General features: G+C 45.3%; 1 protein-coding gene across 5 annotated transcripts; it reads left to right on the top strand.

Moving 5' to 3' along the window:
• Positions 1 to 33,534: 33,534 nt before the first annotated feature.
• On the top strand, positions 33,535 to 60,800 carry LOC140729934 (interferon-inducible GTPase 5-like). Of its 5 annotated transcripts, none has more exons than XM_073050097.1 (3): positions 33,535 to 33,604; positions 42,236 to 42,340; positions 58,684 to 60,800. In XM_073050097.1, exon 3 carries the CDS (start codon positions 58,690 to 58,692, stop codon positions 59,899 to 59,901), a length of 1,212 nt encoding a protein of 403 aa, XP_072906198.1. In that variant the 5' UTR covers positions 33,535 to 33,604; positions 42,236 to 42,340; positions 58,684 to 58,689; the 3' UTR covers positions 59,902 to 60,800. The 5 variants fall into 5 exon arrangements, with proteins under 5 accessions (XP_072906198.1, XP_072906202.1, XP_072906199.1 ...); XM_073050098.1 differs by lacking the exon at positions 33,535 to 33,604 and adding an exon at positions 34,239 to 34,346; XM_073050099.1 differs by lacking the exon at positions 33,535 to 33,604 and adding an exon at positions 35,489 to 35,577.
• Positions 60,801 to 72,089: the final 11,289 nt, after the last annotated feature.

The following is a 72,089-nucleotide window of genomic DNA, read 5'->3' as shown; positions in this document are numbered from 1 at the left end:
AATTGCCTTCATTGACAGAGATGGAAACATTTTGGTTTAATGTGTATTGTCTATTTGAGGTGAAGTAATTGTGTTCGTCACTGTTTTGCATATCTAGCACCAAATTTGTAATAAAGATATTTTGTAAAAAAAAAAATACCGTGTCAGCCATATGCTACCATGGCATACCTTCATTGCTGTCCCCCTCCCCCGATGTTACTCTACTAGTCCTCCACCGCAGTGTCACCTCTATGATACCATGCTACTTCCTTGTTACCGTGCCAGTCCTATGTTACTGTTGCAAACCCTACCATATCCTTCCACACCTCTGAGAGTTAATTGTAGGATTCTTAGCAGTGTGGAGGAACAGGGGATATTTGATTCCATGTCCCCAGATTTCACAAAGTTGCCGCACAAATTGATAGGGTTGCTAAGCAGGAGTGTGGTACACTGGTGATCATTTGTCAGGAGACTGAGCTCAAGAGCCATGAAGTAATTTTGCAGCTCTATAAAACTCTGTTATAGAATCATAAGGCAATACAAGATATTGCCTTCAGCCCATCTAGTCCATGCTGAACTATTATTATTCCTAGTCCCATCAAACTGCACCTGGACCATAGACCTCCATACTCCTCTCATTCATATACTGATCCAAACCTCTCTTAATCATAGAAATTCAATAGCACTTGTTACACACTCACACTGCCCTCTGTTTTAAGAAGTATCCCTCAGATTCACCTTAAATATTTCACTTTTCATCCTTATCCCACACTTCTAGTTCTAACCTCACCCAGCCATATAACCATATAACCATATAACAATCACAGCACGGAAACAGGCCATTCCGGCCCTCCTAGTCCGTGCCGAACTCTTAATCTCACCTGGTCCCACCTACCCGCACTCAGCCCATAACCCTCCACTCCTTTCCTGTCCATATACCTATCCAATTTTACCTTAAATGACACAACCGAACTGGCCTCTACTACTTCTACAGGAAGCTCATTCCACACAGCTATCACTCTCTGAGTAAAGAAATACCCCCTCGTGTATCCCTTAAACTTTTGCCCCCTAACTCTCAAATCATGTCCTCTCGTTTGAATCACCCCTACTCTCAATGGAAACAGCCTATTCACGTCAACTCTATCTATCCCTCTCAAAATTTTAAATACCTCGATCAAATCCCCCCTCAACCTTCTACGCTCCAATGAATAGAGACCTAACTTGTTCAACCTTTCTCTGTAACTTAAGTGCTGAAACCCAGGTAACATCCTAGTCAATTGTCTCTGCACTCTCTCTAATTTATTGATATCTTTCCTATAATTCGGTGACCAGAACTGTACACAATATTGCAAATTTGGCCTTACCAATGCCTTGTACAATTTTAACATTACATCCCAACTTCTGTACTCAATGCTCTGATTTATAAAGGCCAGCGTTCCAAAAGCCTTCTTCACCACCCTATCTACATGAGACACCACCTTCAGGGAACTATGCACTGTTATTCCTAGATCTCTCTGTTCTACTGCATTCCTCAATGCCCTACCATTTACCCTGTATGTTCTATTTGGATTATTCCTGCCAAAATGTAGAACCTCACACTTCTCAGCATTAAACTCCATCTGCCAACGTTCAGCCCATTCTTCTAACCGGCATAAATCTCCCTGCAAGCTTTGAAAACCCACCTCATTATCCACAACACCTCCTACCTTCGTATCATCGGCATACTTACTAATCCAATTTACCACCCCATCATCCAGATCATTTATGTATATTACAAACAACATTGGGCCCAAAACAGATCCCTGAGGCACCCTGCTAGTCACCGGCCTCCATCCCGATAAACAATTATCCACCACTACTCTCTGGCATCTCCCATCTAGCCACTGTTGAATCCATTTTATTACTCCAGCATTAATGCCAAACGACTGAACCTTCTTAACTAACCTTCTATGTGGAACTTTGTCAAAGGTCTTGCTGAAGTCCATATAGACTACATCCACTGCCTTACCCTCGTCAACATATCCACTGCCTTTCCCTTGTCAACCTCGGTGGGAAACGCCTGTTAGCATTTACATTACCTCGATCAAATTTCTCTTAATTTTCCCACGCTCCAGGCAATAAAATCTTAAACTATTCAACGTTTCCCTATAAGTGAAGTCCTCAAATCCCAGCAACATCATAAATAATAATATGATAAACAAAATGTCACCACTGATCCCTGCGGCATACCACTAGACACGGGCATTCAGTCAGCGAGACAGCCATCTGTTTCCTTTCTCTGGATTCTACTGAGAAGCCAACGTCAAAATTAATGTTATACATCTTCCTGAATGCTAAGCAACAGAACCTTTTTGACCAATGTTCCATGCGGGACCTCATCAAAGGCCTTGCTGAAGTGCACGTAGAAAATGTCCACTGCCATTCATTCACCATTTCCTTAGTCTACAGATAAGAATATAGCATTCAGTTACGGTCATCTCAACAGAGGAAGGAAGTGGATGCCTTAGAGAACGAATAGAGAGCACAGCTTATGAAGAAAGCTTGAGCGAACGAGGATGAACGTTAAATTGATGGAGGTGTATACAATGATGAGAGGCATGGATCGAGCGGACAGCCAGCACCTTTCTACCCCCAGAGCGACAATAACCAATATAGAACATAGAATAGTACAGCACAGTACAGGCCCTTCGGCCCACAATGTTGTGCCGACAATTAACCCTGGCACCCATATAACCCTCCACCTTAAATTCCTCCATATACCTGTCTAGTAGTCTCTTAAATTTCACTCGTATATCTGCCTCCACCACTGTCTCAGGCAGTGCATTCCCACACCAACCACTCTCTGAGTGAAAAACCTTCCTCTAATATCCCCCTTGAACTTCCCACCCGTTATCGTAAAGCCATGTCCTCCTGTATTGAGCAGTGTTGCCTTGGGGAAGAGGTGCTGGCTTTCCACTCTATCTATTCCTCTTAATATCTTGTATACCTCTATCATGTCTCCTTCATCTTTCTTCTCTCGAAAGAGTAAAGCCCTTGGCTCCCTTATTCTCTGATCATAATGCATACTCTCGAAACCAGGCAGCATCCTGCTAAATCTCCTTTGAACCCTTTCCAATGCTTCCACATCCTTCCTATACTGAGGCAACCAGAACTGGGCACAGTACTCCAAGTGTAGCCTAACCAGAGTTTTATAGAGCTGCATCATTACCTCGACTTATGAAAGCAAACACCCTTTCTTAACTACCCTATCTACCTGTGAGGCAACTTTCAGTTATCTGTAGACAAGTACCACCAGATCCCTCTGCTCCTCCACACTACCAAGTACCCTGCCATTTACTTTGTACTCTGCCTTGGAGTTTGTCCTTTCAAAGTGTACCATCTCACACTTCTTCGTGTTGAACTCCATCTGCCACTTCTCAACCCACTTCTGCATCCTATCAATGTCTCTCTGCAATCTTCGACAATGCTCTACACTAGCCACAGCACCACCAACCTTTGTGTCATCCGCAAACTTGCCAACCCACCCTTCTACCCCCACATCCAGATCATTAATAAAAGTCAGGAAAAGTAGAGGTCCCAGAACCGATCCTAGTGGGACACCATTGGTCACAACTTCCAATCCGAATGTACTCCCTCCATCATGACCCTCTGCTTTCTGCAGGCAAGCCAATTCTGAATCCACCTGGCCAAACCTCTCTGAATCCCATGCCTTCTGACCTTCTAAATAAACCTACCATGTGGAACCTTTTCAAATGCCTTACTAAAATCCATGTAGATCACATCCACTGCACTACTCTCATCTATGTGCCTAGTCGCCTCCTCAAAGAACCCTATCAGGCTTGTTAGGCACAATCTGCCCTTAACAAAGCCATGCTGACTGTCCCTGATCAGACCATGATTCTCTAAATGCCCATAGATCCTCTCTCTCAGAAACTTTTCCAACAGCTTTCCCACCACAAACGTAAGGCTCACTGGTCTATAATTACCCAGACTATCCTACTACCTTTTTTGAACAAGGGGACAACATTCGCCTCCCTCTAGTCCTCTGGTACCATTCCCGTGGACAATGAGGACATAAAGATCCTAGTCTGAGTCTCAGCAATTTCTTCCCTCGCCTCGTGGAGCAGCCTGGGGAATATTCCATCACGCCCTGGGGACTTAACCATCCTAATGTATTTTAACAACTCCAACACCTCATCTCCCTTAATATTAACATATTACAGGACATCGTTGTAAGGTAATTCGATTAAAGTTTTGGAGAGATGTCAGAAGTATTTTTATACAGGAGTGGAGTGCGTAGAACTCACTGCCGGGGCTTGTGGTAGAGGCAGATATATTAGAGACATTTAAGGGAACTTTTGATAGGCACATGGGTGAAAGAAAAATGGAGGACTATGTAGGAGAGAACACTGAGCTTGATCTCAGATTATGTTAAAATGTTGGTACAACATTGAGGACCACAATGCTTGTAGTATGTGGTACTGTTCAATATTCTGTGAGCATAGGTAGGGCAGACAGACATAATCATCTCCCGAGGTGGCAATGTTAAACAACCAAGGACTTGCTTTGAAGATTAGAGATGGTGGCAATGTTTAAACAGAGAAATTTGTTGAGACAGGGAGAGTGTACACAGGGAGTTCACAGTTTAATATGTGACTAGGGAGTTGGTGCAGGACAGAGGGCATAACACATTTGTATCCTTGGGCTCTCTTACAGGGAAGGTGGGACCTGTACAGAAGCGACAGTTTGTACCTGAACTGGAGGGGGACAAATATCCTAGCAGGAAGGTTTGTTAATGCTGCACAGTGAAGGTTAAATTAGAGTTGCAGAGGGATGGGAACTTAGAGTGCCAAAGCAGTTAGTGGAGAGGCTGTGGAGGCAGATATTTGTAAGACCTCGGATAAAAAGAGGAATAAAAAGGCTGAGAATGATACGACTAGTGTCCTGAGCTGCCTATATTTCAATGCAAGATGCAACATAGGAAAGGAGGAGAATTGTGCTGAAGATGGGGTAGCAGGTTTACAAACAAAGGCAATGTGTAGTGAGGAGAGGCTGCTGATAGGGCAAAATTGCAGTCAATGGGATGAGTTACAATGTAAAAGGCAGACAAAATCTAAAAGAACAAATATAGGACTGAAGGTGTTGTATCTGAAGGTGCGCAGTATACAGAATAAGGTAGCTGAAATGTAGCACAGTTGCAGATTGGCAGGTATGATTTTGTAGGCATCACTGAATCATGGCTGAAAGACTATAACTGGGAGATTAATGTCGCAGGATAAACATTGTATCAAAAGGACAGACAGGAAGGTAGAGGGGTTGGCGTTGCTCTGTTAGTAAAAAATGAAATAGAATCATTGGAAAGAGGTGACATAGGGTTGGCAGGTGTTGACTGATTGTGGATAGAGCTAAGGAACTGCAAGGGTAAAAAGACCCTGATGGCAATTGTATACAGATCCCCAAACAATAGTAAGGACATGGTCTGCAAATTACAGCAGGTGAAAGTAAATGTTTACCAAAATGGTAATGTTACAATAGTCATGCGGAATTCAATATACAGGTAGATTGAGAATATCAGGTTGCTGCTCGATTTCAGGTTGGTGCTCAATTACAGGATGGGGATTTTCTAGAGTGCCTAAAAGATGGCTTTTCAGAGCAGCTCATGGGTGAGCCCAGAAGAAGATCAGCAAGTCTGGATTGGGTGTTTGGCAATTAACCAGAATTGAGTACAGAGCTGAAGGTAAAATAAGCTTTTGGGGAAAGCAATGATCTGAAAGAGAGGAACAAATATAGTGCATCTAAGTTTGCTGATGATACTAAATTGAGTGGGAAAGCAAATTATGCAGAAGATGCAGAGAGTCTGCAGAGAGTTATATATAGGTTAAGTGAGTGGGCAAGGGTATGGCAGATGGAGTACAATGCTGGTAAATGGGAGGTCATCCACTTTGGAAGGAAAAATGGAAGAGCGAATTATTTAAATAGTAAAAATTGCAGCATCCTGCTGTACAGAGGGACTTGGCAGTGCTTGTACATGAATCACAAAATATTGGTTTGCAGGTGCAACAGGATATCAAGAAGGCAAATGGAATGTTGCCCTTCATTGCTAGAGGGATTGAGTTTAAGAGCAGGGAGGTTATGCTGCAACTGTACAGGGTAGTGGTGAGGCCACACCTGGAGTACTGCATGTAGTTCAGGTCTCCTTATTTGAAGAAGGATATATTGGCTTTTGAGGCAGTTCAGAGGAGGTTCAGCAGGTTGATTACAGAGATGAAGTGTTTAGACGATGAGGAGAAATTGAGTCATCAGGGATGGTACTGTCTGGAATGCAGAAGAATGCGAGGAGATCTGATAGAAACATATAAAATCATGAAAGGAATAGATAATATAGAGGCAGTAGGTTGTTTTCACTGGTAAGTGAGATTTGAACTAGGAGACATAGTTTTGAGATTCATGGGAGTAGATCTGGGATAGAGATGAGGAGAAACTATTTTTCCCAGAGAGTGGTGAATCTGCGGAATTCTCTGCCCATTGAATCAGTGGAAGCTACCTTAGTAAATATATTTAAGACAAGGTTGGATAGACTTTTGCATACTAGGGGAATTAAGGGTTATGGGAAAAGGGGCAGATGGAGATCATCCATGGTCTTATTGAATGACAGAGCAGGATTGATGGGCAAGACGGCCTGCTCCTGCTCCTATTTCTTATGTTCTTAAAGTGATCATAATATGATCGAATTTACCCTGAAATTTGAGAAAGAGAAGCTAAAGTCAGATCTATTAGTATTACAATGGAGTAAATGGAATTACAGAGGTGTGAGAGAAGATTTGGCCAAAATAGAATACAAAAGAACACTGGCAGGGATGATTGCAGAACAGCAATATTTGGAACTTCTGGAAGCAATTCAGAAAGCAGATGATATATACATCCCAAAGAAATATTCTAAAGGAAAGATGACACAACCATGGTCAATGAGTGAAGTCAAAGCCAACATAAAAGCCAAATAGAATGTATATAATAGAGCAAAAAATCTAGTGGGAGTTAGAGAATTGGGTAGCTTTCAATTACCACCAGAAGGTAACTATTAAAGAAGATTCCAAATGTTTCTTCAGATACATAAAATACAAAATACAAATGAGGGAAAATGAACTGATGGAGAAAATAAGTAAGTATTTTAAGTATAAGTAAGTAAGTAAGTATTTTACACCAGTTTTCACTCTGGAAGACACGAGTAGTATGGTGGTATTTCCTGGTGTCAGGGGTCATTAAGTGTCTGAAGTTACCTTTACTAGAGAGAAGGTACTTGGGAAACTGAAAGGTTTGAAGAAGGATAAATCACCTGGACCTGATGGTTTATGCACCAATGTTCTGAAAGAGGTGACTGAAGAGATCGTGGAGGCATTTGTTATGATCTTACAAAAATCACTAGATTCTGGAATGTTTCTGCAAGTGATACTCCACTCTTCCAGAAGGGAAAGAGGCAGAAGAAAGGAAACTAGACCAGTTGGTCTGACCTTAGCAGTTGGGAAGATTTTGGAGTCGATTATTAAGGGTGAGGTCTCACTGTACCTCAAGGCACATGGAAAATAGGCAGTAATTTTCATGGTTTCCTCAAGGGAATATCTTGCCTGATAAATCTGTTGGAATTCTTTGAAGAAATATCAAGCAAGATAGACCAAGGATGTGATTGGTGTCCTCAAGCAAATCCAGGTGGATAAGTCCCCAGGACATGGCAAGGTGGTCCCTCAGACCCTATGGGAGGCAAGTGCACTAAGAAAGACTCAAAATATAAACTAGGAAATTAAAGGCCAAAGAGTCTGACATCAATTGTGAGGAAGTTATTGGAAGGTATTCTAAGAGATAGGATATTTAAGTATTTGGATAGACATTGTCTGTTTAAGGATAGTCAGCATGCCTTCAATAGACAATAGGTGCAGGAGTAGGCCATTCGGCCTTTCGAGCCAGCACCACCATTCAATGTGAACATGGCTGATCATCCACAATCAGTACCCCGTTCCTGCCTTCTCCCCATATCCCTTGACTCTGCTATCTTTAACAGCTCTATCTAACTCTTTCTTGAAATCATCCAGAGAATTGGCCTCCACTGCCTTCTGAGGCAGAGCATTCCATAGATCCACAACTGTCTGAGTTTTTCCTCAACTCTGTCCTAAATGGCCTACCCCTTATTCTTAAGCTGTGGCCTCTGGTTCTGGACTCCCCCAACATTGGGAACATTATTCCTGCCTCTAGTGTGTCCAATCCCTCAATAATCTTATATGTTTCAATCAGATCCCCTCTCATCCTTCTAAATTCCAGTGTATACAAGCCCAGTCGCTCCAATCTTTCAACATATGACAGTCCCGCCATCCCGGGAATTAATCTCGTGAACCTATGCTGCACTCCCTCAATAGCAAGATTGTCCTTCCTCAAATGTGGAGACCAAAACTGAACACAATACTCCAGGTGGGGCCTCACCAGGGCCCTGTACAACTGCAAAAGGACCTCTTTGCTCAAAAACTCAACATGACATTACTACATGTGTGTTAGGTAATGTCTAACCAATCTCATAGATTTTTAAGGGAAGTTACCAGGAAAATTGATAAAGGCAAGGCAGTGGATGTTGTCTACATGGATTTTGGCAAGGCATCTGAGGTCTCATCTGAGCATCTAATCAAGAAGGTTCAGTCACTCCATATTTAGGATGGAATAGTAAATTGGGTTAGACATTGGCTTTATGGAAGAAGCCAGAGAATGGAAGGATCTTGTTGCCTGTCTGACAAGAGGCCTGTGACTAGTGGAGTGCTGCAGGGACTGGTGCTGGTCCATTGTTGCTTGTCATTAACATCAACGATCTTCATGATGTGGTTAACTGGATCATCAAATTTGTGGATGATATCAAGATTGGGGGTGTAGTGGAAGCCTATCAGAGTAGGTATAACACAGTGAACAGTAGGGCACTGAGGACTATGTTAGATCAAAGGAATCTGGTGATACAGATCCATAATTCTTTGAAAGTGGCATCACAGTTAGACAGGGTTGTAAAGAAAGTTCTTGCACATTGGCCTTTATCAATCAATGTATTGAGTGCAGGAAATGGGATGTTATGCTGAAATTGTGTAAGAGTTTGGTAAGGCCTAATTTGAAGGATTCTGTGCTGAAGGTCACCTACCTACAGGAAAGATCTAAGCAAGTTTGAAAGAGTACAGACAAAATTTACAAGGATGTTGCCATGTCTGGAGGACTGCAGTTATAATGAAAGATTGAATAGGCTTGGACTTTATTCCACAGAATGATGAAGATGGAGAGATTTGAAAGAGGTATAAAAATTATGAGGGCTATACATAGGGTAAATGCAAGCAGGCTTTTTCCATTAAAGTTGGGCGGGACTACAACCAGAAGTCATGGGTGAAGTGTGAAAGGTAAAAAGTTTAAGGGGAACCTGAGAGAAAGCTTTTACACTCAGATGATTGTGAGAGTGTGGAATGATCTGCCAGCACAAGTGGTGGATGTGAGTTCTATTTCAGCTGTTGGTCAGAAAGAACTACATTCTACAAATTATTCGATTTAGATTAATCAAGGACAGAGGGAACAGACAATCCAATTGCTTTTGTTTCTCCCCATTTTGGGAACTCTGAATTGATTCATGCTCTGGGATAATTGAATCATAGGAATTGAATGTGGACACAAGGAGCTTCAGCTGATGACCTGGCAAACCTGAGAACATTCTCAGATGAGCAGGTATTTATTATGTAAAGTGGAAGAACTACCAGAGAAGTGATCTCATTAGACTCAGTGTCTGGGTCATCTAGTTTGACTGGTTTGAAGCAGTCCGAGTTGAAAGTAACAAATACACAAGTCTGGGGGGCAGAAACCATGGAACAACATTGGTTGTAGGCCTGGACTAAAGCCAGTCAGAAGGTGACCCAGGTAGATCAGGTGACCTTAAGCCAATGGGATGGAGATCCATCAGTTCAAATGATGAGGAACACTATAGGAGTCTTGAGCTCCAAATACGTAACAGTGATAATTCTTCAGCAACCAGAAAACAACCATCATGGAAGTGGAGGTTTGCACAGTAATGTGGAGATCAGGACCATGTGGAACACCTAGCTTACTCCTTTCCAAGGTAATAGCTTATCTTTTCATTGATGGTTCATGGAGGGTTAAAGCAATCTTGTTGGTCTGCACACATAAGTTGGTTTGTGAACCTTTTAATCGAGACAACAAAAATTACTTGCAGTAAGTATAGATTGTCTCTGTAACTCCCCAACCATTCATACAAAGGTGTAGTTTCCTATAACACAATGTTTTGGTGAAGTTTGGATAAGCACAAGGATGGGAGTAGAATGGCGATAGGAGTAGGCAGTTCAAATGGCTTCAGCATGGAGTAGGTGGGCCGAAGGGCCTGTTTCTGTGCTATACATTTCTAGTACTCTATAGCTCTAATGGCTGCAAGTCTCTGTCTTGTGATTTTATTTCCTGTCTCCAGCAGTATCTTAAACACAAGAGGTTCTGGACACTCTGTAAGTTAAGAGTACCACACAAAATTCTGGAAGAAATCTATAGGTCAAGCACGTATGAAGGGGAATAAGTTGTCAACTTTCAGCACCGGGACTCTTTGGCAGCCCTGATGTAGTGTCTCAGCCTGACAGCTTGACTGTTTATTCCTCTCCGTAGATGTTGCCTGACTTGCTGAGTTCTTTCAGCATTTTGCATGTATTACCCCAGCGATATGCTACTCTGCTTTCACAGTAATGTTACACAGCACTGAAACTGGTCATTTAACACAGCCTGTCCCTACCCAGAATATACCACTGCTTTCCTTTCCCTCTTTTATTGGATGATGTGCTCCATGTCTTCTCCAACACTGACCTTGTGAACGCTGTTTGATGCCCACAGCACTGAATATGTCTGTATGGATCAGCTCCATAAGAGAATACAGATTTAAAACACAGAAGCAATAGACAATAGACAGTAGGTGAAGGAGTAGGCCTTCTGGCCCTTCTAGCCAGCACCGCCATTCACTGTGCTCATGGCTGACCATACACAATCAGTACCCAATTCCTGCCCTCTCCCCATAACCTTTGACTCCACTATCTATAAGAGCTCTGTCTAACTCACTCTTGAATGCATCCAGAGACTTGGCCTCCACTGCCTTCTGGGGCAGAGCATTCCTCATATCCACCACTCTCTGGGTGAAAAAGATTTTCCGCATCACTGTTCTAAATGGCCTACCCCTTATTCTTAAACTGTGGCCTTTAGTTCTGGACTCACCCATCAGCGGGAACATGCTTCCTGCCTCCAGTGTGTCCAATCCCTTAATAATCTTATATTATTCAATCAGAACCCCTCTCATCTTTCTAAATTCCAGTGTATACAAGCCCAGTCATCCAATCTTTCAACATATGACAATAGACAATAGGTACAGAAGTAGACCATTCGGCCCTTCGAGCCTGCACCGCCATTTTGAGATCATGGCTGATCAATTACTATCAATACCCGGTTCCTGCCTTGTCCCCACATCCCTTGATTCCCCTATCCATAAGATACCTATCTAGCTCCTTCTTGAAAGCATCCAGAGAATTGGCCTCCACTGCCTTCCGAGGCAGTGCATTCCAGACCCCCGCAACTCTCTGGGAGAAGAAGTTTTTCCTTAATTCTGTCCTAAATGACCTACCCCTTATTCTCAAACCATGCCCTCTGGTACTGGACTCTCCCAGCATCTGGAACATATTTCCTGCCTCTATCTTGTCCAATCCCTTAATAATCTTATATGTTTCAATCAGATCCCCTCTCAATCCCCTTAATTCCAGCGTGTACAAGCCCAGTCTCTCTAACCTCTCTGCATAAGACAGTCCAGACATCCCAGGAATTAACCTCGTGAATCTACGCTGCACTTCCTCTACAGCCAGGATGTCCTTCCTTAACCCTGGAGACCAAAACTGTACACAATACTCCAGGTGTGGTCTCACCAGGGTTCTGAACAAATGCAAGAGGTTTTCCTTGCTCTTGTACTCAATTCTCTTTGTAATAAAGGCCAACATTCCATTAGCCTTCTTCACTGCCTGCTGTACTTGCTCATTCACCTTCAGTGACTGATGAACAAGGACTCTGAAATCTCTTTGTATTTCTCCCTTACCTAACTCTACACCATTCAGATAATAATATGCCTTCCTGTTCTTACTCCCAAAGTGGATAACCTCACACTTATTCACATTAAACACCATCTGCCAAGTATCTGCCCACTCACCCAGCCTATCCAAGTCACCCTGAATTCTCCTAACATACTCATCACATGTCATATGTCATATGACAGTCCTGCCATTCCGGGAATTAACCTTGTGAACCTGTGCTGCACTCCCTCAACGGCAAGAATGTCCTTCCTCAAATTTAGAGTCCAAAACTGCACACAATACTCCATGTGGGGTCTCACCAGGGCCCTGTACAGCTACAGAAGGACATCTTTGCTCCAAAACTCAATTCCTCTTGTTATAAAGGCCAACATGCCATTAGCTTTCTTCACTGCCTGCTGTACCTGCATGCTTGCTTTCATTGACTGATGTACAAGAACACCTAGATAGAAACATAAAAACATAGAAAATAGGTGCAGGAGTAGGCCATTCGGCCCTTCAATCCTTTTGTACTTCCCTTTTCCTAACTTGACTCCGTTTAGATAGTAATCTGCCTTCCTGTTCTTGCCACCAAAGTGGATAACCTCACATTTATCCTCATTAAACTGCATCTGCCATACATTCGCCCACTCACCCAACCTGTCCAAGTCACCCTGCATTCTCATAACATCCTCTTCACATTTCACACTGCCACCCAGATTTGTGTCATCGGCAAATTTGCTAATGTTACTTTTAATCCCTTCATCTAAATCACTAATGTATATTGTAAACAGCTGTAGTCCCAGCTCCGAACCTTGCAGTACCCCACTGGTCACAGCCTGCCATTCTGAAAGGGACCTGTTAATCGCTACTCTTTGTTTCCTGTCAGCCAGCCAATTTTCAATCCATGTCAGTACTCTGCCCCCAACACCATGTGCCCTAATTTTGCCCACTAATCTCCTATGTGGGACTTTATCAAAGGTGTTCTGAAAGTCCAGGTACACTACATCCACTGGCTCTCCCTTGTCCATTTTCATAGTTACATCCTCAGAAAACTCCAGAAGATTAGTCAAGCATGATTTTCCCTTCGTAAATCCATGCTGACTTGGACTGATCCTTCTACTGCCATCCAAATGTGTCGTAATTTCTCCTTTTACAATTGACTCCACCATCTTTCCCATCACTGACGTCAGGCTAACCGGTCTATAATTCCGTTTTCTCTCTCCTTTCTTTCTTGAAAACTGGGACAACATTAGCCACCCTCCAATCCACAGGAACTGATCCTGAATCTATAGAACATTGGAAAACGATTACCAATGCATCCACAATTTCTAGAGCCACCTCTTTAAGTACCCTGGGATGCAGACCATCAGGTCCCGGGGACTTATCAGCCTTCAGACTCAACAGTCTATCCAACACAATTTCTTGCCTAACATAAATTTCCTGCAGTTCATCCATTACCCTAGTTCCTTTGGCCACTATTACATCTGGGAGATTGTTTGTGTCTTCCCTAAAGAAGACAGATCCAAAGTACCTGTTCAACTCATCTGCCATTTCTTTGTTCCCGATAATAAATTCACCCGTTTCTATCTTCAATGGCCCAATTTTGGTCTTAACTATTTTTATTTCTTTTCACATACCTGTAGAAGCTTTTACTATCCTCCTTTATATTCTTGGCTAGTTTACCTTCGTACCTCATTTTTTCTCCGCGTATTGTCTTTTTTGTTATCTTCTTTTCCTCTTTAAAAGTTTCCCAGTCCTCCGGCTTCCCGCTCATCTTTGCTATGTTATACTTCTTCTCTTTTATTTTTATACTGTTCTTTACTTCCCTCGTCAGCCACGGCCGCCCCTTACTCCCCTTAGGATTGTTCTTCCTCTTTGGCTCTTTGGAATGAACCGATCCTGCACCTTCTGCATTATTCCCAGAAATACCTGCCATTGTTGTTCCACTGTCTTCCCTGCTAGGGTATTGTTCCATTGAACTTTGGACAGCTCCTCCCTCATAGCTCCATAGTTCCCTTTGTTCAACTGTAATACTGACACATCCGATTTTCCCTTCTCTTTCTCAAATTGTTGGTTAAAACATATCATATTATGGTCACTACTTCCTAATGGCGCCTTTATGCCATTTAGCCCATCGAATATGCTTCACCATTCTAACCTGGCTGATGTATTATCCTTCTCAAACTCGTACTCCAGCTTTCTTCCCATATCCTTTGACACACTTACTAATCAAGAACCTTTCAAACTCTGCTTTCCATATACCCAGTGATTTGACCTCCACAGCCATCTGCGGCAATGAATTTTAGTGGCAAAAGAAAATCATCCCCATCTCTGCTCTGAGGGGATATGCTTGTATTCTGAAGCTGCACCCTCGTCTCAGACTCCCTCAAGAAGGCAGCGGGGGAGCACCTCAGGATTTCCAGCGGGAAGACATAGGAATTCAGAGATATCAGAAATTAACTTTTAGTGAATATCATGCACATAATTGCATAATGGTGCTTTCTCTTTGCAATAGTTCAACTAAGCTAACAAAGTTTTGCTGATGATTTTCATTTGTACTCAATGTCTGAGGCTTCTCTCTTGTGTCCAACAATAATCAGCCAGCATTCATGGATTTTTTTTTTTTTGATTCGGAACAAGAAGGCAGCGGGGGAGCACCTCAGGATTTCCAGCAGGAAGACATTTTGAGTTATTGGGTGAAGAGAGAGGCCAGACTGCGCAGGCACGTGACGTCAGCCAGTTGAGCGCGAACAGTTTAAAAAGGGCAAGGAATCTGCAGAAATTTTTGATTCGGAACAAGAAAGCAGCAGGGGAGCGCCTCAGGATTTCCAGCAGGAAGACATTTTGAGTTCTCGGGAGAAGAAAGAGGCCAGACTGCGCAGATGCGAGACGTCAGCCAGTTGAGCGCGAACAGTATAAAAAGAAGGCAGCCATATCCAGCGGGCAGCATTGGGAGCGGGCAGCAGAGTGAAAGGGCTTTGGCTCCATGGGCTTCAGTGATAACAGGACGAGGTGAGGCAGTTGTTGATTGCAAAAGGAGATAATATGTGTGTGAGGCCAGTTTTCTGTGGTCGGTGTCAGACGTGGGAGGTCCTGGAGTCTCCCGGCGTCCCAGACAGCCACATCTGCACCCGGTGCATCGAGATGCAACTCCTAAGGGACCATGATAGGGAACTGGAGCTGCGGCTCGATGACCTTCGTCTGGTCAGGGAGAGAAAGGAGGTGACAGAGAGGAGTTACAGACAGGTGGTCACTCCAAGGCCACGCAGGACAAAGAAATGGGTCACAGTCAGGAGAGGGAAGAGGAAGAGTCAGGTAATAGAGAGTACCCCTGTGTCTGTACCCCTTGACAATAACTACTCCTGTTTGAGTACTGTTGGGGGGGACAGCCTACCTGGGGCAAGCGACAGTGGCCGTGCCTCTGGCACAGAGTCTGGCCCTGTGGCTTAGAAGGGTAGGGAAAGGAAGAGGAAGGCAGTAGTGATAGGGGACTCTATAGTCAGGGGTTCAGACAGGCAATTCTGTGGAAGCAGGAAAGAAACTCGGATGGTAGTTTGCCTTCCAGCTGCCAGGGTCCGGGACGTTTCTGATCGCCTACAAGATATCCTGCGATGGAAGCGAGAACAGCTAGAGGTCGTGGTACATATTGGTACCAATGACATAGGTAGGAAAAGGGAAGAGGTCCTGAAAGAAGACTACAGGGAGTTAGGAAGGAAGTTGAAAAGCAGGAGCTCAATGGTAGTAATCTCAGGATTACCGCCTGTGCCACGCGACAGTGAGTATAGGAATAGAATGAGGTGGAGGATAAATGCGTGGCTGAGGGAATGGAGCAGGGGGCCGGGACTCAGATTTCCGGATCATTGGGACCTTTTTTGGGGTGGGTGTGACCTGTAAAAAAAGGATGGGTTGCACTTGAATCCCTCCGGGACCAATATCCTGGCGGGCAAGTTTGATAGTGCTGTTGGGGAGGGTTTAAACTTGTTTGGTAGGGACGTGGGAATCAGAATGTGAGTGCAGGGATTAAGGTAGAAAGACAAGGGCATGATGCTAAGAGTTCTAGGACAGGCAGCGGACAGAACATAATTGTAGCCACTTAAGGGGGCTGAAATTTGTCTATTTCAATGCTAGGAGTATTAGGAACAAGGAGGATGAACTTAGAGCATGGATTAGTACGTAGAAATACGATGTTGTGGCCATTACTGAAACTTGGTTGGAGGAAGGGCAGGATTGGATGATGCAGGTCCCCGGGTTCAGGTGTTTTAAAAGGAATAGGATGAAAGGTAGAAAAGGTGGGGAGAGTGGCATTGCTGGTCAGGGATAGTATCACGGCTATAGAAAGGGAGGACACTGCAGAAGGAGTGTCCACGGAGTCAGTCTGGGTGGAAGTCAGAAATAGGAAGGGATGAATCACTGTGCTGGGAGTAGTCTATCGGCCCCCAAATAGCCCTCCGGACACTGAGGAGCAGATAAGCAGGCAGATTTTGGAATGGTGCAGGAAATACAGGGTAGTAGTTAAGGGTGATTTCAACTTCCCTCATATTGACTGGCACCTCCTGAGTGCAAGGGGGATAGATGGGGCTGAATTTGTCAAGTGTGTTCAAGAAGGATTCCTGACACAGTATGTGGACAGGCCGACAAGACGAGAGGCTATACTGGATCTAGTTCTGGGTAATGAACCTGGTCAGGTGACAGACTTCTTGGTGGGGGAGCATTTTGGTCAGAGTGACGACAACTCCCTTAGTTTCAGCATAGCTATGGAAAGGGAGAAAATCAGACGAAATGGTAAAGTGCTTAACTGGGGAAAGGCTAACTTTGAAGGGATGAGGCAGGAACTAACGAGAGTAAATTGGAAACAGATGTTCAAAGAGGGTGCTCTCAATACAACCCCTGTAGAATGTGAAGAGGATGGGGGGTGGGAGATGGAATTTCCTCAGCCTTCGCAGAAAGTAGAAACACTGCTGGGCTTTCTTTGCTATGGAGCTGGTGTTGAGGGACCAGGTGAGATTCTCCGTCAGGTGAACACCAAGAAAGTTGGTGCTTTTTACGATCTCTACCGAGGGGCCGTCCATGTTCAGCGGGGAGTGGTCGCTCTGTGCCCTACTGAAGTCAACAACCATCTCTTTTGTTTTGTTCACATTAAGAGACAGGTTGTTGGCTCTGCACCAGTCCGTTAGCCGCCGCACATCCTCTCTGTAAGTTGACTTGTCGTTCTTGCTGTTGAGACCCACCACGGTTGTGTCATCGGCGAACTTGATGATGTGGTTCAAGTTGTGTGTTGCAGCAGAGTCGTGGGTCAGCAGAGTGAACAGCAGTGGACAGAGCACACAGGCCTGGGGAGCCCCCGTGCTCAGTGTGATGGTGTTGGAGATGCTGCTCCCGATCGGAACTGACTGAGGTCTCCCAGTCAGGAAGTCTAGGATCCAGTTGCAGAGGCATGTGTTCAGGCCCAGAAGGCTCAGCTTTCCAATCGGTTTCTGAGGGATGATTGTGTTGAGTGCTGAACTGAAGTCTATGAACAGCATCCGAACGTATGACTTTATTCTTTGACTTTATCACGTCCTACGAGGATCGTAAGATCTTCCAACTGCAGACCACAGAGCATGGTCTTCGTATCGCGTCCCCGGCCCCGGTAGTCGGTCTCGGCTGCCCCAGCGACCCAGGGCATATTGAAAACCCAGACTCCAACGCCATCACCGCGTGTTCCAACAGCCATGGATTCGCGCCGGCCGTCAATCTCGACTGCCCCAGCAACCCAGGGCATATTGAAAACCCAGACTCCAGCGCCATCACCGCGTGTTCCAACAGCCATGGATTCGCGCCGGCCGTCAAACTCGACTGCCCCAGCAACCCAGGGCATATTCAAAATCTGGATTCCAGCACCATCACCGTGTGTTCCAACTGCCATGGATTCGCGCCGGCCGTCAATCTCGACTGCCCCAGCAACCCAGGGCATATTGAAAACCCGGACTCCAGCACCATCAACGCGTGTTACAACAGCTATGGATTCGCCCCGGCTGTCGATTTCGGCTGCCGCAGCAACCCAGGGCATTTTGAAAATCCGGACTCCAGCATCATCAACGTGGGTTCGAGCAACCATGGACAGCTTCAAAGCGATTGCACAACCACCGACTGCGACTCCAGCCGTGAACTCCAGGCCGGGTCTTCACATGCTGCGATTGTGACTCCTGTCTCCCCTTCCCCCACCACCACTATGCAATCCCCTCTCCCTCAGATCCCATCATCAGCTCCTGGGCCCTCAGAGGCTCCATCTTCCTCTCATCCCAACCCTTCCCTCTCCACTGACACTACCAGCCTCCCTCCCCCCTCTGATCCCATCTCTCATCCGTGCCGGGTCTTTACCATTCCCTCCGACCTTCAACTCTCTGAGGCAGAGTGCTCTGTCCTCAGTAAGGGCCTCAGCTTTGTCCCCCTTCGCAGGCTGAACTCTTCTTCTGCCGGCTCTGTCTCCGAGCTTACTTCTTTGACAAGGACTCTCCTACCCCACGGATGACCCCTTCTCCCGTCTTCAACCCTCCTCCTCTTCATGGACACTCCGCTCTGGTCTTCTGCCTGCTCTGGATCTCTTTACTGCTAATTGGCGACGGGACATCAACCGTCTTGACTTCACCACACCCTGTTCCAATTCCAACCTAACTCCTTCCGAACGCTCTGCTCTCCGCTCCCTCCGCACCATTCCCAACCTCACTATAAAACCTGCTGATCAGGGGGGAGCTGTTGTTGTCTGACGTACTGACCTCTACCTGGCCGAGGCACAGCGACAGCTCTCTGATACCTCCTCTTATTTACCCCTTGATCATGACCCCACTAAGGAGCACCAGGCCATTGTATCCTATACTATCACCAACCTTATTAGCTCGGGGAATCTCCCATCCACTGCCACAAACCTCATAGTTCCCACACCCCGCACTTCCCGTTTCTACCTCCTACCCAAGATCCACAAACCTGCCTGTCCAGGTAGGCCTATTGTCTCAGCTTGCTCCTGCCCCACTGAACTCATTTCTGCATACCTTGACACTGTCTTATCCCCCCTTGTTCAATCTCATCCCACCTGTGTTCGTGACACTTCTCATGCTTTGAATTTTTTCAATGATTTTAAGTTCCCTGGCCCCCACCATCTTATTTTCACCATGGACGTCCAGTCCCTATATACCTCCATCCCCCACCGAGATGGTCTCAAAGTTGTTCACTTTTTTTTTGGATTCCAGACCTAATCAATTCCCCTCTACCACCACTCAGCTCCGACTAGCAGAATTAGCTCTTACTCTCAATAATTTCTCCTTTGGCTCCTCCCACTTCCTCCAAACCAAGGGTTTAGCAATGGGCACCCGTATGGGTCCCAGTTATGCCTGCCTTTTTGTTGGCTTTGTGGAACAGTCCATGTTCCAAGGCTATACCGGTATCCATCCCCCTCTTTTCCTTCGCTCCATCGACGACTGCATTGGAGCTGCCTCTTGCACGCGTGCTGAGCTCGTCGACTTCATTAACTTTGCCTCCAACTTTCACCCTGCCCTCAAATTTACCTGATCCATTTCCGACACCTCCCTCCCCTTTCTTGATCTTTCTGTCTCCATCTCTGGAGACAGCCTACCTACTGATATTTACTATAAGCCTACAGACGCTCACAGCTACCTGGAATATTCCTCTTCCCACCCTGTCTCTTGCAAAAATGCTACCCCCTTCTCACAATTCCTCCGTCTCCGCCGCATCTGCTCTCAGGATGAGGCTTTTCATTCCAGGACGAAGGAGATGTCTTCCTTTTTTAAACAAAGGGGCTTCCCTTCGTCCACCATCAACTCTGCTCTCAAACGCATCTCTCCCATTTCCCGCACATCTGCCCTCACCCCATCCACCCGCCACCCCACTCGGGATAGGGTTCCCCTTGTCCTTACCTACCACCCCACCAGCCTCCAGGTCCAACGTATAATTCTCCGTAACTTCCGCCATCTCCAACTGGATCCCACTATCAAACACATTTTTCCCTCCCCCCCCCCCCCTTTCTGCTTTTCGCAGGGATCGCTCCCTACGCGACTCCCTTGTCCACTCGTCCCCTCCATCCCTTCCCACCGATCTCCCTCCAGGCACTTATCCTTGTAAACGGAACAAGTGCTACACCTGCCCTTACACCTCCTCCCTCACCACCATTCAGGGCCCCAGACAGTCCTTCCAGGTGAGGCGACACTTCACCTGTGAGTTGGCTGGTGTGGTACACTGCATCCGGTGCTCCCAGTGTGGCCTTTTATATATTGGTAATACCCAACACAGACTGGGAGACCGTTTCGCTGAACATCTACGTTTGGTCCGCCAGAAAAAGTAGGATCTCCCAGTGGCCACACATTTTAATTCCACGTCCCATTCTCATTCTGATATGTCTATCCATGGCCTCCTCTACTGTCAAAATGAATCCAAACTCAGGTTGGATGAACCACACCTTATATACCGGCTGGGTAGCCTCCAACCTGATGGCATGAGCATTGACTTCTCTAACTTCCGTTAATGCCCCTCCTCCCCTTCTTACCCCATCCCTGACACATTTAGTTGTTTGCCTGTTCTCCATCTCCCTCTGGTGCTCCCCCCACTTTCTTTCTCCTGAGGCCTCCCGTCCCATGATCCTTTCCCTTCTCCAGCTCTGTATCACTTTTGCCAATCAGCTCTTAGCTTCATCCCACCCCCTCCGGTCTTCTCCTATCATTTCGCATTTCCACCTCCCCCCACTACTTTCAAATCTCTTACTATCTTTCCTTTCGGTTAGTCCTGACGAAGGGTCTCGGCCCGAAACGTTGACAGCGCTTCTTCCTATAGATGCTGCCTGGCCTATTGTATTCCACGAGCATTTTGTGTGTGTTGTTGTCTGAACGTATGTGTCTTTTTTGTCCAGGTGGGTTAGGGCCAGTTGGACGGTGGTGGCAATGGCGTCACGTGTTGAGCAGTTGGGACGGTACGAAAACTGCAGGGGGTCTAGTGAGGGGGGCAGCAGGGTCTTGATATGCCTCAAGACGAGCCTCTCGAAACACTTCATGATGGTGGATGTCAGTGCAACGGGACGGTAGTCATTTAGGCAGGACACTGAAGACTTCTTCGGCACAGGGACGATGGTGACAGCCTTGAAGCACAGATACAGATGCTGGAAAAGCCCAGGAAAACTCACTGGCAAAATCTGGCAACAAACAGGTGAAAACGCAGGACTAAAATACACTGAGCAATAAACAGAGGCAGATGATAGGTGGAGCACAATGAGACAGAAGCGGCAGCAAAAACAGGTAATAATGAGAAGCTGGTTAGAGGCGGAGTACTCAGTCATACAGGGGCCGGAGTAAAGGAGGAGCAAATGGGGCATGAAAACAAACAAGAGCTCATGGCAGTAAAAAACCACAGACTGACAACCAGGGGGGAAACAAACAAAAAGACAAAGTTCAGCTGGAGGTACTTACAAAATAGGAATGTAGAAAATGAATTTTTAGTGACATAGAAACACAGAAACCCTACAGGCCCTTTGGCCCACAATACTGTGCTGAACATGTACTTACTTTAGAAATTATCCAGGGTTACCCATAACCCTCTGTTTTTCCAAGCTACAGGTACCTATTCAGGAGTCTCTTACAAGACCCTGTCGTATCCATCTCCACCACCGTTGCCAGCAGCCCATTCCACGCACTCACCATTCTCTGCATAAAAACCTTACCTTTGACATCTCCACTGTATCTCCTTCCAAGCACATTAAAACTGTTCCCTCTCGTGATAGCTGTTTTGGCCCTGGGAAAAAGCCTCTGACTATCCACAATATCAATGCCTCTCATCATCTTATACACGTCTATCAGGTCACCTCACATCCTCCGTTGCTCCAAGGAGAAAAGCTCGAGTTCCCTCAACCTATTATCATAAGGCATGTTACCCAATCTAGGCAACATCCTTGTATATCTCCTCTGCACCCTTTCTAGTTTCCACATCCTTCCTGTAGTGAGGAGACCAGAACCGAGCACAGTACTCCAAGTGGGGTCTGAACAGGGTCTTATGTAGCTGTAACATTGCCTATCGGCTCCTAAACTTAATACCACAGTTGATGAAGGCCAATGCACTGTATGCCTTCGTAACCACACAGTCAACCTGCGCAGATGAGTCTTGTAGACTCAGACCCCAAGATCCCTCTGATCCTCCACACTGCCAAGAGTCTTGCCATTAATAATATATTCTGCCATCATACTTGATCTACCAAAATGAACCACCTCAACCTATCTGGGATGAACTCCATCTGCCACTTCTCAAGCCAGAATTTCCAGTTCTTCCTCCAGAACCTCTCCCGTCCCAATTGATAATGCATAGATCATTGCCAGAGGCTTGTCAATCTTCTCCATCGCCTCTACAGTAGCCCGGGGTATACCTCATCTGGTGTTGTGATTTATCCAATTTAATGCTTTCCAAAAGCTCCAGCACATCCTCGTTCTTAATGTCTATATGCTCAAGCTTTTCAGACCACTTAAAGGCATCCCTACAATCACCAATGTCCTATTCTTCAGTAAATACTGGAGCAAAGTATTCATTAAGTGTGCTGATATGATATGTAAGAACATGATTGGAGAGAGTTCTGAGCATGTGCAGGAATGACAGAAAGATCGAGAAGTTTGGTATTGTAAAACCCGTGGTGGCTGTTGTTAAATAAAAGTTCTATTCTTCAAGAATATGGTTCTTTGTTTGTAACCTACGGTACATATAGAACCATAGAACAGAACATGGTGTCAGAAGTCGGTCTGGAAAAATAATGCATTTCCTAACACGGGAGAATCGAAGATAGTTTTCTGAAAAAAAGAGATTGAATTATTTTGGTCTTTGCTAACAGTTTTACAAATGGAAAGTTTGCAGCCTCCATTGACACTTCAATTGTCTGGGAATGTAGCTGAGAACTGGAGAAAATTTAAGCAATGTTTTGCATTGTTTTTAAGGGCGATCGATGCAGATGGAAAACTGGAACAAAACGAAAGCTGTGCTTCTACTCCACATAATAAGTGACGACGCATTTGAGGTATATAATCATTTTATTTTTGAAAATGGAAGTAATTTAAATTTAAAATCGATAATGGTCAAATTTGAAGCATTTTGTATCCCGAAGCGTAATGTGATGTACAAGCGGCATAGATTTTCTACATGTATGTAGAGAGCTTGTGAAACTATTGATCAATATGTTACTGAGTTGAGACACCAGAGTAATACATGCAAGTTTGGAGAACTGACAGACTCTCTCATTAAAGTCAGAATTGTTTGTGGCATTCTGGATAATGATCTGACAGAAAGACGTGGACTTGGAAAAAGATTTGAGGATCTGCAGCGGTTCGGAAATCATGATGTCACAGGCTAAAGGCCTTTTCATTGAGTGCTGCAATGTAGACACTGTGAGGAAGCGCAAACATATTAGAAAAAAATAATAAAATGACAACAAAACCGACAAAGAGCAAGATATCATCTGAGCGAAAAAAGCTATGTGATCGCTGTGGGCAGCAGCATTGGCCAAAACAGTGTCCAGCAAATGGGATGACTGCAGTAAGAGTAATCATCTTTCACACTATTTCAGAAATAGAAAGAAAATAAAAGAAGTAAATGCAGTGCTTAAAAATGAACGTGAGGAGTTTTACGTCGATGTGCTTTGTGAAAACAATCAAAGTAAGAATGACTGGACTATTCCATTGCAAGTGAACCAAAAAATTATTCAGTTTAATCTTGATACTGAAGCACAAGTAAATGTTCTTACCGAATCTGAGTTTAATGCATTAAAGCCAAGACCAAAGTTACATAAGACAAATATAAAAGTGACTGGGTATTCAGGTGCAGATATTCGAGTTAAAGGAACATGTGTGGCAAAAGTATCACACAAAAATATTGTGCACACGCTTTCATTTGTGGTGCCTAAGAATGAACAGTCAATACGGGGTTTATCTGCCTGTCAGAGACTGAATTTGGTGAAAAGAGTCTCAGTCCTGGACAGTGAAACAGAGTCAGAATACGGTGACTTGATGAAAGAGTATGAGGACTTGTTCAAAGGGCTTGGTTGTCTACCAGGAGAGCAAGCGATTAAAATTGACAACACAGTGCTACCAGTAGTACATCCATGTAGAAAATTGCCTTTTGCATTACGTCATCAATGGAAAGCAGAGCTTGACAAAATGGAATGGCTAGGAGTCATAAAAAAATGATGAACCGACTGAATGGGTGAATTTGCTTGACATTTTTGATAAGAAAAATGTAAGTGTGGATTTGCTTAGATCCAACAGACTTGAATCGAGCTATTAAAAGAGAGCATTTCAAATTGCCTACTTGTGAAGAAATTATGTGACAGTTTGCTAATGCAAAGTGCTTTAGTAAATTAGATGCATCCTCTGGATTCTGGCAACTTAAACTAGATGAACTGAGTTCAAAGTTGTGTACCTTTAATACTCTTTTTGCCAGATACTGTATCTACAGCTTCCGTTTGGAATTGCATCAGCTACTGAAGTGTACCATAAAACCATTCACATGCTATATAGGCACATTGAGGGTGTGGATACTTCCATGGGCGATATTGTTGTTTGGGGATCATCTAAACAAGAGCATGATGCCAGACTCAGACAAGTCTTTGAGGCAACATACAAGGCAAACCTGAAGTTGAATAAAGGCAAATGTCAGCTAGGAGTGACTGAACTTACCTTAGTGGGTGATATCATCACCAAAGAGGGTGTGCATACTGATCCATTGAAGGTTTCTGCTATTGAGAACATGCCAAGACCGCAATGTAAAAAGAATGTTCAAAGGTTCATGGGAATGGTCAACTACATGGGAAAATCATACCCAATCCTTCGGAACAGCTTGCTCCATTGAGACAGCTAACAGAAAAGAAAAAACAAATGGAGCTGGAATCATGATCAGGAGAAGGCATGGCAAAATCTCAAGAAAGTGCTCACTGAAGAACTTGTATTGAAGTTCTGAGAGACCCATCCAAATCTCATGTGATGCATCTCAAGCAGGTTTCGGGGCATTGGTGACATCCATTAGTCGCACAAGACCATGGATCTACAGCTGGAACAGTCTCCAGGGTACAGGCCTTGGCAAGGTTGTATTGAAGACCGGCAGTTGCCCAAGCAGCAAGTATCCCCTCTCCACGCCACCGATGTTGTCCAAGGGAAGGGCAAGGGCCGAAACAACTTAGCACCAGTGTCGTCGCAGGAGTTGCCAGAACAAGGTTGTAGGCAACGTCGATCTGCCTTAGGGACTCCAGCTCCAGATTTGTCCACAGGGTTTACTCCTGAAGCCTTTCCCACGAGCGGGTATGGCCGCAAAGCAGCGGAGGTTTGAACTCAGAGTTTTCCCTCTCTTAGATGGACTGCCTTCCCAGGCTGACGAGCTCCATCTACCCCGAAGCACTGGTTTTAAGGCACCAGGACCCGCCTTCGCCTCTTCTCCTGTCAGTAGAAACAATTCTGCTGGGCTTAGAAGCTAAGCCACATGAGAAGGCCAGGAGTTGGACTTGATTGTCAGAGGCTATTTGAGGCACATGCCATGAGGAACATTTTTAGGTAGTGAGAGCTTGTACCCACTACCACTCCTCGGCTTAACAACCTTAGGAACCAACCTTAGGGACAGTATTACTCCAGAAGCATGATAAGAAATGGCTACCAATGGCATATGCATCTCGTTCATTATCTGATTAAGAAACAAGGTATGCCCAAATTGAAAAAAAAATTATGCTTGTTTGCAAGAGATTTCATCATTTCATGTCAGAGCAATCTATTCATGTTGAAACTGATCATAAGCTTCTGATTGCATTGTTTCACAAATCTTTAAGCGATTGCCCTTTGAGAATTCAGCGAATGATGATCAAATTGCAAAGAGATGTATTAAATATGTCAACACACCTGGAAAATTCATGTGCACGGCTGACTCACTTACCAGAGCTGTGGATCCAACAACACCTGTCTCACCTAGATGGGGTCAGTTGTGCTGTGAGGATTACATTCCTTGACTTCTCTAGTGCCTTTAACACCATCCAGCCCAAGATCTTAAGGCACAAACTAACGGAGATGGGAGTAGACTCTCACATGGTGGATTGGATAGTGGACTACTTGACAGAAAGACCTCAGTATGTGCGGTCAGACTGTAGGTCTGACACGGTGGTCAGCAGCACAGGGGCGCCGCAGGGAACCGTACTCTCTCCGGTCCTGTTCACCCTGTACACATCAGACTTCCAATATAACTCGGAGTCCTGCCATGTGCAGAAGTTCGCTGATGACACGGCCATAGTGGGGTGTGTCAGGAATGGACAGGAGGAGGAGTATAGGAAACTGATACAGGACTTTGTGATATGGTGCAACTCAAACTACCTGCGTCTCAATATCACCAAGACCAAGGAGATTGTGGTGGACTTTAGGAGATCTAGGCCTCATATGGAGCCAGTGATCATTAATGGAGAATGTGTGGAGCAGGTTAAGACCTACAAGTATCTGGGAGTACAGTTAGACGAGAAGCTAGACTGGACTGCCAACACAGATGCCTTGTGCAGGAAGGCACAGAGTCGACTGTACTTCCTTAGAAGGTTGGCGTCATTCAATGTCTGTAGTGAGATGCTGAAGATGTTCTATAGGTCAGTTGTGGAGAGCGCCCTCTTCTTTGTGGTGGCGTGTTGGGGAGGAAGCATTAAGAAGAGGGACGCCTCACGTCTTAATAAGCTGGTAAGGAAGACGGGCTCTGTCGTGGGCAAAGTACTGGAGAGTTTAACATCGGTAGCTGAGCGAAGGGCGCTGAGTAGGCTACGGTCAATTATGGAAAACTCTGAACATCCTCTACATAGCACCATCCAGAGACAGAGAAGCAGTTTCAGCGACAGGTTACTATCGATGCAATGCTCCTCAGACAGGATGAAGAGGTCAATACTCCCCAATGCCATTAGGCTTTACAATTCAACCGCCAGGACTTAAGAACTTTTTAAAAGCTATTATTAATGCTTTTTGAGATAGTGATTTAGATGCATATCATATTTTTTACTGAGTTAAGTATTGTATGTAATTAGTTTTGCTACAACAAGTGTATGGGACATTGGAAAAAAAAAGTTGAATTTCCCCATGGGGATGAATAAAGTATCTATCTATCTATCTATCTATCTATCTATCTATCTATCTATCTATCTATCTATCTATCTATCTATCTATCTATCTATCTATCTATCTATCTATCTATCTACAAAGGACAGTCATAGGGACGCTGTTATGCTCAGGCATTTGTTGATATGGTCATAGAGACTGTACCCGTTGCTTCCTAAAAGTGGAAGGACAAAATTCTCAGTCAAGTAGTACAAGTGGTGATGGATGGAAGGCCAAATAATAAGCATGACTGTACCTCAGAATCACAAGAATATTGGAACCAGAGATTAGTACTGTCTGTTGTGGATGGGCTATTGTACAAAGGTAGAAGATTTGTTATTTTTAAAAGTCTCCGAAAAGAACTGCTTGGGAAAATTCATGAAGGCCAGTTAGGTATTGGAAAATATAAGAGAAGAGCGTGGGAAGTGATGTTCTAAGTGATATTATCAAAAAACTGATGCACAACGCAAAAGATATAGGAGGTGACTTTTATAAAGTTTTGTTAGCCTATCGCTGTACTCCACTTGAATGTGGATTTTCACCTGCTCAGCTCTTGATGGGACACCATTTGAGTTCCAATCTACCAATAGATGAGAGCTTTCTGAGAACAGAGGGAGGTGAACAAGTGAAAAGATGGAAAGATGAACACAAAGCAAAGCAGAAAACATACTTTGACAGATGTTCTCGTCCACTACCTGAACTGCACCAAGGAGATGAAGTAAGGATACAAGACAAAATGAACGCATGGACACAGAAAGCTCCAGTACTTGAAGAAGTACAACCTACATCATACATGGTCCAAACAGAAGAAGGAGCGGTGTAATAAGAAATCGCAAAGACCTCAAGAAAGAGCCAACTTCAGAGTTTCCATTAACTGATGCAGACCAGACAAAACATGGAAATGACAATGAAATACAAGAACTGTCTGAACCACTTAGAAGGTCTACTAGTGTTCATAAACCCCCAGAGAGACTGATATATACATGTTAAATTATACATTTCCTCTGGGCAATGTTGCTAATTGTTTTTCTTTTTAAGGAAAGGTAGATGTGGTAATATGATGTGTAAGAACGTGATTGGAGCGAGTTCTGAGCATACGCAGGAATGATAGAAAGATTGAGAAACTTGGTATTGTAAAGCACGTGGTGGTTGGTGTGAAATAAAAGTTCTGTTCTTCCAGAATATGGTTCCTTATTCATAACCCACCGTACAAATGAATGTAAAGAACACAATTAAGTACCTCTGACATCTGCTCCGGTTCCACTTTTCTACTGTCACACTTGATGGGTCCTATTCTCTCACATCTTATCCTCTTGCTCTTCACATATTTGTAGAATGCCTTCGGGTTCTCCTTAACTCTGCTGACCAAGGCTTTCTCATGACACCTTCTGGCTCTCCTAATTTCATTCTTAAGCTCCTTCCTGCTAGCCTTATAATGTTCTAGATCTCTATTATTACCTAGTTTTTTGAACCTTTTGTAAGCTTTTTCTTTCTTCTTCACTAGATTTTCAACAGCCTTTGTACACCATGGTTCCAGTACCCTACCATCCTTTCCCTTTCTCATCGGAAAGTACCTGTGCAGAACTCCACGCAAAATCCCCTAAGCATTTGCCAAATTCCTTCCGTGCATTTCCCTGAGAATATCGGTTCCCAATTTATGCCTCCTAGTTCCTGCCTGATAGCTTCATTTTCCCCCTTACTCCAATTAAACTCTTTCCTAAATTGTCTGTTCCTATCCTTCTCTAATGCTATGGTAAAGGAGATAGAATTATGATCCCTATCTCAAAATGCTCTCCCACTGAGAGACCTGACACCTGACCAGGTTAATTTTCCAATATCAAATCAAGTACAGCCTTTCCTCTTGTAGGCTTATCTACATATTGTGACAGGAAACGTGCCTGAACACACCTAACAAGCTGCACCCAATCTAAACCCATGGCTCTAGGGAGATGCCAATCAATATTTGGGAAATTAAAATCTCCCACCACAACAATCCTGTTTTATTGCACCTTTCCAGAATCTGTCTCCCTATCTGATCCTCGATGTCACTTCTACCATTGGATGATCTATAAAATGCACCCAGTTGAGTTATTGACTCCTTCCTGTTTCTAACTTCCATCCACAGAGACTCAGTAGACAATCCCTCCATTACTTCCTCCTTTTCTGCAGCCGTGACAATATTTCTGATCAGCAGTACCATGCTCCCACCTCTTTTGCTCCCCTCCTGTCATTCTTGAATCATCTAATGCTTGCACTCTTAGTAACCATTCCTGCCTCTGACCCATCTGAGTCTCTGTAATGTCCACAGCATAATCACTCCAGGTACTGATCCATGATCTAAGCTCATCCACTTTGTTCATGATACTCCTTGCATTAAAATAGACACATCTCAAATCATCAGGTGAGCAGTCTCTATCACCTGCCTATCCTCCCTCTCACTGTCTACAAGCTTTCTGGATTTCTGATCCAATCACCCCTTCCTCCATCTCTTCAGTTTGGCCCCAACACCCCAGCAATTATAGTTTAAACTCTCCCCGATAGACTTTGCAAAACTCCCTGCCAGGATATTGGTCTCCTTGGGAATCAAGTGCAACTCGTCCTTTTTGTACAGGTTGCACCTACCCCAAAAGAGGTCCCAACTTCCTGTACTCTGTTTTCAGGACCTCCTCCCTTTTCCTACCTATGTCATTGGTACCAATATGTACCATGATATGTATCTTCCTCAGAAAGCTGAAACAGGCCTAACACCCACAAAAGCTGTTGCTTAACTTCTACAGAAGCACAATTGAAACCATCGTGACCAACAGTGCCACAGTGTGGTATGCCAGCTACACCGCTGCTGAGCAGCCTTCATCGCGTGGTGAAGGCTGCCCAGCGAATTGTCAGGATGGAGCTCCCAAGACTGAACACCGTCTATTCCAGCAGACCCAGGAGGAAAGCAATCAGTATAACCAGAGACACCACACACCCTGGCCACTCCCTGTTTGACCCACTGCCGTCCAGCAAAAGGTTCAGGACACTAAAAGGCAGAACAAGTAGACTGCTACTCCAGAGCTGTGGCCTCCATAACACCACTCACACAGAACAATGACTGAAACTGTGAGCACACACATGCACACACAAAGACTCAAATACTTGCACAAACAGCGCTGTGATATTCTGGTGCTGCTACAATTTATTTTCTGCTACTTATCTATTTAATACTGTTTTTCTATTACTATCTTGTTTCTATCTACTGCTATGTTTGATTGCCTGAGAGGAAACCAACCAGATTTTCATTGTACCTATGTATAATGACAATGAAGATCATTCAATTCAATTCAATTCACAATCTCTGGCATTTCACCTTCCTCCTTCAGGATATTGTGGAATTGATCCAGAAATTTCCCAGACCCTGGCACCTGGGAGGGAAACTTCCATCTGTGTTTCTTTCCTGTGTCCACAGAATCACCTGCCTGACCCCCTAACTATGGAGTCCCCTATCACTGCTGCCATCCTCTTCCTTTCACTGCTCTTCTGAGCCACAGACCTTTTGAACGCTGTTTGTTCCCACAGCACTGAATAGGTCTGTGTGAAGATCAACATAACAGCTTACAGAATGAGAGGGATATGGAGTAAGGAAGGGGGCATAAAGGAGGGATGAGGATGTCCTTGTTAACTTGCTCCTGGGGCTGGCGAAAACAGCCATCCGAGGTTCTTGGAAACGGGTGACTGGAGGATCTGCCTGGCAATGGTTAGGGGGTATGTTCATGCTCAGGTAAGTATTGAAAAGGAAAATGTGCAGTCCACGGCGACCTTAGAGGCATTCTGGGACCGTGGGGCTCTGCGGGGTGTAAATGCCATCATTAATAGAGATGGAAACATTTTGGTTTAATGTGTATGGTCTATTTGTAGTGAAATAGTTGTGTTAGTCACTGTTTTGTATATATTGTATAGCACAGATATTTGTAATAAAGGAATTTTGTATTTTAAAAAAAGGAACAAGTTGACAAATACATCCTCATCCCTCCATGCCCCCCGCCTTATTGGATGACCGTATATAAATAGGGTGGGGCAAAAAGGCAACCATGAGGCGAGAAGCAGCCCATGCAGATACACAAAAAGGATCTGGATCCTCACAAACTCCATCTGCATGTGGTACACGGTCTCCTCCAGCCCGCAGAAGTGACACGCAACAGGGAGATCCGTGTACAAACTAAAGAACTTATTGCAGGGCATTACTCTACCACAGATCCCCCAGGTGCATGGTAAGAACTCCTGCATAAAGGGATTTCCATTGGGGTCCTCCCTCACCTCCAGGTTGAAAGACCAACCGTCATGTCGTGTTCAGACAGTGGACAAGAGCTAGGAAGTGGAGGGCATGGAGCAACAGCCCAAATAAGTTCCTCCTACTTGCATCCCTGAATGGGATTGTTGGTGTTGAGGACAGACAACTCAAGTTGTGCGGACTCGGCTCTTGGATATGATTGCAGGGCAATAAAGTACTTGGGGGTATCATGACATTGTATTCAATTGTAGCCGTGACACTAGAATGCAGGGGTGACATGGTAATATAGGGATGACTCTGTAACATAGAGGTGACATTGTAATGTAATTGATGACACTGTAATGTAGTATTGTAAGAGTGGCACTGTAATGCAGAGTGGGACGGTAACGAAGGAGGTGACTTGGTAATGTAGGAGTGACACTGTAATGTAGGGGTGACTTGGTAATGTCAGAGTGACACTGTAATGTAGGGTTAGTTCGGTAATGTCAGAGTGACACTGTAATGTAGGGTTAGTTCGGTAATGTCAGAGTGGCACTGTAATGTAGAAGTGACATGGTAGTATAGTGATAGCATTGCACGGTAAGAGTTGTACGGTAATGTAGGAGTGATATTGTATTGTAGGAGTGACACTGTAATTTAGGAGTGGGGTGGTAATGTAGGTGGTGACAGGGTAATGCAGGAGTGACACCGTAATGTAAAGGGAACATGCACAGTCTACGGCGACCATAGAAGTGTTCCAGGACCATTGGGCTCCACATGGGGATTATTGCCACCATTGACAGAGATGGAAACATTTTAGTTTAATGTGTATTGTGAATTTGTAGTGCAGTAACTGTGTTAGTCACTATTCTGTATATATAACACTGAATTTGTAATAAATATATTTTGTATATATAAAAAATGTAGGAGTGACATGGTAATGTAGGGTTGGCACTTAAATGTAGGAGTGGCATGGTGACATAGGTGGTGACTCTGTAAGGTAGGAGTGTGGAAGAAAAAGGGATAATTAGCTACGTGACTAAGGACAATGAACACTGCAAACCAAAGTCTTTTGTGTGCAAAAAGAAAACCCTTGCGAGTTAAGGTATGGGTCATCTGCTGCGACCACAGAAAGAGAAACTAACGTGCTGAGCTCTGCAAGTTGGTTTAACTTGTAACTGCTTATTTCACTCCAAGTTTTTTTTTAGTGAATGGTAACATATTGTTAGAATGTAGTAATATTTCTATACAATGTTTGGATATATTATAATACATCTGCTGTTACTGTGCTGAACTGTATATAAAAGGATGTCATTATAACAGGAGAGTAGAGTCGGGAGCTGGTAGAGATTAGCCCCCTTTCTCCTTGGTACCAAGTAAAATAAAGCACGAAACGCGGCACAGGAGTCGAGTATTCTTTTCAGCTGACTAAGGTCAAATTTCCAAGACAAGGAGTGACACTGTAATGTAGGGTTAGTTCGGTAATGTAAGAGTGGCACTGTAATGCAGAAGTGACACTGTAAGGTAGAGGTGACATGGCATTTTGATGTAGGAAGTGAAAGGAATCAGTCACTACACCGATCCCCACGGGACACCGCAGTCAGCCAAAAACGACTCATTTCCTTCCCCCCCCCCCCCCCCCATCGTCCACACGCTATCAATTTTGTTCCTGTCTGTCAGCCAATTTCCTATCCAGTTCTTGTGTGTTACCTGCAAAACTATGGACTGTTATAGTGTTTAGTAGCTTCATGTGAGCCACTTTGTCAAGGATTTCTAAAAATCCAAAGAAACAACATTTGCTGTCTCCTTTGTCTATTCAGCCTGTTAATTCACCCAGTTGCCAGATCTGTTGTTCTCTTTTGTTTGCCCCTAAGGTTGCTACAGTGCAGCCGTTCCCTTCCTAACTCTGAAGGTTAGAGCCACGATCTAACCTTCATTTTCAATTTTTTCAAGTATTTTAAGTTAGACCGGACAGTAGGTGAACTGTCCATTGGGGCTAATATGTAACGAAATGTTTGTGGATTACAGGGTGTGTCCTAAAATAACCCACATAAATTTCAGCGAATGTCCGGAGTTAGTTTCATTCCGAATTGAGAGCGGTGAACAACGCTCCTGCTTCATTCTCCGTCCAACTGTGACACTGCAGGAAACCCCAGGTAAATCGTTTATATCTGCACCAGTTTACCGAGTCGTCCCAAAATTAGTCCAAGGCTTCACACTGCCGTTATATATCTGACCGGCACCGTTCACTGTCTTATTCAGATGGATCTTTTCTTAAGGACTACTTAGACAAGGTCTTGAGCTTTCTGATAGCGCGGTCTGTCTGTTCGTTTGTTGGTCCTGCACTTGTTCCCCTCCCCCACCTTCTTCTGCTCCCCCAGTGGCCCGGACTTCTTTCGATGCTGAAATAATGATCTAGTGAAACAATTCAGTGAACGGATCTTTCAGGGTCTCCGCTCCCAATTCCAGAGGCAATGTTGTGTCTCCCTGTGAGAGTTAGGGGAATTCCATCTAGAAGCTGGGATGTCGCTGTATCACGACCCAACTTCTCGAATGTAAGCTAATGTAGTGGTTTTGGGAAAAAAATGTTCTCCAAAGGGGGTTCACGGACTTTAGAAACGAACACGTCTCTCCCTGTATAGGGTCGCCACTGCGGATCTCTCCCAGTGCCGGTAGCTCCCCTGTCTGATCTGCTCTTTTTCCCCCTTTATTCCGACCTCTGAGTTAATTTTACTTTGCGCTGTGCAGCCGGGGTCTGCCTCCCTCTGTTGGGCGGAGCCCGGAGCTGAGATCTATTTCAAATTAGACTAGGCAGTGCGTGAATGGCCATTGCACAGTCTGGGAACAGGCTGTTTAACGAAGGAGTTGCTTTACCTTGGAGTTCACCTGAGACTAACGGTAAGGTGGTCGGTCTGTGTGGATGAATTTGACGGTATTTCAGTTGCAGTGTGACAGCGCCCATCACGCAGTGGCGTGTTTTGGGGTAAATCATCTGTTATTCGGAGAGGGCGCAGAATTATGTTTGTTTTGGATTAAGATCACTGCAACAATTCATCACATACCACCTTTTGTTTGTACCAGACTTTGAGCATTTTTCTGACAAGCGCCAAATGTTGTCCGACATTTTCAAGCTGACGAGCTATCTGCGACCAATCCTGTGGACCTCTAATTGCCCTATGTCCTCTACTACAGACCCCTGTCAAAGGCTGGAGTTCAATCAGTCCTCATTATTCCCAGTTTGGGAGATCTTTGTAGCTTCTGTCCTTCTCCCCGATACTGCTCACCCTTTGGATTGGTGAAATTATGAGCGCTCGTCTTGCCGTGCCACCCCTCTGGCATGGCCTGCGCTCCCAGTGAATGTGGTGACGTTACTGGGACTTGTCTGGGTGATAAGTTTGAGAGGAGGGGGCTAGGTGAGTCACAACGCCCAGCAACCGGGGTGTGACATGAGATAATTTCTCTCTTACCACACCACGCTTGCACTATTGTGTTCAGTTTCGGTCGCCTCATTATCGGATGGATGTGTAAGGTTTTGATAGGCTGCTGATTAAAAATACCAGGATTCTCCCTCAACATGCCCTGCCAAAAAAAGTTTGAACAAGATAGGGTTGCTTTTCTCTTGAGCGAGGGAGGATGAGAGGAGATTTGACAGAATTGCGTAAGATGAAAAAATACACGGATGTAGCGGATAGTTGGCATTGTTTGCCTGGTGTGGCAAAGGCTAATCGGAGAAGGCATAGTTTTAAAGTCATTGGAGAAAAGTATTGGTTTGGGGGAGGGGTAAATACATTTGGCTTTTACACAGAGTGATGGGTACATTGGACGAACTTCCGGGGTGCTGGCTGAGGCAGATATTTTAGGGACATTTAAGAGACTCTGGATGGGGATATTGATGAAGACAATATAGTGCGCCATCTTGGGGAAGGGTTAGATTCATTTTAGGATTGGTGTTACTTAGGCTAAAGGATGGGCGTGGCAACGGGGGCCAAGAGCCTGCAATGTTTTCTGTTCTATGTTTATCCAGAGGGTGGCCAGAATTAATTTCATCCTGTATTGGAAGCGTTAAGCGTCATTCTAAACCATTCTTGTAAATATGCGTGATACAGCAGGGAAACTGAACGCTGCCCAGGTAAATTGTTGAATTTTGCGATAGTTTCGTAGCGATTGACTGAATATTCCCAAATTTGGTCCTAGGATTCGAATTGACAGGACACCTGAAACAACCCCATAGACAACAGGTAGTAGCAATACAATTGAAATGCTGGAAGGACTCAGAAGATCAGGCTGCATCTAATGAGGATAATGAGGAATCGAGGTTTCAGGGCGAGGCCCTTCATCGGCAGTGGAAATAACTAAGGTAGAAGCCAGCATAAATTATGAATGAGGGTGAGGAGTACAAGCTGGCAGGTGATAGTTGAGTCCAGCTGAAGGAAAGGTGGTTGGAAGGGAAAGGTGATAAGACATAATCATGTAACAAGCAAGGGTCTGATAGACGGAAAGGGGAAGGATTATGTTAGGAGAGGACGGTGAAGCATTTAATAAAGGGAAGAACGTAGTAAACGTGATGAGCGTGATGATCTGGTTGTGAGGATGAGAAGGGAGTGAGAAGGATTAAGAGGACTACGGCATCGAGCGGAGACAAAGGAGGAGAACACAGTAACTCAGTTTAATTTAGAGAAATCGATGTCCATGACAGTACGTCGGGGACTACTGCGACGGAATATGACTTTGCACCACCAACCTGTGTTTGGCTCATCGTGGAAGTAGAGGAAGCTGTGGATAGGTATAGCAGTGTGCGAATGGGATTTGAAGTTGAAATGCTATGCCACCGCAAGATCTTGTTTGTTGCAGCAGACAAGAGTGTAGGTGTCCTCAGAGCCAATCCCAGTCAGCATCACTACCAGCCCATCACCTCGGTCGGACTCATCGTGTGCTGCCCGGGATCCTGCTGCGCCCGTTGTTGCTTTTTGATGATCTAGACCGTAATGTGGTAACCAGTTCAGCAGATTTGCCGATAAAACCAAGATTGGTATCATAGTGCAAACACGAGGAAATCTGCAGATGCTGGAAATTCAAACAACAACACACACAAAATGCTGGTGGAACACAGCAGGCCAGGCAACATCTATAGGGAGAAGCGTTTGGAAGCGGCTGAAGTCCTGACGAAGGGTCTCAGCCCGAAACGTCGACAGCGCTTCTCCCTATAGATGCTGCCCGGCCTGCTGTGTTCCACCAGAATTTTGTGTGTGTTGTTGTTGTTGTTTGGTAGCATAGTGGACAGGCAGGAAAGATATACAGGGTAAAACATACAGGGTAAATGGTAGGGCATTGAGGAATGCAGTGGAACAGAGAGATCTAGGAATAACAGTGCATAGTTCCCTGAAGGTGGAGTCTCATGTAGATAGGGTGGTGAAGAAGGCTTTTGGAACGCTGGCCTTTATAAATCAGAGCATTGAGTACAGAAGTTGGGATGTAATGTTAAAATTGTACAAGGCATTGGTAAGGCCAAATTTGGAATATTGTGTACAGTTCTGGTCACCGAATTATAGGAAAGATATCAATAAATTAGAGAGAGTGCAGAGACGATTTACTAGGATGTTACCAGGGTTTCAGCACTTAAGTTACAGAGAAAGGTTGAACAAGTTAGGTCTCTATTCATTGGAGCGTAGAAGGTTGAGGGGGGATTTGATCGAGGTATTTAAAATGTTGAGAGGGATAGATAGAGTTGACGTGAATAGGCTGTTTCCATTGAGAGTAGGGGAGATTCAAACGAGAGGACATGATTTGAGAGTTAGGGGGCAAAAGTTTAAGGGAAACACGAGGGGGTATTTCTTTACTCAGAGAGTGATAGCTGTGTGGAATGTGCTTCCTGTAGAAGTAGTAGAGGCCAGATCAGTTGTGTCATTTAAGGTAAAATTGGATAGGTATATGGATAGGAAAGGAGTGGAGGGTTATGGGCTGAGTGCGGGTAGGTGGGACTAGGTGAGATTAAGAGTTCGGCACGGACTAGGAGGGCCGGAATGGCCTGTTTCCGTGCTGTGATTGTTATATGGTTATATGGTTATATCAAAGCTTGCAGCGAGATCTCGACCAGCTGGAAAGATTGGGCAGGAAGTTAGAATATGGAAGCTGAACCAGACAAGTGCGAAGTGTTACACTTTAGGAGGGACGAACTCGGGTAGGAATAGAACATCAATGGGATCCATAATACCTTGAAAGTGGCATCATACTGTTATGTACCCCGTAACTGGGTGTCTAACCAGCAGAGAAAGAAGAATCCGTTGGAGTCTGGTGGTACTATATTCAAAAGTGTTTATTAGTAAAATACACAAATCAATATCAATAATGCAAATATACAGATAATGCACGTTCGCAATAATGAACCTAAAAATGTGGGAATAATAATAAGCAATAATAAACAAGCTCTATCGATGTCTAGGGGATAATGAATTGTCATATAAAGGTATAAAGTTCAGTTCAGTTCATACGTGCTGAGGTAGATATGGTTGTTGTGTTGTAATCGTTGGAGAGAGAGAGAGAGCGAGCGAGATGTAACAGCTATAGTCAGGCAAACCTTCCTTTGCGTTCTTGATCCGTCGTATCGTTGTTGTGGCCATTCAGTTATGACCCCTCTGTCCTTCAGCTAGACCATTCTTCTGTGGTGGACTCGTCACTCTGGCATGAGTGGACACACACACAAGTCCCCACCGGCCCTGCTATAACACTGTGAGTTTAACTGACCGATCTCTTTGTTCGGTCTCCGATGCCCCACACCTTCCTGTGGGTTCCAACACTCAATCAGTGCTCAATAGTGTGTCGCCTGGTGTGTCTCTCCAGACCTGACTTTTATCCCTACTCACGGGGTCTCAGTTGTCAATCAATTTTGAATGGCTGTGTCCATCAAACCAGCCCATTTCAGCTGTCCACTGAGCAATGTTAATGATCAGAATGGTACAAGATAAATAACCCTCTAAGAAGCCATAAGTGTCTCAGAAGTCATAATACGGTGAATCAACAAGTCTCCCTCCCCTCTCTTATCTCTCTCTTATCTGTAGCAGATGTTCTTGCATGTTTTCCTTTCCATCTCTCTCTCTCTCTCATGAGCAGCTTGGCAACAGTAACGGTTTGTGATTCTCCCGGGGGGGCGGGGAACATGGGCAACTCTGCACCCTTCTGCCCATCAGAGCTGTTCATCCTTCATAACAATACGTAGATAGTGTCCAAAAGAGAACTTTTGGAACATTGGTCTCCATTCATCGAAGTTATGAGTACAGAAGTTAGGATGTTGTATTGACGTTGAAGGTTAGAAGCCTCATTTATAGGTAATCTTCCTACAGGAAGGACATCAATAAGATCAAAAGGGTGCAGAGAAATTTTACAATGATTTTGGCAGTACTTCAGGACCTGGCTTACAGGCAAAGTTGAAAAGGTTAGGAATTTATTCCCTGGAGTGCAGCAGATTGAATGATAATCCAACAGAATTAGGAAGGGCAACTGCTTGTTTGAAATGTTCCCTCTGATTCGTTGAGACCAGAATTAGTGTTCATAGATTCAGATGAAAAGCAAAATATTTTAAGGGAATATGAGGGGAAACTTCTCCACTCTGAGTGGTGAGAGTGTGAAAAGAGCTGTGTTATGATTCAGCAACAATGAATATAGAATTGAGACAGGCTTTTTATAACAAATAAAACATTTATTAAACACTGCTAAAAAAAACCAAAAGTAAACAAACAACTAACTTAACCGGAAGTCAGCTGTGATACAAAAGCTCGAACAGCTCTTAGAGTGAGAAATACGAACACAGTTCTTTAAAGTAGTATTACAAAAAGTTCAAAATGATTTACAGTCAGTTAGGAGACTTTCCTTGAAGTAATAAAATCCTCTTTCGTGACATTACTGCTGATACCAGCCGAAGTATGCTTTGCTCAGGGATTTACGATTGAAGGAAATAAAATGGCTTAAGGCACTGACCTTTCCTTGGTGAAACTCTGCGTCCAGCTCTTTCTGCTTTCAGAAATGTAGGGAGATATCTTGGACACAAGTTACTAATTACTTATACAAAGATTCAATAAAGTAGAACCTGTTTACCGCCGAAATCAACGTTCCTCAATCCTCCAGCTTCCTGAACTTCGATAAATGTTCACTCTCAGACTGGACTGGACTGGCAGTATTGTAGCAAAACTCCTGGCAGTAACCTTTGAGACTTAGGGCAGAAAGTAAAACTCCACTGTAAAACAAAACTGCATCATAACATCGAATACGCAGCAGAACGGAGTCACTGAACAAATTCAATCACGAACTGCCCTGCGTCACAGGGAGGGGTTCCCCTTTTATACCCTGTTGAAAAAAACTATCACATGACCTCTCACTGGCGGGAAAATTACATTACTCCACTATCACAAGACCATTACATCATGCCCAGCATAGCCTCAATTACGTCATGGTCATGTGACAGGCACAAGATACCCACGGGTACGTAACACCTCCCTCCAGAAAAAAGATCTGTCAAGAACCAAATTTTAACAATTAACTATTTACAGAAGAAAAAGACAAATGTATAAAATTTACAACGTACACAGTATACATAGTATTATCATACAGCATCTGACAACTTACAGTAGGAGTGTTACAAATGTTAAAATATCACTCCATAAAAAAAATTATATTGTACATTCAACATGTAGATAGACAATCAGCAATCACATTTTCTTTGCCTTTAATATGGGTTCTCAAAATATTGTATTCCTGTAACAATAAACTCCAATTTAATAACCTTCTATTTTTGTTTTTCATCTTACTCAGAAACACTAACGGATTATAGTCAGTGTAGATGATGAGTGGCTTTTGAGTTATACCAACATACACATGCGGTGTGTTTTGGTGGCTCTGGAAATTGCGGATGCATTGGTAATCATTTTCCAATGTTCCTTAGATTCAGGATCAGTTCCTGAGGATTGGAGAATGGCTAATGTTATCCCCCTTTTTAAGAAAGGAGGGAGGGAGAAAACAGAGAACTATCGACCTGTCAGCCTGACATCGGTGGTGGGGAAGATGCTAGAGTCCATTATTAAGGATGAAATAGTGGCATATCTAGATAGCAGTGATAGGAATGGGCCAAGCCAGCATGGATTTACCAAGGGTAAATTATGTTTGACTAATCTGTTGGAGTTTTTCGAGGATGTAACCAGGAAGTTAGACGGGGGAGATCCAGTGGATGTAGTGTACCTCGATTTTCAGAAGGAATTTGATAAGGTCCCACATAGGAGATTGGTGGGTAAAATCAAAGCTCAGGGCATCGGGGGAAAGACATTGACATGGATAGAAAACTGGTTGGCAGATAGAAAGCAAAGGGTAGCGGTGAATGGGTGTTTCTCGGAATGGCAGGTGGTGACTAGTGGGGTGCCACAGGGCTCGGTATTGGGACCACAGCTGTTTACAATTTACGTCAACGATTTGGATGAAGGCATTGAAAATAACATCAGCAAATTTGCTGATGATACTAAGCTGGGTGGCAGTGTGACATGTGATGAGGATGTTAGGAGAATTCAGGGTGACTTGGATAGGCTGGGTGAGTGGGCAGATACTTGGCAGATGATGTTTAATATGAATAAGTGTGAGGTTATCCACTTTGGGAGTAAGAACAGGAAGGCAGATTATTATCTGAACAGTGTAGAATTAGGCAAGGGAGAAATAGAAAGAGATCTAGGAGTCCTTGTTCATCAGTCACTGAAGGTGAATGGGCAAGTGCAGCAGGCAGTGAAGAAGGCTACTGGAATGTTGGCCTTTATTACAAAGGGAATTGAGTACAAGAGCAAGGAAATCCTCTTGCATTTGTACAGAGCCCTGGTGAGACCACACCTGGAGTATTGTGTACAGTTTTGGTCTCCAGGGTTAAGGAAGGACATCCTGGCTGTAGAGGAAGTGCAGCGTAGATTCACGAGGTTAATTCCTGGGATGTCTGGACTGTCTTATGCAGAGAGGTTAGAGAGACTGGGCTTGTACACGCTGGAATTAAGGAGATTGAGAGGGGATCTGATTGAAACATATAAGATTATTAAGGGATTGGACAAGATAGAGGCAGGAAATATGTTCCAGATGCTGGGAGAGTCCAGTACCAGAGGGCATGGTTTGAGAATAAGGGGTAGGTCATATAGGATAGAGTTAATGAAAAACTTCTTCTCCCAGAGAGTTGTGGGGGTGTGGAATGCACTGCCTCGGAAGGTAGTGGAGGCCAATTCTCTGGATGCTTTCTAGAAGGAGCTAGATAGGTATCTTATGGATAGGGGAATCAAGGGATATGGGGACAAGGCAGGAACCGGTTATTGATAGTAGTTGATCAGCCATGATCTCAAAATGGCGGTTCAGGCTTGAAGGGCCGAATGGTCTACTTCTGCACCTATTGTCTATTGTCTATTGTCTATAAAATGTTCTAAGGCTAAAACAAGAAATAACAGTTCCTTTTCTATTGTCGAATAGTTTCTTTGATGCTCATTAAATTTCTTAGAAAAGTAAGCTACTGGATGATCAACCTCATCACCCTCATTCCTTTGCAATAATACCGCTCCTGCAGCCTCATCACTAACATCTACAGCTAATGAAAAAGGTTTTTCAAAGTCAGGTGCTTTGAGCACAGGTTGTTGACATATCATAATTTTCAATTTTTCAAATGCTTCCTGACAAGGTACTGTCCACACAAACTTCACATTCTTCTGCAAACGGTTAGTTAATGGAAGGGCAATATTAGCAAAATCCTAACAAAATTTTCGGTAATATCCTACCATTCCCAGGAATCTTCTGAGAGTCTTTTTTCCAGTTGGAGTGGGGATCTCTAACATTGCCCGAACTTTTGCCTGAACAGGAGCTACCTTACCTTGACCCACAACATAACCAAGGTAAGTTACAGTGGCATGTCCGAGTTCACTTTTAGCTAAATTAATAGTTAAATTAGCTTTTTAAATACTTTCAAATAATTTCTCCACCACAGTAATGTGTCTTTCCCAAGCATCATTTCTTGTCACTAAATCATCAATATAAGCATCTGTATCCTTTAATCCCTGAATCACAGAGTTAATCATCAGCTGGAAAATACCTGGGGCATTCTTCATCCCAAATGGAAGAACATTATATTCATATAACCCAGATAGAGTTACCAATGCAGAAATCTCTCTACTTCTATCCATTAATGGAACACACCAATACCCTTTCAATAAATCAATATTTGTAAGGAACTTTGCTTTTCCAACTTTATCTACACGATCAGCTACTCTAGGAATTGGATATGCATCTGTTTTCGTCACAGCATTCACCTTTCTGTAGTCCATACAAAACCGAATACTACCATCTGATTTAGGCACCATAACACAAGGTTAATTCCAATTTGAGTTAGAAGGTCTAATAACATTATTCTCTAACATATGTTTAATTTAATTCTTTCTCATCAAGTTCACATTTTTCCATGTTCATCCGATATGGATGTTGTTTAATGGGTTTGGCATCTCCAAAATCTACATCATGTGAAGCTACTGTGGTCCATCTAGGAACGTCTGGAAATAAATTCTTATATTTAAAAATTAATTGCTTCATCTGCTGCTTCTGTTCTGGCTGTAAATGTGCTAATTTTTCATCAACATTTTCCAGAATGGTTGAATATGGTAATCTGACAGAAACAAGGTTGGGTTTAGAATGAGTTTCAGATGAATCATCTATTATGTTCCCAGGGAGATCAGACTCATTACTATCGACCACAACAGTCACAGCAGCAGACTGTTTCTCATAATATGGCTTTATCATATTTATATGGCAAAGTTGTGTTGGCCTTCTACGATCTGGAGTTTTATCACATAATCCACATCGTTAATTTTAGACAGAATATCATAAGGACCATGAAATTTAGCTTGTAAAGGATTCGTTTGCACTGGGGAAAGAACTAGCACCTTATCTCCAGGCTTAAACGCCCTCATTTTAGCTTCTTTATCGTACCAGGTTTTTATTTTCCCCTGAGCCAATTTTAAATTTTCCCTGGCTAAACTACAAGCTTTATGTAACCTGTCCTTAAATTTTAAAACATAGTCCAACAAATCAGTGTGTACCTCTCTATTAATCCATTGTTCTTTTAATAAGGCTAAAGGTCCTCTAACTATATGCCCAAATACAAGTTCAAATGGACTGAAACCTAATGATTCCTGTACCGTCTCCCTTACTGCAAATACAAGTGTATACCCTCATCCCAATTATTTTCGTTTTCCACACAATACGTCCTAATCATAGTCTTGAGGGTAGAATGAAACCTCTCCAAGGCACCTTGCGATTCTGGATGGTATGCAGATGAAGTGATTTGCTTAGCTCCCAATTTATAAACTATCTGTTGAAACAATCCAGACATAAAATCACTGCCTTGATCGGATTGTATTTCCTTAGGCAACCCAAAATAAGTAAAGCATTTTATAAGAGCCTTTGTTACAGTTTTAGTTGTTATATTCCTAAGTGGTACTGCCTCTGGAAACCTAGACGCAGTGCACATGATAGTCAGCAAGTACTGATAACCAGTTTTTGGTTTTGGTAATGGACCTACACAATCTATAATAATTTTAGAAAGCAGTTCACTGAATGCTGGAATAGGTTGCAGTGGAGCCATTGGAGGAATTTGATTTGGTTTACCCACAATTTGGCAAGTATGACACGTTCTATAAAATGTCGTCACTTCTTTTCTTAAACCAGGCCAGTAAAAATGTTTCAAAATCTTATCCACAGTTTTCCTCACCCCTTGATGTCCACCCAAGGGCACACTATGGGTTAAAGTTAAAATCTCATTTCAATAAACTTTAGGAACAACTACCTGGTGAAAAATATTCCATTCATCACTTGCAGGAATTGTAGGCGGTCTCCACTTCCTCATCAACATTCCTTTCTTAAAATAATATCCTACTGGCACCTTATCAATTTCACTATCTGGTAGAGCTTGTTCTTTTAATTGGATAATCTCAGGGTCTCTACTCTGCTCTGCTATCATCTCCTTCCGAGACAGAGACAAATCTTCATGGTCAGACTTACTCCAAGAATCTTGTTCAATGAAGGTAAGAACGTTTCTGACATATCCTCAAAACTCAAATCCTGAGTTGAACAGTCATGGGTAACAACCTCATTCTACACATCAAACTTTTTAGCCATAGCTCGAGTTACAACACAGGAAGAATTTGTGTTAGAATCCATCCGTGGTTCCTCTGACTCTATTGTCAAATGCACATCAGGAAAACCTTGTCCACCTGCCAAGTCATTGCCTAACAATAAAGAAATATCCTTCACAGGTAAGCTAGGTTATAGTCCTACTTTAACAAGTCCTGTAACTAACCCTGACCTTAAATTTACTTTAAGCAAAATGTACAGGCATAAGGGCACTCCCAACATCTCATATATAATTTACCTCACCACTATCAGACTCATCATTAAACTTTAACACACTGTCTAACATCAGTGATTGAGAAGCTGCAGTATCCCTAAGGATTTTTATTGGCACAGGAGTAGATGCTTTTTTCAAGGATACAAACTATTCAGTTACAAAATGATCATATCTCTTCCTAACTTGGTCAGACTTTAACAAAACTTCATTTGTGTTTATCAAACCCTGTGGATTTGCAGGTGTTTCAGTATGTTCCACACAAGCATCTGGGACTACTTCCTTCTCCTTCCTCTTCAGTCGAAAACAGTTAGCTATGACATGACCAGGTTTCTTACAATAATTACAAATGGGACCAAACGGTCTTTTCATCACAGGTTCTCCTTCCTCCTTGCCTTTCTCACTAACTTCTGATTTAATTTCTGGTTCACCTTGATTCATTGTGTTATTTCTCCTTTTAAAAGTTCTGCCCTGAGGAAATTTATACTTGTGGATTAAAGCATACTCATCAGCTAAATTAGCAAAGTCCTGCAATGTAGCAGTGTCTCTCTCATTTAAGTATGTCTTTACTTCAACAGGGATGCTCTTTTTAAATTCCTCCATTAAAATCAGCTCTTTCAATTTATTATAGTCCCCATTTACATTTTTAGAGGAAACCCATCTCTTAAAACACACAGCTTTATCATAGGCAAATTCCGCATAAATTTTTTGCCACAGATTTCTTCAAATTTCTGAATTTTTCTCTATATGCCTCCGGAACTAACTCATACGCCTTCAATATGTGCAGTTTCAGAGTATCATACTCAAGTGCTTGTTCAGCAGTTAAAGCTGTATAAACCTATTGTGCTTTGCCTTTAATTGCACTCTGTACCTTGGAGGCAGCAGATCTTAAGACGGCGTCATACATCCGATATTCACTTATCCATTGTCGGCTGTACCCCACTATTCCCAGGAAGGAGAGAACCACCTCCTTGGTCTTCGGGGGTGTCATCTGCAGAATGGCTTGTATTCTATTCGGTCCAATTTCCTGAGTGCCCGCCTTCAGTGTGAAACCCAGGTGCTGCATGTGGGGCTGGCAGAATTGCAATATAGCCCTGGGTACTTGATGGCCCCGTTCTGCTAGGAACTGGAGTACTACTGGAGAGACTTGCACGCACTCAGGCAGGGTGGAGGGTGCCACCAGCAGGTCATCAGTATACTGTATCAGTGTGGAATTCCCTTCTAGGTGGCATTCATCCAAGTCATGCTTGGTGGCAGCAGCATAGACGGCTGGGCTCTCAGAACACCCCTGAGGTAAACGAGTCCAAGTATACCGTTGTCCCTTGTAGGTAAATACAAATAAGTACTGGCTATCAGTGTGCAGTGGTATGGAGAAGAAAGTGGAGCACAAGTCAATTACAGTGTATGTAGTGGCCTCCAATGGAATGGAGGCAAGTATCGTGGTGACGTCCGGTACTATAGGGGCTATGGGAATAACAATGTGGTTTATGGCTCGCAAATCCCGCACAAAACGCCATTCATTGGGTCTCCGCACTTTGGGTATGGGCAATATTGGTGTATTACACAGGCTGACTGTAGACTTGAAGACCCCTTGTTCTAGCAAGGAGTCTATTACAGGCGCTATGCCCTCCTCTGCCTCCAGGGCCAACCGGTACTGTCTGACACAGGGCAGTACCGCATTCTTCCTCAACAGTACATGATGGTCCTTTGCAGAGGTTGCTTGGCCTACGCGAGTTCTGTGGAGAGCCCATAATTCGGTAGCCACTGTGTCTAGTGTCGCAGGCCCCCTGCAATCAGTTGGTAAGGGGGGCGGGCTGCTGCCACTGAAATTCAGCCACAGGTTCTTCCAGCGACCGGGAGATCCTGTGCAGGTATATTCTGCCTTCTTCCGATCCGTACCATTCAAAATTTCCTACAAACCTCACTACCGGGCTGGATTGCAAGCGTTTAATCATCGGTCCCATCTGCTTTTCCTGATAAGGGGGTCGTACTGTAAGAGTTAGATGAGGCTCAGACTCTTCAGTGTGGTACAGCGCTAGCTGCTCTTCAGAAAGACGTACTGGGACGCTTAATCCTTCTGGCCTAAAAGGATTCTGGGTGTACTTTCAGCTTCTGGCCCTCATAAACGGACGCCTTTTTTTGATAGTCGGGATCACCTTGTAAGGTGTACCATGCCGTGCAATGCAATCGATTGGGATATTGCACTAACTCCAGGAGTGCCCGTACCACCTCTACAGGGAGCGACAGCGGCATATTGTCTAACTCCTGCTTCACACGGCTTATTTTTACAGTGAAAGGATTGCCAGACAGTTGCCAACAATCCGGTATGGGTTCGGTTTTACTCTCGAACATATGGAGCAGCGAGACCAACTGATGGGTACGAGGTGAGGGTATGTCCATATACATGCCTTGAGGAGTGCAATAATGTTGTCTCCCAGCGATAGGGTGACACTTTACGACAGAGGTTCTGATAACGGGATCCCTGCTATCCGCACTGTTACCACTCTGTTATGACTCAAGGGTAATCCCAGGGGGCGGGGTACAGAGGTCAGGGTAGCTCCGGTATCCACCAAGGCTCGTAAATGGGTGTCTCCTATTTTTAATGGTACCATAGGTTCCGTTTCAGAGTCTTGGGAAAGTGATGATGCCGCCCCCTGTACTGCCGCCCCTCCTGGGCACCCCTATTCTGTCGAGAATGGATGATTATGGGTAAAGGAGGGGCCCTCCATTTTGTTGGCACCCATTGGTCGGGAAGGTTCCCCAGGAGGTGTACTTCTACACTCCCTAGCCCAGTGTCCCTTCCTCCCACACTTGCAGCATATATCATTGGACTTGTCTCTTCTATAGTCCCTGTTATTCTCTTTGCTATTTCTCCCATTACTGTCCTGCCTGTAAAACTGCGTCTTTGGTGGTTTAGGTGCATCGCGTGTCCCCACAAAGAGTCCCTCTCTATCCATGTTCACTCGTGTGGTAACTATCTCAGACCAGGTTATGGTTTCCCAGTTTTGATTATGTATCTTACAAATCTGTGCCTGCTGGGGAAGCATCAGTTGAGGGGGGTCTGGATAGCCAATGGCCCATTTCCCTCCAGCAGAACCCCTGCGTATTCCTCCCAGGTGTTCCTAAACCTTGCCATGAAATCAGGAGGCCCCTCATCCTTGAGTTGCAGGCATTCAGTAGCTTCCCCTAGATCCCTGTGGCACTGGGCTGCTCTCATGATGGCTTCTTTCCCCCTGTGCTGTAACCAGTGTGTGAGAGATTCATTGCCCTCCTGATTATCGTCAGGTCACCAATCACCATTCTCCCCGGGTGGGACTTGTACAATGTCTTTTAGCGCAGCCCAAGAGCTGCCATACGCACATTTTAAAAGAGTCCACAAATCGCCCGGGAGTGGTTTAAAAATTTCACACATTTGCTCCAACCGGAAGGTGGCTGGCCATTTGGTGGGGTTAGGTGCCTCGGCCACCATTGCCCTAGCCTTGGCTGGTGTCCATGGTTTCAGGATGGTGGTTTTTCCAATCAGTATTTTCGGTGCTTGGTGAGCTGCATGGGAAGTGGACTAGTCAGGCGAGAGCGGATTCGCCTTGCTCCGGGTCTGCACAGGCGATCTGGGTACACTATCTGCAGGAGCTCCCTGTTTGGGTTCTGGTGGATCCTCACGAACCTCGGCCACTGGCACCAGCAGTTCTGTGGCCTGGTTCTGCTGTCGCCAAGCAGTAACCACCTCTGTTATTTCATCCATCATTCCATCCAGTCCAATATTGGGACCATGATTCCGCCTCTTGATCCCGCTGATACCATCTGGGGTATCTGGGGGTACAGAGGAACAGGGGTTAGGGCCGTTTTCTGAGGCATAGCAGGATAGGGTGATGGTGCAAACGGGGTGCTGTCGGAGGGGCAGCATTCCCCAGTGTCTTTTCCTTATTCTTCTGTTTTGGGACTTGGTGCCTCTTTGCCACCTCCATCCATTTCTCAAAGCAGCCCATTATATTCCCGAATTCCCAATTAGGGTCTCCAATCCTGTTAGCTACTTCATCCCACCAGGTTTATATTAACAGAATCTTAAAAGATCCCCCATACAGCCAATCTCCCTGTGACCTTAAGAGGATCCCATCCTCGTCGCCATTTGTTGTTTCAGAAAACAAACTAATACTCAGACACGGAGGGAGATCGCTTCAGAACTCCTTTATTGTAGCATGATATCATGGAGAGCTCATCTCCTAAAAGCGGATTTCCGAGACTCTGCCTGACAATGGGTCACGCTCTTATTTATATCCCAAGCATACGAGAGAAAAACACAAATCAGAAGAAGGAACTTGGATGGCGGTGCAGTTGAGTAGCAAAGTTGCAGGATATGTCCTTGAGCAATTATACATCTACTTCAGTGTTAAATTCTCAAAAGACTATATCAGGCAGGTTAACAGAGTATATCAGAAATGTGATGATTCTTAGAACAAAGAAGTACATAGTTATTTTAATCAGCCAGACTGAAAGGCACATTGTCAGCAGCATTAGTCACAGTAGACGTTGATTTTACATTTGAAGATCATTAACCCTTCCTTGATCAATACAGTATCAGTTCTGGGTATTTTCTTCCACATTCTGCTCTGCCATTTCATCATGGCTGATCCAAATTTCTTCTCAACCCCAATCCCCACTCTTTTCCCCATCTCCAAGATGGTGGCACGACGCAGCTTGCAGCTTCCACTCCGGAAATGATTATCTGATATTTGTGAAGTGGGGTGCTGTGCGCAATCATAATCAATTGAAAACGGACGTGGAAGCACGGAAGAACATCGGGAAATTCCAGGAAGACCTTCTTTCGTTGCTGCTGCTGCTGCTGCTGTGAGGTCTGGGACTCTGCCAGGAAGAACAGGCCCCCAGTCCTCAGGGTCGCGTTGCCGATGGCCGTTGGTGGGGCCGTCTTAATACACTCGGCAAAGGATGGTGCTCGGAGAAGTTGTGCCGGAGGGGATGGTCGTCGGCTGGGAGGTTCGATGGACTCGGAGTCCTTTCAACGGACTCAGGTCACTTTCGGTGTGTGCTGCGTCTGCGAGGCTGAGTCGGGTGGCGCCGTGGAAGTCCTTAGCGGGGGTATTCCCTTCTGCCGCCGGCGTGGGATGGCGAGTCTGTCAGGACTCTGGGGACTTGTGGAAACTGTGGTGATTTCTTTTGAACTTACAGTCCTTTAACAACTTGGACTTTTTTTTACTGTGCCCATAGACTTTTTTTTATCAATTATGCTATTGTTTGCACTGTTGTAACTATATGTTGTAATTATGTGGTTTTGTGTAGGTCTTGTAGCTTTAGTTTTTGGTCTTGTTTTTGTCTGGTGGATTTGGAGCTCCTTTCCGGAGAACGCACTAGACGGTAGCACGATATTAATATGCAGCAGCCTGTCCCGACTCTGGATTGGGGATTGCCAAACATTACGTGGATTTTCTGGTGTAGTCTGTTTTGTCATATGCTTTTGTGATATCATTCTGGGGGAACGTTGTCTCATTTTTTAACTGCATTGCATTTCTGGTTTCTAAATGACAATAAACTGAATTTGAATCTGAATCTGATATTCCTTCATGCCCTGATAATCAAGATACTATCAACCTCTGTCTTGAATATAAATACAGACTTGGCCTCCACAGCTGCCTGTTCCAATGAATTCCACAGACTCACCCCTCTCTGGTGAAAGAAATTCCTCCTCATCTCTGTTCTAAAATGATGCCCCTGTATTCTGAGTCTCTGTACTCTGGTCTTAGACTCTAACACCATCGGAAACATACTCTCCACATCCTCTCTATCAAGGCGTATTACCATGTGATGGGTTTCAATAAGGTCAGTTCTCATTCTTCTGAACTCTAGGGAACTCAGGCCCAGAGCCATCAAACTCTCTTCATTTGACAGGATGCTCAATCCTGGAATCATTTTTATGAAACTGCTTTGAACCCTCAGCACATCCTTTCTAAGATGAGGGGCCCAAACCTGCTCACAATACTCCAAGTGAGGCCCCACCAGTGCATTATAAAATTTCACTATTGCATCCTTGCTTTTATGTTAGAGTCCTCCTGAAAAGATTGCTAACATTGCATTTGTCTTCCTCGCCATAAGCAGCATATTAACCTTTAGGCAATCCTACACAAGGACTCCTATGTCCCTTTGCGCTGCATTTTGCAAATACTCAACCATTTCCTTTAACAAAGTGCATGACCAAACACTTCCCAACATTGTATCCCATCTGAGACTACCTCACCCATTCTCCAAATCCGTCTGTCCTTCTGTCATTCCTCTACTTCCTCAAAACTGACTGCCACTCTGCAAACATTCCAACAAAACAGTCAATTCTATCATCTACATCATTGACATATATTGTGAAAAGTATCGGTCCCAACACAGATCCTTGTGGAACACCATAGGTCACCGGCAGTCAGCCAGAAAAGGCTCCCTTTATTCCCACTGTTAGCCTCCTGCCAGTCAATGCTAGAATCCTTCTTGTAATACCATGGATTCATCGCTTGTTAAGCAGCCAAATGTGTGGCACCTTGTCAAAGGCCTTCTGAAAATGCAAGTGCACAACATCAACCGATTCTCCTTTCTCAATCCTGCTTGTTATTTCTTCAAAGAATTCCAACAGATTTGTCTGGCAAGATATTTCCCTGAAAATATCATGCTATCGCCTATCTTATCATGTGCCTCCAAGTACCCTGAGACCTCATCCTTAATAATCAACTCCAACATCTTCCCAACCACTGAGGTCAAACTAACAGGCCTGTAGTTTCCTTTTTTTATGCCTCTCTCCCATCTTGAAGAGAGGGGTGACATTTACAGTTATCCTGACTTCTGGAAACATTCCAGAATCTAGTGATTCTTAAAAGCTCATTTCTAATGCCTCCATGATCTCCCCAGCCACAGCTCTCATAACTCTAGTGTACACCATATAGTGCAGATGACTTACCTACCTTCAGATCTTTCAGTTTCCCAAGAATTTTATCTCTGGTTATGATAGCTTCACACACATTCAGATCATCTGCAATTTTTTTGCCCCACCCATTACTACCTCATCATTTCCAGCAGTCCAATATCCACTCTCACCTCTATTTCACACTTTATGTATCTGAAGAAACTTTTGGGATCCTCCTTAATTATTTGGCTAGCTTACTTTTATATTCCATCTTTTGCTTCTTAATGACTTTTTAGTTGCCTTCTGTTGGTTTTTCAAAGGTTCCCAATCCTCTAACTTCCCACTAGATTTTGCTCTATTATCTGCCCTCTCTTTGGCTTTTATGTTGGGTTTTATTTCTCTTGCTAGCCATGGTTGTGTCATCTTTCCTTTATTTCTTCCTCTTTGAGATGTATTTATCCTGTGCCTTCTGAAATTACAACCACTGCTGCTATACCATCATCTCTGCTAGTGTTCTTTCCCAATCAATTCTGCTCATTAGCTCTCTCCTGCCTCTGTAATTCGTTTAGCTCCACTGTAGTACTAGTACATCTGACTTTAGCTATTTCTGGGTGAATTTGATCATATTATGATCACTTGCCCCTAAGGGCTATTTTACCTTTGGGTCTCTAATCAATTCTGGCTCATTGCACAACACCCAATCTAGATTATCTGATCCTCTGGTGGGCTCAGCCACATCTCATAGGCACTCTAGAAATTCCCTCCCCTGTAATCCGACCCCACCTGATTTCCCAGTCCAGCTGCATATTGAAGTACACCATGGCTATTATGACATTGCCCTTTTGACATGCATTTTCCATCTCCCACTTTAATTTGTAGACTTCATCCTTACTACTGTTTGGGGGTCTGTATATAACGTCCAGCATGGTCTTTTGATCCTTGCAGTTCCTTAGCTATGTTCACAATGATTCAACACCTTCTGACTAATGAATTGATTTCATTTTTTACCAATGGAGTACCATTTCTCCCTTTGCCTTCCTGCCTGTCCTTTCGATATAATGTGTATCTTTGGACATTAAGCTCCCAGCTATAATCTTCACTCTGCCATGATTCAGTGATGCCTACAACATCATACCTGCCAATCTGTAACTATGCTGTAAGTTCACCTACCTTATTCCATACACTGCATGCATTTAAATACAATACCTTTTTTGCTTTTTTCCTCCTGTTATGTTGCAATTAATGCCGTTAACAGCAACTTTGCCCTATCAACTGCCTCCCCTGGCTACACATTGCCTCTGCTTGTAAACCAGCTACTTCATCTGCAGCACTGTGATCCACCCTTCCTACGATAATGCTTCTGCCCTCCTTCCAACACAAACTCTTGGGCCAAGTGTTAAACTATATAATCTTCCTAGTTCTGGCATCTCCACACTTGCCTGTGGACTCTTCTCTCTGTGCCATGATCTTTGCTGTGGGTTTCTCCTTCTACATCGAGATCAACCCTGTAAAGCAATCCCTCATAGTGAGCCATTCACTGTGGACCTCTCCCTTCCCTGTTCTGTTCTTGACCCCTGTGATCTGTCTCCCTGAACCAGTTTAATTTTGCTCAGTACCAGCACTCTGGTGTTACCAATGGTCTTCGAGCTAGAAGCAGCACATGGAACACATTTGCTAGTTGCATGAACTTCCCCATTATCCAGTCTGCAATGACATTAACAGAGGAACCGATTTCATTCTGCGTGAACTGCTGCTATTTGTGTCAGGTTAAGGAGATAATATGTGGAGCGGCGCAGTACAAGAACAGAAGGTCAGATCTTCCTTTGATCAGGTTGATTGGCAGCTTGACGCTGCGGAGATAAAATAGAGTGGGAAGTATGAAAGAGGAAGGAGTGGCATTACTAGTCACAGACAATGTCCCTCTGTGCTCAGACAGGACAGACAGGGCTCATCTACTAGGCTCATATGGGTGCAACTGAGGAATAAGAAATGGATGACCGTATTAATAATTCAACGATACCTGCAACATCATACTTGTATCTGTGTTGCAAGTTTATTGACCTTATTCAAAATATACTGCACACATTCAAATACAACACCTTTTTTCCTGCAGTCACCATTTTCGATTTTGACTGCCTTTTTGGTTGCAACCCATCCTGTTGACTTTCATTTTGTGCTATCATCAGCCTCTTCTTGCGAGGTTTCACTACACATTGCTTCTGTTTGTGAACCAATTAACTCTTCTTCAACACTATCACCCCAGTTCCCATCCCCCGCCAAATTAATTTAAACCCAGCCAAACAACTCTAGCCATCCTACCACAAGGATATTGAACCCCTGGGATCTATATCACAGGTGATATAGATATATAAAGACTACTGGCTGCTCACTCTCACCCTTGAGAATGCCATGGCCGTGATCCGAGTCATCCCTGATCCTGGCACTAGGGAGGCAACTTACCTTCCGGGTGTCTCTATCATGCCTCAAGAACCTCATCTCTGTTCCTCTAAGGAATCTCTATCAACACAGTAGTCCTCTTCGTCTCTCTGCTCTTCTGAGCGACAGCATCAGCTCAGAGCCAGAGTCCTGTTCACTGTTGCTCCGCCCATTATGTAGTCCCTTCAATACTATCTAAAGTTATATAATTATTATTGAGGGGATCAGCCACAGGTATATTCTGCATTGGCTGTGCAATTCCCCTCCAACTGACAGGCACAAGACAGACAAGGAGTTTTTAGAGATGGTCTGGATCCCTTTTCGCGTGTTAGGTCGCATCTGACAAAGTTTATAGATTTTTTTCAAAGAGGCTACCAGGAAAGTTGATGAAGGATGTAGTCTAAATGGACTTCAGTAAGACCTTCCACAAGGCCTCTCATGGGAGTTTAGTCAGAAAGGTTCAGTCTCTTGGCATTCAGGATCAGGTAATAGATTGTCTTATACATTTGTTTCGTGGCAGATACCTGTGAGCTCTCTAAGACAGGCCTGCAGCCAGTGGTTTGCAGCAAGGATCTGTGTTCATTTCTATGTTATTAATCATCCATATCAAATATCTGGGTGGTAATCTTGAAAACTCCATCAGCAAATTTTTGGATGACTCCAAGATGGGGGTGAAAGTGGACAATGAGGAAGCCTATTGAAGCAGTGAGATCCTGACTACCTGGATAAATAGGTTGAAAATAGCAGATGGAATTTAATGCAGGCAAGTGTGAGGTGTTGCACTTTGGGAATGTGAACCAGGGCAGGACTAGCACAGAGAGCGCTAGGGCATTGAATAGTGTGGTAGATCAGAGGAGTCTGGTAACACAGATCCATAATTCATTGAATATGGTATCACAGGTACAGTTAGATAGGGTCATAAAGAAAGCTTCTGGCACATTGGTCTTCATAAATCTGAGTACAGCAGTTAGGATGTTACGTTGAAGTAGTGTAAAAATGGGTGAGACTATATTTGGAGTATTGTGTGCAACTACGATTGCCTAACTACAGAAAAGATGTAAATAAAATTGAAAGAATAGAGAGCAAGTTTACAAGTTTATGGCTAAGTTTTGAGGACCTGAGTTACAGGAAAAGTTTGAGCAGGTTAGACCGTTATTCACTGGAGCACAGGATGATAATAAGAGATTTGATACAAAATTATATGGTGTGAAGCTCCACTGGCTTCCTTGGCTGTGTAAGTCTAGGGAAGACACACTCTGGTCCTGCCAAAACCATGCGATTGAGAAGGCTCTCCCACCCTATACCCTGGTTTGTGTGGATGCTGTGCAATTTGCTTCTGTCTGGTGACACAAAGGTTGGGAGTGATGTGGATAGTCTGGAGGGTTGTCAAAGGTTACAGTGGGGCATCAGTAAGATGCAGAACTGGGCTGAGATGTGGCAGGTGGAGTTCAACCCAGATAACCCAGACAGCCCAGAAATAATTGCACATCATTAAAGGATTTATATTTATGAAACCTACTTAACTAAAGGGTTAGTAAGGAAAAGAAAGAAAAAAGCAAAAAGGGCCCATTCTAATTAAACAGTCAAATGTGCACAAGTTGGAGCTCAATCTTGAACTTCTCTGTCACTCATGCGCTGGGGCCTTGGTCTATATGAAAGCACACACCACCTTCCGAACGTCGCTCGAAATCCATCTCGAACAAACGGGTCTCCCACTGGGTCATATCCTATGACCTGTTCTCCCCAGCATCTTCTCTATTCATCTGCTGCCGAACAAAATCCCCAAACCAAACTTAGTCTCCCTCACCAAAAAAAACCTCCCTCCATTTCCACCATCCTAACTAGATGACACAAATTCCTCATAATCCCTTATCTTCAACAATAACCCAAAAAGGCTGATAGCAGAACAGATGCTTGTACAGAACTGCTAAATGAAATACTTACAGTATAACAGTGAACCAGGCCATTATAGTGCCTAGGTAAAGTAAATGCAAGCAGGCTTTTTCAGAGTTTGGATGAGATTGGAACTAGAGGTTATGTGTTAAGAGTGAAAAGTGAAATGTTCAGGGCGATGAGAGTATGGAACTCACTGACAGTAGAAATAGTGGAAGCAACTTCAAAGTCAACATTTAAGGGAAGTTTGGGTAAGTACACAAAGGGGGAGGTGTGGAAGTCTACTGTCGGCTTTCAGATCGATGACATTGGCAGAACAATAGTTCTGTTCAGATTAGATTGGCTGAGTGGCTTGCGTCTGTGATATAGAGCATCTTATATTGGCGGTATCGTAAGAGAGACAGATGAGGTCAGAGCTTGGATCACCAACTGTAATTGTGACATTGTAGCCATTAGTGAGACAGCTGCAGGAGGAGCAGGACTCACAGCTCAATCTTCTGGAGTTCCTTTGGTTTAGACAGGACAGATTGGGAGGGTGTAAAGGAGGAGGTGTGGCGGTACTAAGCAGAGAAAATGTCACGAAAGTGCTCTGTCAGAACAGAATGGAGAACTCATCTAGTGAGGCGTAATTGGTGGAACTGACAAATAAGAAAGGAATGACCATGTTAATAGGGCTATATTACAGACCACTTAGCAGACCAGGGGGTTTAGAGGAATAAATGTGTAAAGGGATCGCAAACTGTTGCAAACAGAAGATTGTCACAGTAAGTGATTTTAACTTTCCACATATTGACTGGGACTCCCATACTGACAAATGACTAGATGGGATGGAGTTTCTCAAATGTGTTCAAGAAAGTTTCCTTAATCAGTACGTAAAAGTCCCAATGTCCCTTAGTGCTCAATACTGGATCTGCTATTAGTGAATGAGGCAGGGCAAGTGACAGAAATTTGTGTTGGGGAAATACTTTGCATCTACTGATCCCAGTGGCATCAGTTTCAAGTAAAAATGGAAAAAGATAGGTCTCGTCCCTGGGTTGAGATTCTAAATTGGAGAAAGGCTAATTTTGATGGTATCAGAACTGATCTTGCAGGCGTGCATTGAGACAGGCTCCTTTCTGACAAAGGTGTACTTAGTAAGTGGGAAGACTTCAACAGTGAAATTTTGAAAGTACAAAGCTTGTGTTTGGAATGGCAAGTTCTATTGAAATAGAACATAGAGCTTAGAAATCTACAGGACATTAGAGGCACGTTGGTCCACAATGTTGTGTCGACCATGTAACCTACTCTAGAAACTGCCTAGAATTACCCTACTGCATTTCCCTCTATTTTCCTAAGCTCCAGGTACCCATATAACAGTCCCTTAAAATACCCTATTTTATCTGCCTCTATAGCTGTTGCTGACAGTGCATTCCAAGTATCCACCACTCTCTGTGTAAAACAATTACCCCTGACATCCGTTTGGTACCTATTTCCAAGCACCTTAAAACTATGCCATCTCATGTTAGTCATTTCAGCCCTGGGAAAAAGCCTCTGGCTATCCACACAATCAATTCCTCTCATCATCTTACACACCTCTTTGAGGTCACCTCTCATCCTGTCACTCCAAGGAGAAAAGGCCAAATTGAATGCATCCATTTCAAATCTGATTCCCATTCCCATTCCAACATATCAGCCCGTGGCCACCTCCACTGCCGTGATGAGGTCACACTCAGTTTGGGGGAGCAACACCTTATATTCCATCAGGGTACCCTCCAACCTGATGGCATGAATATTGATTTCCTGAACTCCCAGTAATTGCTCCTCTACACCACCTTCAATACTGTCTATTCCTGTTTCTCTTTCTCCTTATCTCCTTCCATGCCATCACCTCCTATGGTCTCCTTCTTCTCTTTCTTCAATGGTCTTCTGATTCCTCCTATCATATTCCCTCTTCACCACCCCTTTATCTTTTTCATAAATTAACTATCCAGGTCTTTACATCATCCCCTCCCCCTCTCCCGGTTTCACCTATTACCTAACACCCTGTACTTCTTCCTCTCTCCCCCAACCTTCTTACTATGACGTTTCCTTTTTCTTTCCAGTCAAGGTGAAGAGACTTGGCCTGAAATGTTGATTGTTATAGATGCTGCTTAGTGTTCAGATTCCTTCAGTATTTTGTGTGTGTTGCTTCAAACCTCTCTTTCACTGCCCTGTCTACCCGTGATACCGATGTTGTATTTGGCCTGCACAACTTACATTTCTGAAATTACTCATTTTATACACATCTGAGGTAAATTCCAACTGCCACTCTTTTTCCAAACTTCCCATGTGATCTGGATCTTGCTGTAATCTCAACCTTCTCCATTGTTGGCTGTACCACCAACATTGCTATCTTTCACAAATTGACTAAACATGGAACTAATATTCTCATGCAAGTCATTAATATAAATAAAAAAATGCAGGAGACCTGTTAATCACCTGTCATTTCCATCCTCCAAATAGAAAGACAAACCAGCATTGCCATCCTCTCACGCGTGCCACAAGCTGATTTAAATTAATTTGGCTCGTTCAAACAGGATTTCTTGTGATTCCCCGACAACTTCCTTCTCCAATATAATAAACATGTTTTCCTCTTTCAGTGAGCAATGGCTGGTGTTCTATCCAACCTCTATTACAGCACCAAGGATGTGAAGGATCTGGTGGCTGCCTATCAACGTGAAGGAGAGACGGGTCTTCAATCGGCCATTGAGAGAAAATCCAAGCAGTTCGAAAATGTACGGATCCGGATTGCAGTGATGGGTGAGTCCGGGTCGGGCAAATCGACCCTGATCAATGCCCTGCTTGACTTGAAAGAGGAAAGGGCTGCCCCAACCGGCGGTAAAGAGACCACCATGGTAGTAACAAAATACAAACACCCCACCCTTCCTAATGTTAAGTACGATGACTTCCCCGGGTTCAATACGCCAAACTTTCCGGTGAAAAAGTTCATGAAGGAAACCAACTTTTCCCAGTATGATTTGGGCATCATTGTCACTGCTGCTCGGTTCACGGAGAATGACAAGTTACTGGCTGAAGCACTGAAGAAGACGGGCAAACCTTTCTACCTGGTGCGCTCTAAGATCGACGATACTATCAGGGCAGAAAGCCGCAAGAAGGGTTACAACCAGGAGGATACGTTCCAGGACTTGAGGGAATATTGTATCTCCTCACTAAAGTCAGCAGGGGTACAAAATACTCCCGTTTTCCTCTATTCGGCATTTGACCTTGACCAGTTTGATTTTCCTGAATTAAGGGAAGCTGTGGTATCCAATCTCTCGGAGACACAGAAGAATCTATTCATCACAGCACTCCCCAACACATCTGAAGATGCTATAGAGAGAAAACGTCAGGCTCTGCGGCCTTTCATCCAGATGCTGTCTGCCGTATCGGGGGCTATCGGTGTAGTTCCCATTCCGGGTTTATCCCTTGCCTGTGACCTGGCGCTCATTACCACTGGTATCCTGTTCATACGGAAGAACCTTGGTCTGGATGAGGCATCACTCAGCAAACTGGCCCAGAGAGTGAAGAAAAGTGTAGAGGATCTGACGAAAGGTACTGAGCACAACTGGGTGTTCGGGGAGATCACACGTGAGCAGGTAGTGCTGTTGATGCAGAGAAGCACAGTGGCAATGGCGCTGACAATCGCCGAGCCCTTCCTTGATTTTGTCCCCATTTTAGGCTCTATCTTTGGGGCAACATCGTCCTTTGGGGTGACTCTCATGATGCTGAACAGTTCACTGGATGCAATGGTGGAGACAGCTAAAATTGTCCTGCAAAATGCCAAGGCAGCCACTTCCCCTGAAGGCATCGGTATTTGAGGGCTGTTATCAGTGTGCCCCTCTTACTCTATCCCGGAGGGATTGTCACACCATCCTGATATCTATCACCCAAAATCAAGGTCTTTCTGAAACCCACCTCCATCTGGACGAGAGATTCTGCAGATACTGGAAATCAATGCATCAATGGGGGGGGGGGGGGGGATAAACAATACATCAGGACTCCTGTTAATCCTCACACAGTTTGAGTCCAAGTGTTTCCTGTTCCCTTATAAGGAAGGCTATCCCTTTTACCATCATTTCTGGGAGCTGTTTCTCCATAGTCACTGTCTGACCCAATGACCCACCCACCTCTTCAGGGTTTATTTCAGATTTCCAGTATCTGCAGCATTTAGCATCAGAATGCCTCACAATCTAATCTAGATTCAGTCATCCTGGTGTAGATGTTCAATGTCACAAACTCAAGAAATTCTGGCACATGCTGAAAATCCAAAGCAACCCACACAAAATGCTGGAGGAACTGAACACGTCAGGCAACATCTATGGAAAAGAATAAACAGTCGACGTTTCGGGCAGTGACACTTCATCAGAACTGGAGGGTCGGGTGCCTCACCTACCAGCGAACAGTTCCACTGACAGCAGATTGACAATGATTACATTTCTTCCCCCTATTCAGTGCCCGGTCCAGTAAGGTATGGATTCGTGTCACTGTTCCCAGCTTCAATGTCGAATCGTTCAGCTCAATAAATTCAATTTCCTCAGCCCTGCTGGAATTTAAACACAATGTCGTGTGTTATTGAGTCCAAGTATCGATGCAGTAGCTAAATCTGACAAGTAGTGTGCATACACCATTCATCATAGTCCAGCTAAATGTTTGTTTTCTTCGACTGTAATATTTCGATGTACTTTTGAATTGTGATTAAAAGATCTGACAAAAGCAAGCAACTGCCTCTTGGTCAGTACTCATTCTTTGTGAACAGCGATGAATTCCATTAACCTTCATGAATCCTGGTCTCCAGTGCAACCAGGTGACTCAGTGTATCGGGAGAGAGGGCAGGGTAACAACACAGAGGTTTTACTGCACAGCAGGTGACAGGATTCCTGACCCGAAATACAATACATTGTCATAGAGTCATTAATGCAAAGAGTAGCACAGCATAAAAACAGGCTATTCAGCCCATCTAGTCCTTGCAGGACTCTTTATTCTGTCTGGCCCCATCAACCAGTACCTAGACCATAGCCAACCATGCTTCCTCATTCATGTACATTTACAAATCTCTCTTAAATGTTGAAAGCAAATCTAAATCCATTACTTTCACTGGCAGGTGTTTCCACATTGCCACCACACATTTCCTCAGGTACTTATTAAATATTTCACCTGTCACACTCACCGTATTACCTCAAGTAAGAGTCCCACCCAACTACAAGGGGAAAAGGTGGCTTGCATTTACACTAATTGTACTCCTCCTCATTTGGTGCTCATTGACTCAGTGAGGGCTGAATGTTCTGAAAGTTACTGATATTGTACAGAGCCTTTAATCAATAATGGGATCCCTCACTCTGCTGTATTTCACAATACACAGAATGGACACTCGTGGTGGAGAAATCTCATTTTCTGGAAGGATTCAATCGCTCTGCTGAAGGATTGACGAACCTCATCCTCTTCGATACAGTTGCTGCAAATCTGTCCAATATCAGCCAAATCCAGACAGAAACAGGAGCATCCACAAGATATGGTGGGCCATTAGGAGCAGAAATATTACCCTGCACTACGTATAAAATCAAGGTCCGAGAGTCAGTTATTCATCATTAGAGTTGAGCGAGATCCTCACAGCCCAGTGTGTCCATCACACACAATTACAGTTAAGGTATGCAGTAGAACAGAGTGATCTAGGAATAATGGTGCATAGTTCCCTGAAGCTGGATGTGGATAGAGTGGTGAAGAAATCTTTTGGTATGCTGGCCTTTATAAACCAGAGCATTGAGTATAGGAGTTGGGATGTAATGTTAAAATTGTACAAGGTATTGGTAAGGCCAAATTTGGAGTACTGTGTACAGTTCTGGTCACCGGATTATCAGAAAGATGTCAACAAAATAGAGAGAGTATAGAGAAGATTTACTAGAATGCTACCTGGGTTTCAGCACCTAAGTTACAGAGAAAGGTTAAACAAGTTAGGTCTTTATTCTTTAGAGCATGGAAGGTTGAGGGGGGACTTGATAGTGATATTTAAAATTATGAGGGGGATAGATAGAGTTGATGTGGAAGGCTTTTTGCATTGAGATTAGGGGAGATTCAAACAAGAGGACATGAGTTGAGAGTTAGGCGGCAAAAGTTTAGGGGTAACACAAGCGGGATCATCTTTACTTAGCGAGTGGTAGATGTGTGGAACGAGCTTCCAGTAGAAGTGGTAGGGTTGGTATTGTCATTTAAAGTAAGATTGGATAGGTATATGGACAGGAAAGGAATGGAGGGTTATGGACTGAGAGCAGGTAGGTGGGACTAGGTGAGAGTAAGCATTCAGCACGGACTAGAAGGGCTGAGATGGCCTGTTTCCGTGATGTAGTTGTTATATGGTCATAGGTATCTGACCACCCTGGGGCCGGTGATGCACCAACCTCACAAAGTTGCCACAGAGATTATCTGTTAACCACACATTAATGAAACAGCAATGGCACAGTCCTTAACCAATGAGATTAAAGCTCTGAATTCCCAACACAATTGGGGTTGGCCAATTGTAGTAACAATATTCTCGGGACAACACTCCAGTATTCCTTGGGTCAGCATCCACAGTGCAAACTTCATCACTGATTCATAAGTGACCTTCCTTCCTTCAGAAGTTCAGATGTTGAACTAACCACAGACACTCATTCCCATTCACAGCTCCTGTGCAAATGAAGTATCGCCTGCCTGTAAGTAACAAGATGTATTCAACATCTGGACACAGGCTGCAGAACCTGGAGAAACACACTCAGTCTCTTGCCTCTGGTCCATCATTCAGAAACATCATGACTGATTGTTAAACTCATTCACAGCACTAATACCTTACCCTTGCCATTTGAACTCCATCTGCCATTTCTCCATCCATATCTGCAACTGATCTATATCGTACTGCGCTCTTTGCCAGTCTTCTACACAATCCAGAACTCCACCAATCTTGGTATCATCCGCAAACTGACTTACCCACCCATCTATATTATCATCCTAGTTATATATATATATGTATATCATAAACAACAAAGGTCCCAGTGCCGATCCCTGCAGAACACCAGTAATTAGAGAACACCAGCTCAAATAAGTCCCCTGTGACCATAAGGCCTTAAGACATAGGAGCAGAATTAGGCCATTCAGCCCACTGATTCTGCACCGCCATTCCTTCGTGGCTGATCCTGGATTCCACTCAACCCCATGCACCTGTGTGTGTAAAGGGAGTAGAGAAAGGGACTCAGAAAACAACCTGGGTTATACCTGTGTTGAGGGTCAGAGGGGCAGAGGTGAGGGACCTCATCCTTACCATCTGTTGGCTATCTAGTAGGAAGTCTAGGATCCAGCAGTGGAAGGTGGGGTGTAGGTGAGGTCTCTAAGATTCCTGTCAAGCCTGGAATGAATTATGGAGTTGAATGCTGAACTGCCATCCAGCAACAGCATTCTAAAGTATGCATTCCCTTTCGGGTTCAAGCTTATTGTCATAAACCATACCAATTCCCCGACTCTGTGCGGGCACACCTCTTCTGCTTAGGGACAATACCCACACTCCCAACCTTATTCAATGCACAACTCACCAACAGCAGAGTGGTCCCTTGGAGAAAGCAAGAAAGAGCACAACACGAGGAAATCTGCAGATGCTGGAAATTCAAACAACAAGACACACAAAATGCTGATGGAACACAGCAGGCCAGGCAGCATCTATAGGGAGAAGCGCTGTCGACGTTTCGGACCGAGACCCTTCGTCAGGACTAACCGGAAGGAAGGATATTAAGAGATTTGAAAGTAGTGGGGGGAGGGGGAAATGTGAAATGATAGGAGAAGACCGGAGGGGGTGGGATGTAGCTAAGAGCTGGAAAGGTGATTGGCGAAAGTGACACAGACCTGGAGAAGGGAACGAATCATGGGACGGGAGGCCTCGGGAGAAAGAAACGGGGTGGTGGGGGGAGCACCAGAGGGAGAAAGAGCACACGTGGGTTCCTTTATAGTGCAGCAGGACTGGCAGGTCCAGCCCACGTGATTCACAGGGCAGCCAATGGCTCGGTCGGTGCCAGAAGGGTTAAACTGATTACAAAGGCCAATAGCCCGAGGTGAAGTACAAGGCTAATTAAAAGGGCCAATGGTTAGGAGTTCATTGAAAGGCGGGGAGGGGTCAAACCTTGATTGGCAGGTGGCGTGTCTTCCGACCAGGTAATAGGAAAGTGTTGTCACGTGACAGTCACGGCCCCCTCCAATACAGTCCACCCCTCGGAACTCACTCCACTCGTCAAGCACTCATTCTCGTTATCATCGCTGTGTGTGCACAGTATTATGTTGTGCTTGCCAAATTATTCACATCACGTATGCCTTTTTTTATTTCTATATAGTCACAATTAGCATTAAGCTTAGAAGTACAGTGTAAGACTTCCATTAAGATATCTTACATTCCTTCTCATTGTGTCCTATGTAATCGACCAGTGGATGACAGTTGCCCACCATCCCCCCAGGGACATAAACGGCCACCAGTGTCCCCATGAGGTGTCGTGCTGGAGGAGCTGGTCCCTTGATTTTTTAATTTCAGCCACAGAGTCCCGAATGTGAGCAGCCAAGTGGGTGATGTTACTCGACTCGTCAGGGATAAACGTGCAGCACTCCTTACCAGTCACTGCATCAGCCGCGAGCAGGTTAGGCACAGGAGTACATTCAGCCAGAGACTCATTCCACCGAGATGTAACACTGAGCGTCATAGGAAATCATTCCTACCTGTGGCCATCAAACTTTACAACTCCTCCCTCGGAGTGTCAGACACCCTGAGCCAATAGGCGGGTCCTGGACTTATTTTTTCCACTTGTCGTGATTAACTTATTATTATTTAATTATATATGGTTTATATTGCAATATTTCTTCACTATTCTTGGTGGTGTGGCTGCAGCGAAACCCAATTTCCCTCAGGATCAAAGTCTGTCTGTCTGTCTGTAATCCCAGGCCAGTCGATTCCGCAGGGTGACCATCCTTTACGGCCGCCAGCTCTGCCACCGTTCGGGTGAGGGCATCTTCGGTGTGTTTCAGAGCCACTGCCCTTTCGTTGGCCAGCGCCTCTAGCACACTGGTCATCTGGATCACCTCACGGGACAATCGGGATGTGCCATATCCGGGAAAGGCTATCATCCAGAAGCTCTCCGCCTCCGTAATGGCCCTCTTGTCCCGATGACCGCAGTATGCCGGGTGCTCACACAGGTCGTTCGTGGGGTGGATAAAGGACACCACATGTGCTGGTAACAGCTCGCGGAGAGCCACGGGTAGGCGCGGTGGCCGGGAATCCAGTGGGTCCCATTCAAAGTCCAGGGAGCCCCCAGTTTAGCGGCAACATCGGCAGCGGTCACTGGAGCGCCCGGATACCAGTCTCGCTCACAGTCGCTGTGGCCAACTGAAAGGTTGGAACTGTGCTCATTTCGGAGCCTGCACCAACATTCCCTGGGTCTGCACACTGGCTGAGAGATAACCCTGAGGGTCGGGACTCGGAGGGAGGTCAAATTGTAGGAATGGAAATACCAGTTCCTGAAGCACATAACACCCCTTTGGGGTTCGCTGGAAGAGATGTTATGTAGTGGTGAGGGGAGTGGTGGGGTACTGCCATTAGCACCCCCCCCCCCAAAACAGATATACCAAAAGCCACAGGTGCAAACAGTCTGTGTAAAGGTTCATTTCAGAGTCCAGCGGGATCGACGTGAGTGGCAGGGTGTCATCAGCGTGCGCAAGCAGATCCAGCAGTCCGATCTGTTGGTGCTGCTGACGAACTCGTAAGCGACCCTGAGGAAGGTGTTGGCAGCTGTCCCGAAGCCGAACATCGCGATGACCGGGAGGGTTGACTGGAGTACCGCCATTGTTCTGTAGGGGGTGGGGGGAGTGAGGAACAGACACATTCTCGTCGGGTTTGGTGTAGGGTATGTAGACAAGAGAAGTCAGTTTTACGCGGAATCGCGACCCAACGGGTGTCACCTGTCACCTGGACAGCGCGCGAATTCCCCCTTGGTGGGGGTGGGGGGGGGCCTTGTGGCCGTCGTATCCACACTCCACCCGGGTCCTCTGTCGGGGGATGGGGAATGTGCCAGATGGTGGGACAGTGGTGACCCACCCTGACCGATGGGCCGTGTATTTAACTAGTCAACGGCTGCTGCAGCACGCTCAACCTCCCCTGCAGTGTGCGAGAGGGCGTCAGCGTGCGAATTATTTCTTTAAACCTGTTCATCCTCTCAATTAATCCCGAAGCCGGTGGGTGATAGGGTATATGGAACAGACAGAAAATCCCCACCTCAGCAGCCCAACTTTGGCCCCAGCAAAGTGAGAGCCCTGATCGGAATGTATCTCCCACGGGACTCCATAGATGGAGCAGAGGTACTGTAAACCTTTGATGGTGTTCTTTTGGTCGGCCCACTTACAGGGCACCGCCACCAGGACACCAGAGTATGTGTCCACCATCGACAGGGCATACTGCTTTTCACTTTGGCGTGGGAGCGATAATATTAACCAATATAGTTAATCTGCCATACGCGACCCGCTCCCGTGCTGCGACGAATGTGACCCGGCGGCCCTGTCGGCCAGCCCCGTGGTCTTATCTGTTGGCACATGGGGCAGTTGGCAACAGAGGTCTTACATTGATCTAGCGTGAGGGCGACCCCGAATTGCTCTGCCCAACGCCGTGTACTGTCAGCCCCTAGATGGCCACCTTTGCGGTGCGCCCACGCAGCTTGCGCACTGAGGTGGGTTTCTGGTGGGGAAGTGGTGGCGCGGCATATCTGGGCAGCCTGGTCCACAGCGGCGTTATGTATTGCTTCGCCAGTGTTTCTCTGGGTATGGGCATCCACGTGATGAACTGAAATTTTTCTGTGGGCAGCCTGGTCCCAAATGAACCGCCAGTGCTGCTGTCCCCAGAGGGAGCGTCCATGAATTTCCCACCCCATCTCATGCCACCGGGCCATCCACACATCCACACCGTTAGCCGCTGCCCAAGAGTCGGTGTAAATGTGGACTCGGCCGGTGGTATCCCGCAGGGTAAGGGCCACTTCCGCCAGCTCGGCAAATTGGCTGGCCCCACCCGCTACCTCTGTGGTTAAAATTTTGCCCGTGGCGGAAAGAAGTGCCGCCGCCTTTCAATACGGCTTTGCCGCTTTCCAGCAGCTGGATCCGTCTGTGAACCAGGCATGCAATTTGTGATCAGGCTCGAGTGGGTCGAATGGTTGGCCCCAGAACACAGGGCAGGGCCGGATTTTGGGTATATCTGGGGCTGGGTCCAAGGACTGCGGGAATGACATAATCTGTTCGTGGAGGCGACTGACCCCTTCTCGACCGAGTTCGGCCCGGTCCGCGATATACCACTTCCACTTTACTATGGAGGAGCTCTGAGCAGGACCCTCTTTGTGGGTGGAATCGTGGGACTTGACCCACCGCACTATGGGCAGGTGGGAGCGAAGGACTACAGGGTCGGTTTCTGTTTGGTGTTCAGTGGCGAGGAGCGCCAGGTAACAGGTCAGCAGCGGGCGGTCGAATGGGCTGTGGTGCAGGCAACTTCAGGTAGAGACTTGGTCCAGAAACCGAGCGCAACTCTGCGCCCTTGGGTCTTCTGCCAGAGGCTCCATTCGGTGACTGAAGAAACCTTCAATTGAAAAGGGACACCTGCCTGGCGGGGAGCAAGCGGCAGTGCTTGTTTCGCGGCTTGCTCAGCAGCTTGTCGCTCTGGCCCCCATAGGAATGTGTCTTTCTTGCGGGAGATCCTGTAGAGTGGTCTGAGATGCATGGTAGGGTGAGGTATATGCTGCCGCCAGTAGCCTAGGAGGTTGACGAATCTCTGGGTGTCCGTTTTATTTGAGGGGACACCAAAGTTTAAAATTTTGTTTTTGGCAGTCTCGGGAATCTCTGCGTGCCAGTGAATCCCGAGGAACATGATATTCCGGCCGGAGCCTTGTACCTTTTCACTGTAAATTGCGCAGCCACGTCCCCTAAGGGAGGAGATTAACATATCAAGTGCCTCTGAGACGACGGTCTCAGATAGACCTTGCAGGAAGATATCATCTATGTAATGTGTGAGTGGGTCCTCTGGGGAAAGCTGAATTTGATGTAGAGCCCTCTACCTGCATCTAGGTGCCCTTCCATCCGGCTGGTTTGCCCGGGATGATGGTGTGTTGGGCACCCGTGTCGACGAGGGTCATCCACCTCTGTACGTTTCCCTTTCCCCAATATACAGCAACGGGGCTATGTGGCCTCGGGTCCCCCAGGCCCGAGAAGGCGATGGAGTAAATGCGCCGTGGCTCCTGGCCTTCATCCTATGGGAGGGGGTGGAAGTCTGCCACCCCGTAGGTGAATTGCCCTGTTGGTGAAGATGGGATTTTTCCTGTCTCAGCAGCTCTCTGAACTCTTTCTTGAGGGTAGGACAGACAGTTTCGGGTGTGAGACGGGCAGTAGGCGAGTTAGTACCGGCGTGGGCTGGCCGCATGGTCCGATTGTTGGGCGCGCCCGCTGTGTCGGGCTTGATCCCAGGGCGGGCGTTGTTTTTTTCCCTGGCCTGTTTTCCTCCCCACAAAGCTCCTTCCACAGGGCGTAGAGGTCAGGGTTGGGGGTCCCGTCTATGCTGTCGCGGTCCACCCCTGCGCGCAACAGGTCCATGTACAGCTGCCTGCGCGTAAATCGGGGAGGGTTTGTGTTTCCAGCCCTTGCCTCTGTCCTACGGACCTGGGTGAGTGCCCCCCGCTGCATATACTCAAGCCCTTCCAGGAGGGTGATGGCATCCCGCAGAGTCCTCCCGTTAGCTGGTGCCATGAGGGGCAGGAACATTGACTTTAAATCGGGGCGCACGGTGGTGACCAGGTATTCTGTTAGTGCACCGGTCACCTGTGTATTTTCTAAACATTACGGTCGGAGTCTCCCTGGTAGATGCCATTGACCAGCGCCCACTCTCTAACAACCCGGGTGTCCTCACTTGCGGGCGCCCGTGTAGATCCCAGTCCAGGAGGGTGAGGTATCGGACCCTCATAGCGGTCACCACCCGATCCCACAGGGTAGGAAACAGAAAGTACACTGCAAAGGATATTGCCTTCCCGGATCTCTGGCTGTGACGCCCGTAGGGCATTGTTGATACTTTGTTGGTCAGAGAGGCTCCCCAGCGCGCCCGCCTCTTGATGAGGCTCACGTTGGGGGACCCCTCATCCCACAGCCGGAGCAACCACGCGGCCAGGAGCCCGCCCGGCCGTTGGCGGTACCGATCCAACAGCTGGGTTAGCTCCTTTGTGGAGAAATCTCGGGTCTCGGTGGTCTCGAAGGGACCACCGACATGCCTCCTTGCGACATTCCCCCACTCTCTGAGGTGGATCTGGGATCGCGTGGTGACGGGTCGAGCGTGCAGGGGTTCAGGTGCATGGGGGGGAGGGCGGTTGTGGGACCTAGGCTCCTCGGGTACCCCCCCCCCTCGTCACTGTTTAGCCATATATACCCGACCCCAGCCACGCATCCAGCTTGTCACGGCGCTGGACCAGGGTTCGAATTTTTAGCGGGTCTGGCTGCCAGCCAGACCGGCGGGTTGCCCACGCCTGCTTCAGCTATATTTGTCTGCAGGTGACTTCAGTCCCCCTAACCTCGAGATCGTTGGTTCGAGTCTGGGCAGCTCGTACTGCCTCTTGCAGCGTGGAGCAGCGCTGCCGGAGCTCTTCCAACTCCCTGTCTTTCTGGTCGCATAAATGCTGGATCTGGCCAGAAACCCTAACCCGGCGTCTCAGGAGGGACACGAACAGCCAAAAGACTCCTTTTGGCTTTGGGGAACCGCGACTTCTTAAGGAGGGAGACCACGTGGTGTCCCAGTTTCTCGCCACGTGGGTTCAACTGCTCGGACCAGTCCACCCGTTTACCGTGGTGCGCCAGCAGGCTGGCCAAGCGCTCAAGTCCCTCTCTCTCTCGTCGGTCGACCCGGGAATCCTATCCTCGGTGCCCGTACTGGCTTTTTTGCCCCTGTTCCAGAACACTTTCCCACGCCTGTGTCCAACCAAGACCCCTGAGATTCTGCTCGCAGCGCCAGTTGTTTTCAGTGAGGAAGCAGATTCGATCGGTCTCAAGGTCAAGGATTCTGGACACGCATCCTTGGTAGTGAAGGATTTTATTTACAGAAGGCAAACGTGGGAAAATGGCAACTGCAGCAACACGCACAAGCATACAATTTACAGTAGTCGGATCGGCAATAAAACACACGCGGACAATTAATAAAATCGAGTGGGAATAAAGTTCACGCGCGCGCGCGCACACACACACACACACACACACACACACACACACACACACACACAACCAAGGGAAAAATCAATACGATACTCGACCCCACCCCCCCCCCCCGACTCTGTGCGGGCACGGCTCTTCTGCTTAGGGACAATACTCACACTCCCAACCCGAGTATAGTGTAGTAGTAGTCTCTCGAAATCCGAGGAAGACGAATGTGTTGCGCAGTCAGCATCTGTGGGCACGCATATGACTTCTGAGGCCGAAGTCCGAAGCACAGATACGTTTGCAGATGGGGCAAGGAACACCGCCTGTTGGGGCTGGAGCGGACGCCTTCCTGTGTCTTTCTTGACTCGCCTTGAGGCGCTGCATGCGCCAGTTGGCTTGAAAGTTGTTTGCTGCCTTGGAGCATAGATTGCGCCACTTGGACCGATCAGCAGCAGTGTGTTCGAGGTTGCGGGGCTGGAGTTTGGCTCACTTAAGGTTTGAGTTGAGGTTGTCCTTGTACCTCTTCCTTGGGCGACCTTGGGCACGGCTGCCCTGCTCCAGTTCTCCGTAGAACAACTGACGCAGCATTCTGGACTCCTCCATGCGGATCACCATGGTCGGTCCATCTGAGCTGAGCCTTCAAAACCTTGGCTTCAATGCTTGTGGAATTGGCTCGATCCAGGACTGTCAGGTTGGAGATACGGTCTTGCCAGCGGATTTGCATAATTGATCGCAGAGCGCGATTGTGGAATTGTTCAAGCTGTTTTACATGTCTGCGATGTAGTGTCCAGGTTTCACAGCCATACAGAAGTGATGAAACTGCAACAGCATTGTAAACCTTCAGTTTAGTGGAGAGGCGAATGTCGTTCTGCCGCAGAACATTGACCCAGTGCCTGGCTTGCTTTCTGGATTCTTGACGTGATTTCTTTATCAAGGGCACCGTCGCTGGAGATGGCACTCCTCAGGTATTTGAAGTTGTATCATACGCCTCTTCCATGATAACATGAATGGAGAGATTTTCTCAGCTGATGAACCTAGCGAGAAATTTGGCATCTCCAACGGCGTTAAGCAGGGGTGTGTGCTTGCACCAGTACTTTTCAACCTTTTATTCACTCAAGTACTATTGCATGCCATCAAAGACCTAAACCTGGGCATTTATATCAAATACCGCCTGGACGGGTCACTCTTTGACCTACGTCGCCTTGCATCACACACAAAGACCCTCCAAAAGCTGTTCACAGAAGCGCTCTTTGCAGATGACTGCGCACTCATGGCGCACCAAGAGGACCACCTACAAACAATGGTCAGCAGATTCTCCGCCGCATCTAAATTGTTCGGCTTGACAATCAGCCTCGGTAAAACAGAGGTCCTCCTGCAGCCTGCACCTAACAACGCCCCGTCACAGCCATGCATCACCATCGATGACAAACAATTACGGAATGTTTACAACTTCAAATACCTGAGGAGTACCATCTCTCCCAACCCTATTCAATGCACAACTCACCAACAGCAGGGTGGTCCCTCGCAGATAGCAAGAAAGAGAGCGGGTCAAGTACACGCGGCTTCCTTTATAGTGCAACAGGGCTGGAAGGTCCAGCCCAGGTGATTCACTAGGAAGGTAATGGCTCGTTCGGTGCCAGCAGGGATGTCAAACTCAAATACACATTGGGCCAAAATTAAAAAATCGGTACAAGTCGAGGGCCAGACTGGTTCAGCGTTTATGGCAAAACTTATTGAAATGAATTTATTACACATATTAACCTGGAACTAACAAAGCTTAGGTTATTGCCTACTAAAACAACAC

This window comes from Hemitrygon akajei, chromosome 7 (genome assembly GCF_048418815.1).
Source record: "Hemitrygon akajei chromosome 7, sHemAka1.3, whole genome shotgun sequence".
Classification (NCBI taxonomy): Eukaryota; Metazoa; Chordata; class Chondrichthyes; order Myliobatiformes; family Dasyatidae; genus Hemitrygon; species Hemitrygon akajei.
Note: the sequence above shows the minus strand (reverse complement) of the source record. Positions and strands in the feature narration are given on the sequence as shown.

Bases quoted from the DNA above. Each gene is read 5' to 3' on its own strand.
- LOC140729934 (XM_073050097.1), top strand. From the start codon at position 58,690: ATGGCTGGTGTTCTATCCAACCTCTATTACAGCACCAAGGATGTGAAG.